General features: G+C 41.6%; 2 protein-coding genes across 5 annotated transcripts; one reads left to right on the forward strand and one right to left on the reverse strand.

Annotated features, from left to right (window-relative positions):
* Positions 1–13,178: 13,178 nt before the first annotated feature.
* Positions 13,179–33,686, reverse strand: GASK1B (golgi associated kinase 1B). Its single transcript, XM_079990464.1, has 5 exons — positions 33,268–33,686; positions 31,146–32,471; positions 18,346–18,560; positions 15,390–15,616; positions 13,179–14,830 (listed from the first exon to the last, which is right to left on the reverse strand). Exons 2-5 carry the CDS (start codon positions 32,113–32,115, stop codon positions 14,623–14,625), a joined length of 1,620 nt encoding a protein of 539 aa, XP_079846590.1. The 5' UTR covers positions 32,116–32,471; positions 33,268–33,686; the 3' UTR covers positions 13,179–14,622.
* A 6,324-nt stretch (positions 33,687–40,010) lies between these two features.
* Positions 40,011–58,476, forward strand: TMEM144 (transmembrane protein 144). 4 transcript variants are annotated; one of them, XM_079990478.1, is made up of 12 exons: positions 40,011–40,273; positions 41,768–41,970; positions 43,285–43,407; positions 45,402–45,501; positions 46,218–46,298; positions 47,086–47,164; positions 47,823–47,908; positions 48,196–48,305; positions 49,692–49,811; positions 50,991–51,088; positions 54,658–54,711; positions 56,682–58,476. In XM_079990478.1, exons 2-12 carry the CDS (start codon positions 41,832–41,834, stop codon positions 56,763–56,765), a joined length of 1,074 nt encoding a protein of 357 aa, XP_079846604.1. In that variant the 5' UTR covers positions 40,011–40,273; positions 41,768–41,831; the 3' UTR covers positions 56,766–58,476. The 4 variants fall into 4 exon arrangements, with proteins under 4 accessions (XP_079846604.1, XP_079846601.1, XP_079846602.1 ...); XM_079990475.1 differs by having other exon boundaries at positions 41,770–41,970; positions 48,196–48,314; XM_079990476.1 differs by having other exon boundaries at positions 40,011–40,129; positions 41,770–41,970; positions 48,196–48,314.
* The last annotated feature ends 13,613 nt before the right edge of the window (positions 58,477–72,089 follow it).

The following is a 72,089-nucleotide window of genomic DNA, read 5'->3' on the forward strand; positions in this document are numbered from 1 at the left end:
TCAACGAACAGAAGGAGAAGGTATGGTAGACTGAGTTATGGATAGCCTTGATTTAAGTTGTTCCATGCGTTCATTTCATCTTTCATCACGCATTCATTTCATCTTTATTTAACTGGCATGGAACAACAAGAATCACTTATTTATTCTACATTTTACAGCCTTGCAGCCTATGCATGTTTACAAAAATTAATTTCAGCGGGATTTATTCCCAAGATGTATTCATGGGCTTAGAGTCTTTGGGTTTGTGCACACTTCCGCATGTCCTGTGGTCTGAGCAGTTTTCTGCTTGTCCCATGCTAGGCACGGGCCTGGGCGGTTTTTCGTTTGCCCCATCACTTTCCCCAGGAAAACCTGCTCTTTGGCACTCAATTGGAGCAAATGTCAATCCATGGAAAATCCAATTGATATTTGCTCTGACTCAGCAGTAAAGAGCAGGTTTTCCTGGGGCAAACAGCAGGACAAGCAGAAGTCTGAATGAGCCCTTCATTTAAAAGCTGGTTGGCGAAGCAGATTCTTTCCATTACAGTGGTACCTCGGGTTAAGTACTTAATTCGTTCCGGAGGTCCGTTCTTAACCTGAAACCGTTCTTAACCTGACGCACCACTATAGCTAATGGGGCCTCCTGCTGCTGCTGCGCCGCCAGAGCATGATTTCTGTTCTCATCCTGAAGCAAAGTTCTTAACCCAAGGTACTATTTCTGGGTTAGTGGAGTCTGTAACCTGAAGTGTATGTAACCTGAAGCGTATGTAACCCAAGGTACCACTGTATTATACAAATGAGAGTACATTGAGTCTTCATTGAACAGGTTAGCTAAAATAAATCCATACTAAATGAAAAGAAAGCTATCAGAAAATTACTCAAGTCTAATTGGATGGTCACCTTATATAGTATATAAGCAGAAAGCAGACAACACATTTGATTTCTGCCGCTGCCCCCCCTTACTGATACACCTCTTATATGTGGTGTCACTGCTTCAGGTTTCTAAGTGAGTGATACCACAATCTGTAAAATGTTGTTCTATATATTTCTTTTATGTGAACTATCCTGCTAGTAGTGTCTAGATGAGAAGTATGGTTCCAAGCTGTGATGCAGCAGATCTCAGTGAATTATCATCACGGCTTCTCTAGGAAAACTATCCCTTTTTTTTCTAATAAGTAAATGGATTTTCAAACAAATCTCTTTTGATTCCATTCCCCCAGGAACATGGGTCAATGCACATGCAGTGACCTAAAGTACCCATTTCTGAGAAATACACATTTTTCTCCCCCAAAAGATTCCCACAAATATACATATCTCCTGTGAGTTCTGGCCCCGATCATTTGTCTCTGTCTGTTTTGAGATTTATGAATCCTTGTTATGTGTAACAGATGTGTCTAGCTACATAAGGCGAAATTAGATGTGATGCATTGCAGTGGAATACGCATTCTTTATATGGAATGTTATAAAGAAAAAAGCCTTCCCAAATCTCATGGTATAAGGAATGTGACCTCTGTATGAAAATAGTCCACACTTTTATAAAGACAGCTCTGTGCAGGGAACTATGAGCCACACAAACCCTTACATACATGGTGGAGAGAAAGGAGGAATAACAAAATAATTACAGAATTTCTGCAGACATTTAAAGGCATTTCCCCATTAAACGGGGGCAAATCAGAGGTGAAGCTACAACCACGGCATTGTCTTCTGATTTGCTTTGTACTGTTCATCAGCTGCCCTTTTGACCCAAGGACAGTTTTCTGCTCTCCAACAGTCATCAGTTACTTACAAAATTTCTGGAAAGCATCCAATATCCCATTCATTGAACATATTCAGCATGTCAAGACACATGACCAATGAAAATAGGACTCACATAAAATGTGGAATGAAATCAGTTCCAGGGAATATGAATCTAAATGCATCAGGAAACTGAACGTGTGAATTGGGGTAGTATTATCAGCTAAAATGAGCTTCTCAGAAGAAAAAAAAGCTCACAGTAGACACAGTCCAAAACATGATACACAGAGAGAAGAAAATGCTGTGCATCTCGAGCAAAGGGTGATATGAGACTGGACACTTGGAGCTGTTGACTCATAACTTCTGTTATGGCTTATTGTGAACATCTGAGCAAATGTTATTTTATGTTTTTATATGTCCATTCCTATTGTCTTATCTAGCGTCTGTTCCATGGCAAAGGCTAATGAGCTGACGGAAGCTGAATCATGACAAGACTGGAAAATGAGGTAACTAGCCTTGTTTGGAACCTTTTAATTTAGAGAAAAAGCAACGATGAGGTGACATGATAGAAGTTTACAAAGTTATATGTGACATGGAGTAAAGCTTTGCTCCCCCTCTCGTGAAAATGCAATGAAGCCGAATGTTGGAAGATTCAGGACAGAAAAAGAAAGTACTTCTTCATGCAGTACCTAGTTAAACTATGGAACTCACTCCCACAAGAGGCAACAATAGCCAGCAACTTGGATGGCTTTAAAAGAGGATTATACAAATTCAATATTAATTTAAATATTTAAGGTTTATTTAATAGAATGGGTAGATGGAGCTTCCAAAATATTACATTAAAATACATCATCATTGATAAATAAATTTCATTAAGTTTCATGAAGCTGTTCTTGGAATGAGCTACCTTGCAGTGTAAAGCCAGCAGAAAACAAAAATTTATACAGAATTTTTGAATTCAGAATATTCTAAAATATACCAGCTTTACATTGTCGTATAACAGTAGCCGCAAAAATAAGGAGCTATGTGCATAGTCAGTATCCTTTCAAAGGCAAACTTCAGAATCATGACTTTACAAAAGTCAGAGCTTGCTTAGAGTTTCATATCCTTTTCAAAAATATTTCAGTAGCCTCTGCATCTATCTGATATACTGAGGCCTATAAATTATACAGGAAGAAACATGCCACTTAATCCAGTAGGATTGGTAATGCTTTCCTGTATGCCCAATAAAAATAGATCAAAGAATTTAGCACTTGTACAGACAAATGTTAACCTGGCAAAAAATGAAACAATATTTGAGAGGCGCTTTCTGAAATGAAGAAGAAAACCAGTAACTGCAGATCAAACCAACACAACAGATGTTTCTTTCATCTTCCCATTAGGAGATCTGCAAGTACCATCTGCAGTAGAAAGGTTTCCCTTTTACTCTAGAGAAGGCAAGTAAACTCAAGTAACGCCTAATTTAATATCCCACATTGAATATAGTGCTTTCTAAGTGGAACAACATGGTAAAATAGGTATTATGACGCCATATGCGTGTTGGGTAACAGATGGGGGGGGGAATTGATATCAGTCCACATTTTAATACAATTGCACCTGATGAAAATGATGTACAAATATGCAGTAGATATTATATTACATGTAACATTATATTGCTTTTTAATGATATGCTTGCTGCCCTGAGCTATAGAAGTCATGCAATGTGCTCTTCCTTTGTTAGTAGCTAAAACACCCATGATGGGCATCATGCAGTCTCCTTGCAAACCTTCCTATTCCACATTCCAGCTTTCTGTCCTCACTCCAGAGAACAACTAGGACTAATTGCTCTCTGACTGAAATTAGTTAGGTTCATTCCTCACTGAGTTGTTTGTTCCCTTGCTGTTAAATCTTGGGAAGGAACCAGGAGTAGCCTCATGAGAACAGAAATAGCTAATTGGGGGGAAAGTACTGTACAACATGTACAGGAAATTCGTGCTATGCATAATGGGATATTAATGTAAAAATAGGAAGTACTGCCTTGCTGTCAAGTTGGGGATTCATCAGATAAACTCATTTCTGAATCTTGGCCAGAAAAAAATCCATTTTTAACATTGCCATACTACTATGAAAACTTAACACCCTCCCTTTCATCCTGCCAGTGCAACTTCTAATGGAACATTATCTATTTTCAGATACAGTAGTACCTCGGGTTATATATGCTTCAGGTTACATACACTTCAGGTTACAGACTCTGCTAACCCAGAAATAGTGCTTCAGGTAAAGAACTTCAGGATGAGAACAGAAATCGTGCTCTGGCGGCACGGCAGCAGCAGGAGGCCCCATTAGCCAAAGTGGTGCTTCAGGTTAAGAACAGTTTCAGGTTAAGTACGGACCTCCGGAACAAATTAAGTACTTAACCCGAGATACCACTGTACCTGTTTGGTTAAGAGTGTGACTTCTACTATGCAGAGATGGTAGATCATGGGCTCACATTCAGAACATTAGGCAGCAATGAAAGTGCAATGAACAAGACCCCTTTCTCCCTTTCTTCAGAGCTGGCAACCACATTTAGTTCCTGTGCTAAAGTTTCCCACACCCGTTGTGTGAGCAGCCAAGGCTTTTGCAGAAGAAGGAAGGATTTCAGATTCAGGAACAGCCCTGCTCTTAAGGAACAGAGGCAATTGCCTCAGGTAACACAAGCTGGGATCTGTGCCATTTGGCATCCCCAGTCCCACCACTTGCCTCTCCTGACCTGACAAGCCTGGCTGCTACCCCATTGCCCCAAAATGCCCTCCTCCCTCACTGGCTTGCTATAGAAAGGGCCAATGGGATCCTTCCCCAGAACAAAGCATTCTGGGTTGGGTGGCCAGTTTGGTGTGGTGGCTAATAGGGCCTAAAATTAATTACTGCAGTGTTGAATTCCCACACACATAGCTAGTATGCATGCTCAAACCTTCCATAGGCTTGTTTGGTAGGCAGAACTATTTCAGTGAAGGTTTTTTTCCTGCATACTTTTGGGATTCTTCCAACCTGCAAGGTGGCCAAACCTTCCTTCTCCCATCACGCCTACTTTCTTAAGCTCCACTTTACTAAGAGAACAGATGATATATTTCTTTGGCAATGTCTAACATACACAAACATTAAACAACACACCCTTTGGTGGCCTTTGAGTATGAGGAGAGACGTGACTTAATTTCCTATTTTTCCCAATCTCATGAACATTACAAGGTTTCTATTCATTAGCCAAAAAAAGAATTTCCTTTATAAAGTGCAGGAAGGAAACAATGTTTGGTGGGAAACCAAGTTCATTTTCCATGGAAACGGGCTAAAGAAACAAATAATTATTTAGGGCAGGGGGAAGCTGTTTCTCCTGTTTGCTGCAAACACATACATAACTATTATTGTGCATTTTGATTTCAGTTTTGTCAGTTTTATATACTGTACATATTGATTCTAACTCTTGTTGATGCTGGCCCCAATCTAGGGAAAGTTAAATAATAGTATCAATTATGTTGTATTGATTTCAGTGGAACTAAATTAGTGTGCCTTTCTTGGGATTTGGGCCAAAGTGTTTTTATTTATTTTCATTTGTAATACAGTTGTGCAAATCATAATGGCGAACACTATTAATACTGGTACATATTCATATTAGCAGTCCACATGGCATGGATACATCAGTGGTTATATTCCCATATTCTAGGTTTAACTGATTCAGCCTTCTTCAACCTGTTCTTCGGGACTACATCTCCCATCAGGTTCAGTCAGTATGGCCAACGGTTAAGGGGGATGGGATGAATGGTTGTCCAAATACCTGGAGGGCACCAGGTTGGGCAAGAATGCATTAGTGTGTCATCAAAAGCATGCTACATACGATCAGCTTCAATACATGGAATTGTGGGGGCAGAAAAGTGATCCTCCCTTGTCCCAGGCAGCAAACTGTCTTCGGCTAGTCCTGACTCCATGAACAGATCAAACATTCTTGCTTGGAACCAATTTATTTCTTTAAAAAAAACATTTAAATGCTATGGCATTCATATTAAAAAGAATAGGTCAGAAAGCAGAACCAATTCAAAATGCTATAATCTGCAGCCAAGAGGACAAAAGAAAAGTGGTTGGGGAAGAGAGAAATCATCCAAGAATCTGCCTTTATAAAATATGAACGGATTATCAATAAGCCATGGTTCCTCCTTTCCCAGAAGATACAATACAGCCTATGATTTCTTGCAACAATGCCCAGCCTACAGAAGGCATAAATGCTAGCCAAGATATTGCCTCTTACCCCGCTTCCCAAACCCTTAGGAAATAATGTGACAAATAATGTTCGTACCTCTAGTTACAAACTTAATTTGTTCTGGAGGTCCATTCTTAACCTGAAACTGTTCTTAACAAGAGGCGTGCTTTCTCTAATGGGGCCTCTTTCTGTCACTGCACCGCCGGCACACGATTTCCGTTCTCATCCTGGGGCAAAGTTCTCAACTCGAGGTAACTCTTCCAGGTTAGCGGAGTTTGTAACCTGAAGCTTTTGTAACCTGAGGCGTTTGTAACTCGAGGTACCACTGTAATAAAAAATGTCATAGATTTCAGAATATGCTCTAGGACTTTCTAAACAAACGTCTTTTGCTCATAAAGAATTAGCATGCTTGTACCAGGCTGTTTCTGCAACACTCATAGAAAAAGGGAGAAATAATAGAGACATCTGAAATGGCTGCCACACAGCTGTGGAATTCTGTCCTTTGAAGACTTGCAAAGGCCCAAATACGGACATTTCTTGGAAGCAGTGTAAAACTTTATAAATAAATTTGGTGGCAGAGACTGAGACAATAAAGGGCAATGTTTCAATACAATTAGGTTTTCAATCTTGAAATAGTTTTTGATTAGATCATTGATACTACTGTACCACATCCCAAGTCTTAATAATAATAATTTTATTATTTTTTTATATCCCACCCATCTGGCTGGGTTTCCCCAGCCACTCTGGGTGGCTTACAGCATATATAAGGCTTCTTAGAAATCCTAAGCAACACTGGATATGAAGCTAGCTAATAGTAATGGGGTGGCCTATGCTGAACACATAAGCAAAATAAATGAAATAAATTAATGAACCTACATGATTGATGTTTATTATCTCCAGTAGATTTACTCTGAGTAGGGCTAGCATTGTACACAACCCCAAATTGCAATTTGATGAAGAAATGAGACAACCTGAATTTAAGATTGAGAAAATTAGGAACCGAGAAACAACAAAATTGGCATGATTCATCTATCTCTATATAAAACAAAGTCACATTAAAGCTGAAGGCAGGCTCAAAAATCCACAATGCATGAGAGACCAGGTGTTCTTCCTGCTTTGTCTTTCACGGGAAACCTAGGAGGTCCTGGTGCGCAAATTGGAACCTGCAGGGAATGAGTTAGTGACACATACACTGGAAAGTGCAAGATTATAACCCAATTTTGTGTGAATAAACGATCCAACTGGAAACCCCAGTATTCATGCTCAAAATAAAACAAAGCAGAAAGTTCTGATTTTAAGGGGATTTAAACTTCCTTCTTTGCTCTTTTCTGGCACTTAAAATGCGTCAGCACTTTGGCTCACATGAACTTTCTTCATCAGCTTAGTTTTGCTTGTGTAGCTGTTTAAACACATTGTTCTTTTACTATTAAAAGTAAATATGCTGGCTCTGTGGAGTATGCTACATGGGTCAAATATTCCTGAACTTAAGCAATAATTTCAGTGGCTTTCAATACCATCAACCATAGTTATTGGGTTGTTGTTTTTAGTTTGATTATATATTTTGTGGTTTTATATTTTGATTTTATTTTGTGAATTGCACTGAGACCTCCGGGTATAGGGTGGTATATTATTTCAATAAATAATAATAAAATCAATAAATGATTTCCAAATGACAAAGAAGCTGTGTTGGTTATATGAGTCATGTCACATGAACAAACATTTCCACAAAGGAACAGTCAGGGTTCAATGTCCTCCTGAAATGTCTAAATACATAAGAGAGAGCCATCCTGTAAAGCAGGGGTGGTCCTCCAGATGTTCTTGGACTCCAACTTCCATGAGCCTCAGCCAGCATGACCAATAACCAGGGATGATAGAAGCTGTAGATGAGCAACATCTGGAGAACCACAGTTTCCCCACCCTGGCTGTAAAGGGGGAAACAGAGAGGTGTGACAGATACATTTTTCTGGTAGCCAATTTGTAGCTTACTTTCCTTGATGTGATTTAATTATACAACGATGCTGTGAAAATATGAGTGGACTAATTTTCCCATTTTGCACAGTTTACATTTTACATTTACATTTTATCGGGAATGCATTGTCTTTTCACAAACTTTCATATTTTTTTCTCTTGATAGCTTGTTTATAGCTTAAAGGCCTGCTTCTTATATCCTTATTTCCTCTTATAGAATTTGATAACATTGCGAGTCCAAAAGTTAATTTTAGGTTACTGATATTTTTAGGTTTTGGGGGTTGTGCTTCCTTTTGTGGAAAACAGGAAATCCATCATCTTTTTCTTTTCTTTTCCTGAATTCTGTTGCATCTTCTTTTCTGCTCTTTAGGGTCAAGGGGGTGCAAGGCCTAAGAGGATAACTCTGTTTTTTCAACATTCCCAAATTAAGAAGGCTTTGGATAGGAGATAGCTCCCACCATCTGTCAGACATAGTTCTCACACTTCAGGCAACTGCCTTAAACACTGGCATACTTTCTTCTGTGTTTGTTATGAATTGCTGCCAAATCTGGACATGTTTCACATGGCCCAACAAAGAATATCACTGATAAGTCCAGCTCACATTGCTCGGATGGCCTTCGAGGAATGCCAGATTAATTCCTGACGGGAAAATATCATTCCTCAGATGACGCTAATATGACACAATGAGATCACAATTGCAGCACAAAAGTCTTGCAAGGAAAACTGGGAGGGGGACCATGGTTCATGGTATGCATGCAGAAAGTTCCAGGTTCAATCCCCTGGCATCTCCAGTTAAAAGGATCAGGTAGCAGATGATGTGTGCGATCAGAAATAAGTTTTCTTTCTGACAAAGAAAACAGAAAATGGAATTGCTAATACACTGCATTTGGAGGGGACTGAAGATGCTTTCAATACTAATTCTATCTTTCCGCTTGCCCACTCCCCATAATCAATTTATATATTTATAAATAGCTAAAATTAAAATGCTACAAGTCCCTGGACCATTTTCATAAAATTGAAAAAATCTGTCCTAGAGGTTCTTATCTTACAGGAAAACTGGAAAGCTTTCTTTCTTTCTTTCTTTCTTTCTTTCTTTCTTTCTTTCTACATTTCTGTTATAACATTTATTTTGCTGGTCCCACTTTTATATTTGGTCAACCCTCCCTAAATCACTGATCATAGGTTGTCACTCTGAAAGGACAGTCAGTGAAAGTATTATTTGAATGTGTCAAGTTATCCCAGAGCTAAACAGATTCTGGAATGCAAACCCTCTCCATGCTTATGAATGCAAATACATTACTTCACAAAGGCATAAAAAAAAGAAAAATGTTGGCACGTTGTGGAAAGTAACAGCTGCCTTCATTTTGTCATGTTTCCCTTTCTGTTAAAAAAAACAAAACATCACTCTCTTATTCCATGCTGAAATACAGGCAGCTGTTCTATAAAGTGGAACTAAAGATCTGTTGGCAAACAGGGTTTTTTTCCTTCCAGAAAGTCTGCAATTTAGAGCTGCTTTAATATAGATTTTTCTGTGGGAGGAAAATCCTTTTTTATCAGTTTTGTAGAGGTATAATTTGTGCATATATCTGACTTGAAAAGCACTGGGGAATAAGCCAAAAGGGTGCTGTGTTTTGTTGTATTACTTATTATTTTATCTATTCCAAATGTATATTTTCCCAAGTGTATATTTCCTTCCCCCAGATTATTGATTTACTGGCAGCCTTAATGTTACTTGGGAATTCTAATTAAAAAAACAACCATTGCAGTTTTGAAATCCGTGATTAACATCAGTGCAGTTTTGAAAGGTTCAGTGTGCCATTTTGATTCAAAATGCTGTCCAATTATATCCAAACCTTGTTGAAAACCTGCTCCCTGAGCTCAGGATCTGTATGCAAAAAGTTGGTTACAAGTTGAAGAGGTGTCCAAATTTATAGTGAACAAACAACTTCCCAAAATATATATTACATTTTTCATGTCCCTGTTGTAACTGCTGATATATCTGTGGCATTCAGGCTACAGGTCAGTCATTCCAGATTTAGAAGATAGAATTTGAGTAGCCATAGCTCTGAGTACCACAATTCTCAGAAACTGGACTTCTTTGTCTTCTCCAGGTGTTTCAAAGCAAATAAGAAGCCCTTCATGCAGTTTTAACAACTTAAGAGACTTCTGGATCAAATCATAGACCAGATTGAGATTAAATCCTCATTTAATGTATTGGTGCTAAAGAGCAAGAATTTACCCTTTTCTAAAATCATCACCAAAGGGCTGGCACTGTGGGTTAAACCACAGAGCCTACGACTTGCCGATCAGAAGGTCGGCAGTTCGAATCCCCGTGACGGGGTGAGCTCCCGCTGCTCCTGCTCCTGCCAACCTAGCAGTTCGAAAGCACGTCAAAGTGCAAGTAGATAAATAGGCAGGAAGGTAAACGGCATTTCCGTGCGCTGCTCTGGTTTCACCAGAAGCGGCTTAGTCATGCTGGCCACATGACCCAGAAGCTGTCTGCGGACAAACGCCAGCTCCCTCAGCCTATGGAGCAAGATGAGCGCTGCAACCCCAGAGTCATCCGCAATTGGACCTAATGGTCAGGGGTACCTTTACCTTTAATTATTGTTTTTCTTCTATGTTTTTAGTTGTTATTTTTATCTGTAAGCCACATTGAGTGGGGGAGAAGAAGAAGAAGAAGAAGAAGAAGAAGAAGAAGAAGAAGAAGAAGAAGAAGAAGACTGAATCAAATTTTTCCCCATCCCCCATTCCAAGCCTAGATGGCTGGTGTGCAAATCCATAACTACAGTAGAAATGCCACTAGCTTTGGGAGGGGTTCTGATTCAAAACTCATGGTATTGTTACGATCCAGTCAAGATCGGTTTTCATAAAACAATGCAGGTTCATTTAGTAAGGAAAGAGGAGGGGATCACAGTACTCCTTTAGCAGCACTCTGTTTCATATGATGTCCTTGGCTCTTCGAGGAAAGTGGACACAAGAGGCTTACACTCCTCAGTTACACAACTGCTCATAGCAGATGTTGTCCTTTAGGGGAAGATTGTTCTTCATTTATCCTGGTGGCTGGCCAGTTGTGGGGGAATAAAGGAGGCCCTGGTGAAGTCTGAGAGCCAACCTGGTGTATTTTCAAGACTTATTCAGGTCAGAAAACTAGCATATTTTTCAAGAAGAAGAAAAAACCCTGGCATATTGAAAACACGTTCTGGCCTAGCCAATGCACTTTTATTTATTTTTATTTACCTGGGAAAGCATTTAAACATGTGGCCTTCTGGCCAGAGCTGGCCCTACCATTAGGCAGAAGATGGTAGCCATCTTGGGCAGCTGATTCTGGGTGTCATGAAAGGGAAGAAAATAATGTTGTATTTTTACTGCTAGGGACGGGAAGAGGTGTTTCTGGGATTTCCCTCCCCCCCCCCTTGGGTGCCAAAATGACTTGTCCAGCTATGCCCCTTCATGTGCGCATAAGCCCTGTTCTCCACCTGCATTCTTAAGTGGTACATTCCCAGAAGTATGACATGATTTTGAGCATCAGCCAGTTTGTGTTGTTTGAAGTTATTGCCATTGCTTTCCACCTCAAATACACAAGATTAGCTTTGAACCTAAATATGTTTGGAAGAGCAAGCACAGAAAAACCCAGAGGATATATTTAAAGGCAAGATATTGGCAACCATTACAAGTCAAATGAATAAACAACTAAAAATATTTCCATCAAACAAGGTTTCATAATCTATCTTGGGTTGTTTTTCTAAGCTAAGCTTATTCAAGTTTAAAAATAAATTAGTGACCTGTGCTTTTCAATAGAGTTAATATAATTACTTCAAAGCATCCAATATTTATAAAGCTGTGAAATACTGTTTTTAGCTTTTTATTTTTTTTACCAAGACAACAGCAGAGACATTTTTTTAAATCCTCTTATAAAACCAAAAATATATTTAACATCAGCAGTGCAAGTGAAATATGCTAATGCTGCAAAAATATACATAAATTCAAAGCACAAACATAGATGGAATCAACTGCAAAGTTGTTACCAACAACACAATCCACATTACTCTGTATTAATATTCTAGTGAGTCTTGCTAATATTTCAAATACATGTTTGCTTGGTTTTTACTTTCATTGTTTAATTTCTATACATGTTTTCTTCTATCTTTAGACTAATTTCAGCAGAAGGATAGAGTTGCCTGCTCTCAATACATTTCATCTTTTACAGTAATGTTTGCCAGCAAGAGTTTCATTAAAATTTCATTATATTGCTGGTCTAATACAATGTGTTTTAAAAGGACAGTGCACATTCAGGTCAGGTTCCATGTTGACCACAAAGAAAAGTCCCAGAAAGTTCAGAGTCTGATTATAATTTCTGTTGTCTGCCAGTTCAGACATAAGAAGGGACTATTTCTTATCAAGCCTTATCTCCTTGGGTAGAATGTTTGAGAGCATGGAGGAATGAACACCCATCTCTCCAGTATATGCAAAGACTCCTAGCACCAAGTGTGCAAAAAGAATTTATTCACAAGTCTCTATTAAACTGGATGGGAAATATTGGGGGGGGGGGTGTTTCGTGTGTGTAATGCTGAGCTCCAAATTGGAGCATTTCTCCTTAATGTAATAAACAACAACAATAACAATGAACACAGTTTTGTAAATAAGTGGGCACTGCAATGGGGATCTGAACAGACCTGTTTTATCATTTGCAGCAAGAGAAAGCAGGGGATTCTTAGCGTGAGAACAGCCAGCAAACATCCCTAGATTTTATAATTATGAAAATATTCAGAGTTGTTTAAAAGTTGGCATTTCACCCAATATTTTTCTTGAATATTTCTCCCACACAAAAGAGCTTGGATTCCTTGCTACTCCCATTGCTTCAGACTAGTCTGGAATGTGAAAATATGTCTGATCCCATGCGCCCATAAATGGAAAGTAGCCTGATACAGATTCTTACAAAATAAGTGACTGAAACAAGGGTATGCTGCTCCGTGTTTGCCTGGGAAAGCTTTGTTTCATAGTTCATTTTGTCCCGTTTCCCAGGCTGGAATAAAAGCCTGCTGCTTAATTTAGCTGTCACCCTTGCCCCAGCAGTTAAGGTGAGCAGGGGAAAAAAATGTAATAGCATGTAAATGCCTGTGGCGAGTGCTTGTTTGGCACAAGCCACAGTTGGGGAAACGGGCACACAAAACACAGGGTTGGATTTATGGATACAAAAAAAGGGCGGTTTTCTTTCAGGGACAAACATAGGCCATCATAATATGAGCTATTCAATCATTTACATTCAGCATGCCACCATCATGCGTGTGTATAATTAGATACAGGAGTGATTACAATCTCTCATACAAAGAACAATAGGGAAGAAGCTACTTTGAGAACTTATACTGCAGTGGTGTTGTGGCCTGGGGGGGGGGTTGGTTTTATGCTTTCCATTGAGGCAGTTGACTCCCTTTTCAGCCAAGCCCTTCTGTCATTTGCAGCTGAATGAATAAAGGGCAACCACCTGAGAATGAGATTCTGTACCTATGACCCAGAGACTTAGGTTGGTTAATCCATACTCTAAAACACACTCATCAAACTATACATTTCAGGATTCTTTGGTGAGACACAGGACAATGCAGCTGGTCACTATGAAGCTATACAAATACTAAAGACTCTTGAGGCAGACTCTATCTCCAGGATACAAGAGGTGCATTTGCCTCCGTCCCATCATGAGTTCAAAGCCTATATGCTAACAATGAGATTGAAAAACCAGAACACAATGCTTTATGTAAAGCTTCCATACTAGTGACAATACCGATATTCATGTCCCTTTTAATTATGGCTTTATCAGTATTCTTAAAAATATATTAACTGGAAGGAATGTCTTCAAAGTCATGTTTTATGATATCATAGAATACTCAAGAACTACAATTACAATTGCCAGTATTTTACATACTGAAAACCTGATTTCATTGGTTAAACAGTTAAACAAAGGTAGACGGTTCTCTGCAGAATTTTTGAACAATGATTGAGATTGTAGACAAGTTCTAAAAAGAACCTCAAAAGCAAGTATGAAACATAACCATGAAACATCTGCTTAGTTCAATGGGTAACATATTTCCTTATTTTTTAAAAAACTAAATATAAAATATCATACTCCTAACTCCAAGAACACTGAATTTGGTCTTTTTACTAAACAATACTTGACACATACAGAAATATCAACAGCAGTTGGGATCTGCTATTTTTGTTGGAAAGAAACAGAAAAATCCTTCTATAAATGTTTTTCTGAAGCTAGTCTGCAGCGATCCTAAAAACCACTTTTTTTAGAACAGTCCCATTGAAATAAGTAGTCTAAGATGCTTTTTCCCCTAAAGTGAGCAACATCTATTGAAATCAAATAAATGGTGAAACTTCTACCATATATTATTGGTGTCCAGAGTAGAAACAAAAATAGATATAAGTATGGTTTATAAAGCAAGTGATTTGGGATGCTTACATCTCAGGATCCTTTAGAGAATATCTATTTAAAAAATGTTTGAACATTTGTTCATGTGTGCTTTATAAATTAAAAGTATTGTCAACAAGTTCACATCAGGTGTGCCTGTCTGAGTTTCTTATTTAATGAAACTCTGTGACCCTTTCATTAGAACTAGTTTTTTTCTCATTCCCCCATTCGACACAATCTTATGTGTGTTTACTTAGAAGTAAGTCCTGCTGTGTGCAGTGTTTCTTATTCCCATATAAGTGTGCACAGGACTGGGCCTTCATTCATTCATTGGCAGTACTTTTGCCCCATGAGCATTAATGTAAGTAAGAAGAATTTTGGCCCTCTGTTCGATCACATCAATTAATTTATCAATGCCTTGACGACCACCTTGGCTTTCCCAAAAAATTCTGTCAAGGAACAAAGACTGTAGAATCTTCTCTCGCAAACGCTGGCTTTTCAGCACGGAGACTGCTGATTCAGGGAACCTGCAAGTAAACAAACAAGTCAGCTCTGATCAAATTTCACAGGAACACTTTTTTTGTCAGTGATTTAAGCCTTTCCTATTTTTATACATCATTATTTCACTTGTATTAAATGTAAAAGAGGCAAGGCGAGTTCAGTCCTCCCCAAAACAAGTATGTCAAATGAGAAGCAAAAAGCAGGTAGCAAGAGTGGTGAGACCAGTGAAAGGCTGAAGATTCAAGAAGCAGAGTTAGAACAGGAACAGCAATGAGCAATATTTGTGAGATCTCCGTATAATATGCTTTGTATATAGGAAGGTAGGCATGAAGAGGAAAGGGCAGTGATTAATCAAAGTGTAGTGAGAGACATCAAGGTCAAGAGCCCACAATTATCCACATGGAAAGGGACAATGCTTAGAGTCCACATCACTGAACTTAGCCCCAGTGTTCTTACAGCTCCCCAGCCATGTTGCTTGATGCCAATGTATGGCCAGACAGAGAGGCCTGGAGATCTGCATTCAGCCTTTGGCTGGCCAGGAAGCTCCCCACCATATACACATTGCTGGTTTATTATAGAACTTACTCATTTATGCCTTGTAATATTTTGAAATCCAGATTGTCTTCACTTCTGTCAAAGTAACCTTTATTATCTATAAAGACTAAATGCCTTGGATCATCTTTTCTCTGGATAATGTGTGTCAAATCAATGTTATCCTGGTCATCACATTTCAGGTTCAATCTTTTCTGGACACAGAAATCTTCTTTGCGTGGTTTGAACCCACAGCAGTTCTTGTCCAAGCGGTGGTAGATCTGAAAATGAATTCAGGTAAATCATCAAGATGCAATCATATGAAAACATCTACCAGGTTTATGGGATGCCACTAAAGCACATGTGAACGTGAGGCATCACAACTGTTCATCAGCTTTAGAAATAAATTAACATCCTTAATTCATACAGAGCTGCTGCTTCCTGACTCCCTGGAGTGTTGCTTTCCAGGCTTGAGAAGAGTCAGCTACATGTACCATTTCTCTGACTCTGTAGAGGAGCTGTTTCACATGTTACAGGGGAAAAAATAGACCCTAGCATTCCCAGAACCTTATTAACATTTGAAGACAAGACAGGCATATACAAATGTATAGGAAACTTGCACTTGACAACTACCTAGAGTTGTGACACTCATATTCCCATCACACATACATGTGGCCTGCAAAAAAGAAAAGTTTCCTGAAATATGTTTTGCTCAGCTCTTATAATATAGGGCATACAGGATACCTATATATTCCATGCTCAGCATGATTGCTTCTGCATGTGCAATTTTTGGCATGTTCATGTTTGTTATTATCATTCCTTCTTGGCAAGCATCTGTTTGTTTGGGCCCAATCCAGCCACTTAGGTACAGTTGCATGCTTGCAACACTCTCCTCCAAAGAGCTGCCCATTTGTGTATGCCTGGAATGTCAACCAAAGGGGAAGAGGTCAGTGGCAATCAGCTCCCATGCACAAGGGTATGTGGGAAGAGAGTGAGGAGGATACAAAGGGAGACTAGATCATGTTGCAAGTTGTGCAGCATTAATAGTAGCAGTACCGTCTGACCAAATAGCAATTTACCATTCTGAAATGTTGCACTACTTGTGTCATTAATTTCCTCTGCATTATTATTAATAATAAAATAATAATTTATATCTCGCCCATCTGGGTGGCTTACAACATATATAAAAGTACAACAAAACATCAAACATTTAAAAACAAAATATCCTACACAAGCAACAATCAAACCAATAAATCAATAGAAACCAACAACAACAATAAACAGTTTACAGTTATACCCAAATTAAAATAACCGCCAACCCCAACTAACCATTTAACCAACACTAACCCGACAAAAATAAAACAGAGGAACCAAAATTAGAAGAGTTTAAAACATTTTAGCCAGTTGCCCCAATCCAAGAGTTGTTCCAGCAATGTCCCAGTGGCCTCCTAGGAGCCTCTTTTAACTCTTCAAGGTGAGTCTGGGCTCTGCCCCCTAAGTCAGGTGGAAATGGGCCTTGCAGCAGGGAGCAGGTCTTTCTTCCAGAATTCGCTTCCTTAAATTTCAGTGTGGTAAACTCAGCATGTGCTCTTTCCCAAACATAAATCCGTATTTTGTGTTCTTTCATCTTGCTATGACTGCTTCAGTTTACCAACACACTCCAGCTACTATTTCTGAATAATGATAATGGTGCCATGCTTTCTGCTAAGCTGCAGTGTTTACGCTACAGGCCCCTAAATTTCAAAGCTAATGTGGCTTAAATGTGGTTCCCTAGAGAGAAGACCATTTACTATATACTCCATTACTGAGAGAAATATTAATGGTTCCACATGAACACATTGAGACTGCTACAGTCTCTATGCTATTCCTGTATGGCTGTTGCTATGTTTAGTATCCGTACAATAAATGCCATGACTTTCTATTGGGTGCCAAGCATGACATACTCAGGGATATACTGAGAGACATTAGACGTGACAATCTATTTTTAGTTTAGAAATCAATGTCCTGTAATAGCCAAACCTATAGTGTTTGCATATGAATTATACTTAAATACTGTATGTACTACCTACGTGCCATTATGAAAACCAGCAACTCAATGATTTCTGCAATTTACAAGTGTGCAGAAAGCTGAATTGTTTTAGAAATCAAAGGGCAATTTATACATGTAACTAGAAGTTACAGACAACCAGAACCTTCTCCTGGATTTGCACCAATGGAATGACTGAAAGCTGCATGTGTAGAAACGGAACTCTAATAGTACCCTGTTGCCAGCATCACATGCTCTGGATAGTATATTTATTTAAGGACACCTAACCAGGATTATTTCATGTTTCTCCTTGTAGTAATAGGTAATGATAGAATTAAACATTGCCTCCCATTATATGGGTTGGAGCTATGACTCCACCCTTTAGCTTGTTCTTGTGGTTGCTTTCATTTTCCCATGCAGTTGTGTGTTAAACTGTTCATCAATAAACAGCCTCCTGTTCTGGGCTTACAAAGTGAGGAATCTTACCTTGTAAGAACTTAGATGAATGAGATGAATAAGATGACTGCCCTACATGGTCATTATTTGATCAGGGGCAGGGAAGGAGATCCTCTGTGGATCATGGTAAAACTCTGAGAATTTCAAGCTCCAGACAGTTTCATAATGATGTTCTTGAATTGCCAAACTTGTAACCTCACATTGCTACTTCTGCCCTAGTCAGGAACACAAAGACTTCTTTGCAGTTCTTAAGAGTAAAGAATTGACACAAAGGGACCAGAATTTCCTCAGTTATTTCTAAAGTGAGTGAGTTATAATGGAAGGGCTAGGACATGTCAACCATTTGCCCTCTGGGTAAGAATTTTCTATAATACTTAGTTTTGACTTCTAATTTCTGTAACACTTTTGCATTGCAGGTTCCACATGTGGCTCCTTTACCACTAGAATTTTTTATATAAATAGCTTATTCAATAAAATGTGTTGCTACAATTAATCCTGTATACCGGCAATAAGTCCCATTTGTCTTACCTGTAAAAGAAAATCAAGTAGTGCCATCTTGGACCACTCATAGTGATGGATATCTGTACATCCCCACTCTGTTTTGGGTACTTTGCCATTTTGCCAACACTTTTGCTTTAACTGTTGCTTGTAAGCCCCCCATGTTAGCTTCAATGATGAGTGTGTCTCATTATCGGTCTGAGCCAAGGAGGTATCCCAAAGAATAATAGGACACGGTTGATCATCTAATGAGAAAAAATAAAAAGACCAAACAAAACCATTAATGTACTTAAGATTTGCATTTTTCAACCCTTGATCATTCTGTAGGCATTTCCTAAAATCACAGTAGTTTTCCACACATGTTTTTTAAAGAGGTATTCTAAGGATGTGGTAGGATGAATAAGAAATCAGCAATGATTTGACTTCCTTTGGTTAATGTGGTCATACTCCACATGTAAAGGAAGCCACCACAGGAAAGGAAGATCCCTGGACATTATAATTATCATCACTGTCTGAGAATAACTGCTGACTTTATGCTACAAACCGCTTAAAACAATCCATCCTTATGAGAAGATATATTAAATAGATTAGAAGTGGTTTGACAGATCAGCAGCTGATGTAAATCTCTGTAGCACATTCAATTTCAACAAAGCAATATTCATTTATGAGAGCATCATCATTAAATGATATATGCATGAGCAAGCCATGAATTCCATCTTATAACAAATAGATTTATAGCCTCATCTTTACCACTTTGGGGGTTTTTTCCTCTTTAGCGATGTATGATTTTGTAACTACAATATCTTAAGAGAGACAGGATGTATAAAATATATGTGGCTGAATCACTCCCAAAGGTAAACCTACAATGAGATTGTTCAGGCTATCCAAAATAAAAGCTGGGCAACTCTTAGCACATGGCATGGAGTGCTTTCATGCATTCTTGGTGCATGGTGCATATGTTATACAGCACACATTTGAAAGCATATGTTTTAAAATCTGCTTAGCTCTACATTTGGAAGCAGAGGTGACTATGCCTACTTCTCAAGATCACACTAAACATGAAGTGGTGGGTGTCTGCTTCCCCCCTCCCATAGAATTCTAGGGGTACCAAGGGCCAGATTGGACATAGTTTGTGACATGATCCCTGACAGTGTTCAGATGAGGATGAGGTTCAAGCCACTTTTCCCAGAGCAGGACCTGCAGTAGCTTCTCCCATGCCCTCCCAACCAAAGGATATGGCCCCTACCTCTTTCCTTGGACTCAGGAAACCATATTGAACAGTTCCTCTGTTTCCTAGAGTCTAGGACACACCATGCAAAAGTCAAAGGATACAACATCAGGCAAAGGTCCTTTAAGGAAAACAGCTGGCTTCAGATGGTGCCCTGTTGGAGCAACATCTTTCATAGCTCAGTTAGCAAGGCCCATTAGGAGCTGTCCAGGGTCCTGATTCTTGCTGAATGGTACCTTGCCCAACTAGATTTGACCAGCCTTGGCCATGCCTAATCTGACCTTCCTGAAAGAAACTTAACTTGATTAGACCTTTCCAACTTCCCACATGAGGATGAAACCCTGAGCACAAGGGATAAATCTGGTCCAATATAACAGTTTTGTCTTAAAGCAATAAGCCAGCTAGGGAAGCCTCAAGCTGGATTGGAGCTGTGATGTGGGGAGAGGGGGGATTAAACCCGTTGTCCCCACTGTGGTCCCAGTTGGAACTGGATGCCCGTCACACCATGTTTGCATTTTCTTACTATTGTGAACTGGAAGTATGGTGCTGGTGGGCCCAGCCACACAGGAGCAAATGGCATCACAAACATAAAAGAAATGACAAAAAAATTCCTTCCAGTAGCACCTTAAAGACCAACTAAGTCAGTTCTTGGTATGAGCTTTCGTGTGCATGCACACTTCTTCAGATACGAAAGCTCATACCAAGAACTGACTTAGTTGGTCTTTAAGGTGCTACTGGAAGGAATTTTTTTGTTTTGACTATGGCAGACCAACCTGGCTACCTATCTGTAACTGGAACTATAAAAGAAATGTGCAGGAGAGGGACACTGAGCCTTCCTTCCCTGTTGCCCAACCCCACTTTACCTTACATTCTCTCAGTCTCTTTCTCCAGGCATTTGTCTCTCTCTTTCCTGCCTACTTCTGCTATGGAAAGGAAGAAAAGCATTTGGAGCAAAGGACTATGGGTAGTCAGCTGTGAGAGAAGGAAAGCATTAGCAAACCTCTCTCCCATTTCACTGTTAAAATGAGTCTTGCCCACCAACTTCCAATCTATATATGATCAGAACAGGGAATACTCCCTGTGAAAAACATTTCCCTACACAAACAAGCCTAGGTGTGTGGGAGGAGGCTAGGCTGGAAGCTTTCTCTCCAGTTTTCAGGGAGGATTTTTATGTGTAGAAGAGAATTCTCTCATATTAGCTCACACCAGCTTTCCAAAGTGGTTCAGCCACAGCACAGATTTCTGTTGGTTTATTTTCATTGTTACATTTATATCACACCTTTCCCTTTTCCCCAATCAGGACCTACAGCTTTCCCCTCCCTAGCGTTTTTCCCCAACTGGGTCACATCAGGTATATGAACGGGCATTTGGAGATTAAAGCAGGGTGGTGAGGAAGGGATTGCTCTGTCTAGTGATCAAAGTACATCCCCGTCTCCTCCCCCACTTTCTAGCTAAACCAGCCAGTATGTCTATAGTCACAGGTCATGGGGTGTTTTTCTCCCTGCAAATCAGAGAAGTACATGTCTTCCTTATTCCTCTCCTCTGTACATTGACCCTGTCTTGCTTTATAAAAGCACATTCCTCATGTGAAGCCCTTCCTGTTTTTCTTTTTCCTTGCTTCCTCCCATGGGCTCATGATGGGGAAGGGGGATAGAAGAGAGAGAGAGAGAGATACAAAAGTTTTGTCTTGAACAAATGTGAAAACTTGCCATTTGGAAAGAACAAAATGCAGTTAAGGTGAATCAACGGAAATGTGTGCGATTCACAGGAAACAGACCTAGCAAACATCAATCATCCCAAACAGTGCTATCTGCAATGTGTTCGGCCAAAACAGACTCAACTGAAACAAATAAACCTTGTCCAAAGAAATACAGGAGGGGCAAAACTGGAAGACATTGAGTGTCACATTATAATGTGAATAAAATAAACATAATTTCTTCTGCAGCCCATCCTAATGGAAATCTTTAGCCATACTGCAATATATTTTCTACTGATTAAGAATTCCTCCAGGTCTTCTTATTTTACATCCATGATTCTTGGTGCTCATGATGTTACCAGGGTAGTCATATGTGATGCTGCTTTCAATACTGCAAAAGTTTTGGTGTAGCCACACTGTTTCATCTCCTACCAGTGCATATCCTGCAACTTCCTGCTAAGCGCCCCATAACATTTTATAAACAAATATATTCATTTATTTATTTTTCCTGCTTTCATTGCACTACAGTTCCTCTGGGCAGCAATAATGAGGCAGCATTGCAGAAGATTTGCAAATGAAAGCAGAATAAATCCGCCATTATTTCATTATTATTGTGTCAAGAGCAAGTTGCAGAAGACTCTCAAAATAAAACGCCCGTCTGGAGGGGCCCTAAGTCACAGCTGCATTAAAGGATCCCTTGAGTGAACAAGGAATCCCCTCAGTAGAAACAGCAAATATAAATGTTTAGCTAAATGATCCAACAGCTCACATAGCAGATCTACCAGCCAGTGTGACTGAAAGGCCATGTCTCTCACCTCAAATAATGTCATCTATTTTATTTAGCCTCAGCTGATATAAAAGAAACCTTGAGCTAGAAGCAGAAACCATTAAGCTTCCACACACATATACCGGTCCTCCCAGCAAGCAGACTCCATTAGCATCCAGCCACACTGTAGGTGGGGAATGAAAAGGAAATGGCAACTCTGTGGCCTGCTGTTTTGAAATGCCCCGGGATTGGACAGGAAAAGCTATTACTGCAGCCATGGGAATGCTTGTTCTGCACTGAACCTGGAACCTCTAGCCAACCTCCCATCATCCCACCATTTTGACTCTCCATTTCCATTAGAAAAACCATGCACCATATGGATCACACAGAGCTCATAGGAACATAGGAAGAAGCTGCCTTATACCGAGTCAGTCATTGGTCTATCTAGCTCAGTATTGTCTACGCCAACTAACAGTGACACATAGGATTTCTCATCCCTACCCAATGTCAGGGATTGAAGCTGGGGCCATCTGCACAACAGATGATCTAACTCTTGTCCTGTAAGTAGCTGAGCAAGAAATAAAACTATGGAGAGAAGGAGGGGAGGGAGAGGGGGAGGGGGAGGGAGAGAGCGCAATGCAGAATCACTAGCTTGGTGATAAACACAGCATTGCTGACATACCAGCTATTTTTACCTAACTTGGTTTCCATCTCCATAGCAACTTAGTGCCTCGCCTACACTAATGTATCCTTCTGATTTCCTAATGTAAGAATTGCAGTTTTGTTACATTCTGCTACATAGTCAGAACATGAAAAAATCACCTTAGAGAACTCTTGCCTGGCTCTTTTCCCTTAAAGGCTTTAATTCCCTTAAAGGCTTTCCCCTTAAAGCTATGTTCTCTTCTGCAGGTTCAGTCACCTGGTTCTTCAAACACAAGACTGATTAAACCGCAGACTATAAAACCTCCAAAGGATTCAGAACTAAAGTTGCTCTCAGAGGTCCATGCATACAAGTGTAAAGGATGGCAATGCATCAGTAAGATTTTGGGAGTGGCCTAAGCAAAGTAAAAAGGCAAGAGGAACTGAAAAGCCCTTGCCAAAACCCCAGAGTTGCTGCCATAGGCATTTCCATTGTAAAACTATAACAGTATCCCTCACATCCCCTGTTAAGTTCGCAGAATGTAGCTAGCTATACATTCAAAAATTATTTCTTTTGTAATAGTAGACCCCTGCCTTCCCTTGCATCTGGACACATTAAAACAGTCACTGATACAGACAACCATCTCCCAGGATATCACTCCTAGACCTGCAAGTCTATGCAAGTACAGATGGGGGCATGAATCAAGGGCATGGGAAATCTGTCATACGAAGCAGGTTTTCCAACTTAAGGAGGAGTAATATTGTAACCCAGACCTGCACAATATTAAGACCCACCAAACTAAGCACAGCTCATTCACAATTCATGTATTGTGAAGGTTTATCAAAATCCTGACAGCTCACAATTTGGGATGGGAGAGAGATTCAATTCCATTTGCATTTATAGATGAACCTACGTCATCCACACTTTCAAATCCATATGCAAACTGAAACAGCCATTTTTGGAAATCAACACTGTTAGGGGACATTCGGCACAGAAACATGTGTGTATACCTTTAAGAAGTTTCTGGGGTTAATTGGCTGCAGCTGACTGTTGCTATAAAGGAAAAAAGCTGAGTTTTGTAGCTTGCCTGCAGGAATAACATCCACCAGAGTTTGTGTTTATTGTTTAGTAATAAAGTCTTTGTTTTAGTTTGGGTTTTTACACCTATGTCTCCTGGAGTCACTCTGTCCTCTGCCACCGGCTGGAAATCCCCCTCCAACAAACACATACTGTCTCTGAATTTTGCAATGCAATTCTTGTGCCAAGAAATATGTACAAAATACAAATGCCAGGGTTAAGTATGCATGCAAAAAGTATGTATTCATGAAAAACGGCATTCAGATATGCACTATATAAGGAGAAATTGTTTTGCGAACTTTTGTACATTAGGCAAAATTGCACAAAAAGATGTGTACTGTATATTGGGAGAAAATTGCATCAAAATACTGATGAATTTTCATGCAGACTTAATTTTTTAACAAATCACAAACTGATGTAGAAATATGGAGTGGGAAAATGAGAAACTGAGAAATACTGAAATTGACAGATTCACCCATCCTTTGTCACCATACAAGGCTAGCAGGGCCAGCCCAAGACATGCAGGAGGGGAAAAATAATCACCGATATGACCTATAGCTTGTACTGTGGGGTACACAAATATAAGAATATAAGGAGAGCCCAGCTGGATCAGGTCAAAAGCCTATATAATTCCGTATCCTAGTCAACCAGTGGCCAACCTGAAGCCTAAGGGAAGCTTTCAAGCAGGGCTGAGTGCAATAGCATTCTCCCCATTTGTGACTCCCAGCAATTGGCATTCAGAAACATAACGCCTCTCATAGTGGAGGAAGAACATAGCCATTGTGGCTAGTAGTCACTGATAGCCCTATTCTCCACTCATTTGTCCAATCCACTTTTAAAGCTATCCAAGTTGGTTACATCTTGTGGATGCAAATTCCATTGTGTAGCTGTGCGGAGTGTGAAGCAGCACTGTCCCTTGCCTGTCCTGAATCTTCCAACATTCAGCTTCACTGCATGCCCTCAGGGTCTAGTATTGTGGAAGAGGGAGGGAAAACGTCTCCCTGTCCATTTTCTCTACACCATGCACACTTTTATCACTTCCTTCCTTACTCGTCTTTTTTTCTGAACTAAAAACCAACAAACATGTGCTGTGACCCAGTAGCAGCCTAGGTGGGACTCTCCAGATATTGTTGGACTCCCAGCCTGCACGATCACTGGGATGAGGAGAGACTGTCTCCGATAGCATCTAGAGAGTGCCAGGTTGGTTACCCCTGTTGTAACCATTCCTCAGGGAGTGGTTCCAGTCCCTTGATCACTTTGGTTCCTCTCTTTTGAACCTTTTCCAGTTCTACAACATCCTCTTTGAGGTAAAGTGACTAGAATAGTACACACAGTATTACAGCAAAAAAAAACCCATCTACCTCAATCTTCCTTTGGCCCCTGGTAATTACGTTAAATATCAGGATATGAAAGCAAGCTGTGAACAAATGCAGTTAAATCTGATCCAGGGCATGCAATAAAACTGAATACTTCAGCAAGGACAGGTTTTCTCCTTGTCCTTTGCCCAAACATTAATCATAATGATGACGTTCAATTTTAAGTGGGGGGGGGGACAGCATCATAAACACGTTGCTTGCCGGCTGCTGCTTCTTTTTTTAAAGGCGGCACTCTGACTACGCTTATCAGCATGTGGCAATCGCTAGAGTAACATGGTAAATGGAATCAATGGAGCTTCCCCTTCTGTCTGGGCCAAGTTCCCAGCCTCTGTTGGTACAAGACCAATTACGGAGTGAGCAAACACAATGAGGCTAAAAGTCAGTCAGATGCTCTTTCATACTAAGTATATTTCAGATGAAGGCAACTCTGAATATGAGCTCGTTCCTTAGCCAGCATTGCTGCGGTACTTTTGCCAGCAACAACAAGGGTTAAAGTTCTGCTTCTCACTCGTCTGCAGAGGACGTGAACAGAGGCAATGTTTCTAAGAAAGCTTAAGATGTTTTGTTAGCTCTCGTCCAACAGAGTTTGTTCACATGTTACGCTGAACACAGATGGAAAGCTGATTCTACACACATACAAGTGTTTGTGTGACAGAAGGTACACATGGTGATTTGCAGAGCTCAGTTGCTATGTACACAGACTGAAGAAGAAGAAGAAGAGTTTGGATTTGATATCCCACTTTATCACTACCCTAAGGAGTCTCAAAGCGGCTAACAATCTCCTTTCCCTTCCTCCCCCACAACAAACACTCTGTGAAGTAAGTGAGAGACTTCAAAGAAGTGTGACTGGCCCAAGGTCACCCAGCAGCTGCATGTGGAGGAGCGGAGACTCGAACCCGATTCACCAGATTACGATACTACCGCTCTTAACCCTTCACCACACTGGCTCTCAGTCGTTGAACATTAACGGGTGGATAACTGTCCATGAGTACAGCTAAACTGGTAGGTACATAAGATAGTACATTTGTCAAGTGTAATGTGTGAACATCCCTACAGCCAACTCTCTTCACAGGTTCAAAACCCTGCACAGCGCATTTGACTAGAGAGGATCACAAGGCAAGAGGATCTAGTGTGGCAATGAAGACTGCCATAGTTAATACCTTCCAATCTGAAAGTAATCACAGCTTGGAGCAAAACCTGCTGTTGAGCAAGTGGATGGCTCTTCTACTCATTAATGGTGGCACTCAATTTCTGCCACTCCCCCTACCCCACAAAGTGCTACATCCCATACTGTCCCCCCAAAGTTCCCAATTATTAAGGAATGGAATTCAGGAATAGGGCCACGGGGTACTGCAGAGAAAGAGGAACTTGCTTGTAATTCCTTTGGATCCAAGCTATTAGCTATTCCCAATTCTTGCCACTAGCTGTTTTTTTCTGACAACATTTGTGTTTCAACACCGCCAAAGAAACCTGCTTCTTCACCATTTCAGTGACTTGATCTGTTTGTGGATAAAGAGATCTTTGCCAAATCAAGTCCATGTTGCAAACATAAGGTAAAGGTAAAGGTACCCCTGCCCGTACGGGCCAGTCTTGACAGACTCTGGGGTTGTGCGCCCATCTCACTTAAGAGGCCAGGGGCCAGCGCTGTCCGGAGACACTTCCAGGTCACGTGGCCAGCGTGACATCGCTGCTCTGGCCAGAGCCAGAGCCAGAGCCAGAGCCAGAGCCAGAGCCACACACAGAAACGCCGTTTACCTTCCCGCTGGTAAGCGGTCCCTATTTATCTACTTGCACCCGGAGGTGCTTTCGAACTGCTAGGTTGGCAGGCCCTGGGACCAAGCAGCGGGAGCGCACCCCGCCGCAGGGATTCGAACCACCGACCTTTCGATCGGCAAGCCCTAGGCGCTGAGGCTTTAACCCACAGCGCCACCTGCGTCCCATGTTGCAAACATAGAGCTATAAATAATAAAATACTCTGCATGTCAGGAATCCGATTGTGCCTTGACATTCCTGTCGTACAGCTTATTTTATTATTTGCTTTTAATTCCCCCATGTTAATTCCACTTTTCCGCCCAAGTGGCCCTCAAGATGGCTTCCCTCACATTTACACACACCCCATAGTTTTCCCCACACATCCATCATTTCCCTGATTATTCATTTCACCATTGATAGAAAGCCCTCCTTTAGAGTGGAATCTTTTCCTTCCTTACGAATGAGTGGCTCTGCTAAATAAAAGCATCAAACCTGAGTGCTGGAATAGATCTGGGGAGAAGCAGGTTCAGACTTCTACTCAGTTTGACACTCCTTAGGTAACCTCTGGACAGCCCCTGTCTCTCAACCTAATCCAGCATCCACAGGTTGCTGTGAGGAAGCAGCAAGATAAAAGAAAATATATAATATATAAAAACTCCTGCTTTCATATTTCCTCAGGCTAAGATCTAGAGAACCATGTAACTAGTTCTGTTCATCTAAGGTTTGGACATTTTTATAACAACGAAAACAATTTCCCCCATGCACTCTCTTCTTTTAAAATGTAGAGGTTTGGGGGCAGCCAACCAACCAACCAAATAAAGCCCCAAACAGATCTTTGACTCCTGGACCTATTCTACCCAAAGTATACATATATTAGAAACCTTTATTCTTATCTTTGCCACTGCTCACAATCCAGGCTCAGCAAACACAGATGGCTGAGGAACTGAATCTATGCACTTGCTGCAAGTTTGTCTCCCTTAATATACACCTATCTGTTCATCCTCCTCCACTGCCCCCCCCCCCCGGGATGAAGGGCCTTCATTCAGCCAACATCACATGTGAGCTCAGGGACAAAAGCAGCAAGTTTGCAACTGACATTACGAATTATGGTTTGTTTGCTTTGCAAGTCAGAACTATGGGAGGCTTCCCTCTCTTGCAGCCCCCATGCCTTTATAAATTTTGATCTGTCAACAGTAATGAATCTTAGGGGGGAAAGTTGTCAGGAGTCAGCTTTCCCTTCTAATAATGCAGACGTGTCACAGAACAATGTGAATTAATTCTCTTGATTTAGAAAGGTTCACAATTCATTTGGGCAACTGCAAACAGAGTGCATTTTGTTAGGCTGTCAAATGTGAAAAGGACTTCAGGCAGGAGAGGGGTAAGGGGGGAGCAAGGGGGAATGCAAGCGAAAGTTGCTTTATATGAGCTTCCTAAGTGCATCTCTGAAAAAAGGCTTCCACCAAATGAATGACAGCTTTGAGGAGCTTATTTTGTGAGATGTTAACATGGCAGCAAATTTGTCTTTATATATCACATCGGTGCTGAGGCAGGCTGAAACGGAGACATCGTGTGGAGATGTCAGCCCCAAAGCTGGATTTCAACAGACAGAGAAAGTCACTGGGTACAAATGTTTCTGTAACCTCACCTGGAAATACATTTGCTGAATAAGAGAGAACTGAAGGGTCCAAATGAGAATTTACTGATTATCTCATGTGTTTGATTTTCTTGATTTATATTTACTCATTTGTGTGTGGGGGGTGTATATATTGCTTTTCTATCACAGAGATGTGGGGGTCCAAGAGAGCTTGGTGAATAAAGCTAACTGACAGCTCAATCCTACGCATACTCAGAAATAAATCCCATTGAGTTCAGTGAGGCTTAGCGCCAGACTAAGTGAGTACAGGCTAAGGGGCATGGGTGGCGCTGTGGGTAAAACCTCAGCACCTAGGACTTGCCGATCGTATGGTCGGCAGTTCGAATCCCTGCGGCGGGGTGAGCTCCCGTCGTTCGGTCCCAGCTCCTGCCCACCTAGCAGTTCGAAAGCACTCTTAAGTGCAAGTAGATAAATAGGTACTGCTTTATAGCGGGAAGGTAAACGGCGTTTCCGTGTGCTGTGCTGGTGCTGACTCGCCAGAGCAGCTTCGTCACGCTGGCCATGTGACCCGGAAGTGTCTCTGGACAGCGCTGGCCCTCGGCCTCTTAAGCGAGATGGACGCACAACCCCAGAGTCGGTCACGACTGGCCCGTACGGGCAGGGGTACCTTTACCTTTACCTTTAAGTGAGTACAGGATTGCAGCCCAGGTTTGCCTCTGACCCCAAAATAACAATAGTCTATTTCCACTTCACCACAAAAGATTCTCCAACACAAGGCCCATTAGAGATCATTGGAAGAATTCCCATTCATTTGAGTGGGACTTGTGTTGAGTGGATAAAGTCCACAGTTACTATTGATGGTTAAAAGTGGATGCTTCAAATCCAGAACATTTCTGGGGAAAGTGGTGAGCTGTGGCTGTTCTGCATTCTGATCTCATCTGTAGCTAAGAAACTGCTTGTCGAGAAATAACCAAAATGAAAACTGGCTATTCACTTCCTCCTACTCATTGCATAACAACAGCTCTTCATGTCTGGAACATCACCAAGGACAGAACACGAGAATGAGAAAGGGAAAAAGAAAGAGAAATTCAGTCTGACAATCTAGAATAATAATGCAGACTGAAAGCAACGCTTCCTAACGTTAGGCTAAGAGCTGTCCACAAGGGGCCTGCAGTCAATCATCTGTGTGATCACACTGTCCAGGATCCCTAAAATGGATTACCTCATTCCTTCTGAAAGCTCTGCAGCAGTAAAAGCTCTCACTAAAAATAACATATGCATAATGTGCCTTCTATGCTCTGCTAACCTGAATATCTCTTGGAAGCAAGCAATGAAAGCACATCGCTGCTCCGAGAAATCTATTGACACTCTCGTAGAGTCTGCCACTGGGAAAGCTTACAAAATGTAGATAAACCAGAGACTGTTATTTTATCTGCTTTCTGCAGCCTGCTGCCAGTGAATTTTTATTTTATTTTTCCTTTACTCGTCTTTTAATGCTGGTAACAGATTTTGTATAAAATAAAGTAACTATTGCTCTAGGTCAAAATTAGAACATAAATAGCAAGCCTGCTTTAGCACTGATTCATTAAAATGCAGTGCTACCTTTTCCAGCTATCACTACCGCACTGTGCTATATTACATTATTCTGACTGAAACTTCTGCCCAAGCCATAGTTTAGCGCAACTGTGGCCTATGAGACACATATACCATGGTGGTTTTATTTTGGTCTTATTTTCATTTCATTTCCAGATTCGCCTAATATAAGAAGTCTTGAAGTTCAATGCCTAAAATATTCAGCATCTTCCCTTGGCACACTGAGAAATAAAAAAGAGTTAAAAGCAAAGTCATCGTTATATTTTTTTCATTGTTTGAATTCTGGGGACTTTGCTACTCTCCCCCCCCCCCCTTTTATTTTTTATTTTCTCATTGACAGTAGGAATAGAGACTAGATAATGGCTGATTGTCCTCTAGTCTGCCTGTGACAGAAAATGTCGGTGCTATGCATCTGTGATAACCAATAGTGTTGGAAGAAATGTAGCTTTTATCATATTAAGGGCCCCACAGTTCACCTTAATCAATCTGAAGAACTGCCTGATGTTTCTTAAATTAAACTCAGGGCACAAACCACCAGGCACTGCTGTTTCACATCTTCCATTAAATCCACAAGTTTGCCCACAGAAGTTAACAGATATTGCACAGCTCCATCAGGGACACTATCTTTGGCTCATAAAGTTTTCTAGTATAAAAAACCAAAATCCAATCAAGTCCTCCTGTCCAAAACCCTGATGTGGTTTGCTATATCTGATGACAATTTCAAAGCTCTGCCACACTATCAATTTTCCCTTCTCATCACTTTCTGCAACTTTTATATTAACTATGGATAATGAATCTAAATAAAAATACTCACACCCTCTGCTTTACATTAATTACCATGCAAGCAAAATTGGAGTCTCCCCCCTCCCACATTTTATATACATGCTGATACCTGGAATATTTATACATTCCAAAGTGCGAAAGTTTATCTGGAAACCTGAAATCATTTTTTCGCTTATCTGAAGGGTTTTCTGTTTATCTTTTGACTCTACTCTTCAGGGTATTTGTACTGCATTTATTTCTGGTTATTGAACACACATGCCCAATAGTTGGGCCGGGGTGGGGGTAGGAATGCCCTGGGTTCCTATCCATTATGTAAACCAATTACCTTGTACGAATTCTGATTTCCTGCTTACTGTAGGCAAGGTCCGGTTCAGCCCCAAGATCCTGTCCAAATGGAAGGCAAACACTTCACTCATGTCAAGAGGTCTCTTCATGAGGCCACAGTGCCCTTGGCTGCAAACACCTCCTTCGGCTGACCTGTTAACCATAGCAGCCCCCTCAAGTACCAGAAGTACTCCATACTGAGAAGGTGCCTCTTGTATATTCTCTATTTTGGAATCCGCCAGATGACGCATACTTAAGATATCATCTTTGCTCAGCCAAGATGGTGGGCTTTCGCTGTACATCCTGATATTGCTCTCCAGAGCACTGGGCTGAACATTTGCTCCTCTGACCAGAGGTCTCCAATGTCTCTTGTCTTTCTTGGGTGTTACTTTCTCTTTGAACTTCTCCTGGTGCTCCCTTGCTATCTCTGAGACTGCTCCTGCTCTCCTCTTATTCATAGAATTATTAGTCCCATGAAGTGGCTTTTGGATTAAGCTCTTCTCCTGGCCAGCGACAACCAATGGGTCCTTATTTTCATGGTGCAAAGGTACTGTTTGTTTCTTCCTTCGCTTGGGCTTCACGGTGCCTCGGATGTTGGCAGGTTTGCTGCGCTTGGACCGCAAGGTGATATATACCACATTGGGCAGTGCTGAAGTATCATTTGTTCCCATCTGGGGTCTTTCCAGATCTGAAAGCAACAAGGTGTCATCCAATGGGATTTCGAGGGAAAGAGTCTGGGCAGCATCTTGGAGATTCTGGGAATTTGCTTTCAGGGGTCTCACTCTGTGCTGTGGGACAATGTGACCTACTTGGCTGACAAGGAACCCCAGATATATCACAAAGGCTGTGCCCAACAACAAATTCCTTCTGGTCCTTGGGCACCTGCCACTCCAGAGTCTCAGCAACTGGGGTGCGCACAGAGAGCAAATGAACCAGTTTAAAATTTGGCATGTCTGATCCAGGAAGCTCATTTCTCCAATGAATCAACATGATGAATGTAGCTTAGGAATTCACTGGTTGCCTGCTAGGATGGTGATGGTGATGATGCATGCCTTCTAAATTATCGGATTTCTCCTCCTTTTCCAGCTCTTCGTGTGTGTGTGTGGTGTACACACACAAACACACATACACACTGGAAAAGCCCAAGGAATGTGAATGTTCAGTTGTAATTAATCTGACAGGCTGCCCCAACAAGCTGTTAAAATCTTATCTGCCACAACAGAGGGTGTGAGTTTGTTTCAGAGAATGAATGGAGTCGGCTGTGTAAACACAGTTAACTGAGTCACAGTAGGAAAAGTCTGGGAGTCCCTTCTGGGCTGGCGCAGGGCTATAGAGGATAGAATTATAAATACCATTTTATAGTCATCATCATTCGTGGAGTTATTTTTAAACCCATGTAAATCTTTATATTTTAAAGCTACAGCTAAGGAATATATATTTTGGGGTATATATTATATTCACACCAAAAGGAAAAAGATATTAAAATGTCCCATATTATGTATATCAAATTAACAGAAACCCATGAAAATACCCTTCCAAACACAGCACAAAATGAATTTATTATCTACAATAACTGAACATGTAATAACAATTGTGAAAAGGAGACATCTTTCCGTGATTCAGTGAAATCAGAGTTTCCTCTTCCCATGCTAATGATAGGGAAGATGTTTTATAAAACCACTTTTGCCTCCTATAATTATGCTCAGATATTGCATTAGCTGCCCTACCCTACCCCAATCAGGCATGCTTACATTATTTTATAATTCTCTTAGGCCTAACTTGAGCTAAACATACCCGCCAACTATTAAAATGCTTCCTGGCCCTGTGTTAAAGGTACATTGCTATTAATTGCATATATAAGCAGTGTCTCAAAAAATGGTCTGGATGTATTCACAAAACTATGCTACTGCAAATAACAACTGTAAGCTGTTCCTTGTTGCAGCAGATTGGTGTGAGTGCTCGCAAGCCTTTATGTTTGTGTACACACACAAGTCCAAGAGCAACAGTTCTACTGATAATAAACAAATGTGTACAAGTCTGTGAACTTTATTACACAAGCACACACACACCCTGCAGTGGAACAAGAAATCACTTAAGTTCATTATTTTGAAAAAGCATCTTACCTACACAGCTTGTCTCAGTCTTTGTCTAGTAAAACTTCTTTTAAAAACACAAAAGAAACTGTGCTGGTCCATGCAAAAAAGAATAAAAAATCCAAAATCCACAGTTGGGCAGTATCTTTCTTAGGACCATCCAAGCTGTCACAAAATAGGGAGCAAGCTTTCAAGTTATCCAAACCTGTATTTCTGTGTTCAAAGTCCTGGAACACACAAGTCACACATGACTCTACAGCTCATGTTTTGGAGACTTCACTGCAAACTCTACAGACCTTCAGAATGCTCTGACTGTACAGGGCGGTTGTTTCCAGATAAATACTACACACTTACATGAACTTTTCGTCATTATTTTTTAAGCTATTTTAAATTCTGCATTGGAAAACCCCAGTGTGATGTCTTGTTTCCAAAAAGAACAGCCTTCTGTCTGCTTCTTTCTAACTCCTGGGAGCCCCCTAGTGCAAAAAACAGTTAAGAAATACCAAGCCTCTTTACTGAGAAGAAACATCTGGGAAGTCTTGACAATTTACAGCAGCGCACCTCCGCACATCAAACTAGGCAGTCATTTCCACTGAACTGGGTGAGGCTAGCTGTGATTCATTCATTTTATTGGGCCATCAATGCCGCAAGAAGATTGTAATCAAAAACGCGTAAGACAGAAAGGGGCAAGAAGGAGGTGGTAGTGAGGGTCACAAGGGAACAATATATGTTCAGTTCAATTCAATCCAACCTAACTTTGAAGTTGGGCACTAAGGGATTAAGCCAAAGGTGGGGTAACAGCAGCCGTCCAAGTGTTGTTAGACTCCATCAGCCCAAGCCAAGCAGGGATAAGTGTCAGGGATGATGGAAGTTGTAGTCTAGCAATGCATGCAGGACTATAGGTTCCCCATCTGTGGGTTAAAACAACAATACCCTGTTTGAGGAGAGTCCTGTAAGTTGCTGAGGCCCAGAGGAGGAGCCCACCCACCATGAAATAGCCTTTTTATTACTGATGCTCCATAATGTTGTACACAGCCCTGGGATCTTTTGATAAAGGGTGGTCTATATATATTGAATAAATAATAATACTGAACTGAACTGGGGGGGGGTGCTGTCTGAACAGCCCTCTAGTTGTGCTCTGAGGCACCTTGGCAGTTAAACTAGACTGTTGGTCTCTATGAAGAAAACCTGACTGAAGACACAAAATAAAATTCTTCAAACTGACAGGAACAACCTTGCATTAATCTTCTTAGCATATTTTTAATATTCCTCCCTGCTTGACAAAGTATTTTCTTTCCTGGTGAAAGATGCTCTGGAGGCTGCTTTAAAATGTCGATGACAAGAGCCGTACGGAGCAGCCAGAGTCCTTGTACTCTTCTCACCTAAGTGGAGAAATTCACTCCTGACAAATCCCATAAGCTTCCCCCATGTATGAAATTCAACCTGATTACATTATGATCAGCCTCTGCTGCAATTTTCTGTTTTGATGAAAATGCAAACAATATATAAGCTACTGATATTTTAGTGGGTGCTTTTGTACTCAAGTTTGTTTTAGGCCAGGCTTGGAATGAATTCATTCCGTTGAACGAAGAAAAAAAATGCCTTGTGCCTTTTTATCAGCTGTATGGCTGGCACAAATTAAACAGGGCAAGCCCTTTCGAGTATGGAAATACAATGATGAGAAAGCTTCACCAGTTGACATTCTGTATGCCAGGCATCTAATTACAAGTCTGTGGCCTCTGATTTAATTTTGGGCCCTAAACTTCCGCTTGTACCATTCTGAATGATGGGGAAGATGACAGAAGACAGACTTTTTATGAAAAGGTTCATTTGGGTCAACTTGAACTAAACAAGTTTGCTTTTAAAAAAGGCAAACTTGAACTAGATTCATTTCAAGTTAGATCAGAGGGTCAGTTATACCTAGGGGGGGGGATGAGGGGTTTTTTTAAGGATACCTGAAAAGAAGTACAACTTCGCATCCCACCTTAAATAATGTAACCTGGTAACTGGAATCCATGTGAGAACTCCTTAACAGCTTGCTGCATGGTGTCAGTAACAATAGGAAAAGGCAATTGCCTGTATTCTTCATGCACAGGATGAAGCCCTGCTTTACCACCTCTTTGCTTCAAGATTTCATGGTGGCCATAGAGGGATGGAAACAGCAGGTTAGTGGCTGCAGGAGACTCAACCACAAACAAGTCAGAGGTACTCCATGATTCCCAGTCATGAAAAATCAATCCTCCGTATTTTTAAAACTACATGAAATAATAACAATAGAAAGCAACAACAATAATAATAATAACAATAGAAAGCAACAACTCATCTAAACAGAATGCCTGCTAGTTGTAAACACTCTAGGACTGCAGAAACAAGTAGGGTATTTTCTAAAGATGGAAAATAAAGCCAGTTGCTCTAGATTGCATAAGGGAAAGGAAGCAATGGTCTGGGAAGAGAGCTGCACTAGGCCTCCTCGTTCCTAATATTTTTAAACAGACCTCAGATCTCAGACATCAGTCCGACTGTATCTTTGGGGCTTACTTGCAGGGAACTGGATAAAGACTACAGCCCTACTGTAAGTGGACTAATAGCATAAGCTTTCCAATGACTAAATCTGTAAGCCACAAGACTGTTGTTTTTGCTACTACATTCCTTGCCAACTTGAGTCAGAGCGTTGTTTCATCAGGACCGCCAGAGGGCAGTCAAGACATTCAATTATGATTTCGTTTCTTCAGAACCACAATAAATATGTAGCCATGCAATCCAACCACGTCTGCTCAGAAGTAAGTTCAACTGAACTGAGTGGGGTTTACTCCAAGGTAAGTGGAGTTAGGGTTGGATAGGCCACTGTTCTGGAACAAAACCACAAATCTAGCCTACATCATCCTGGATCCAAGAAAGCAGTTCATTTGTCCAGCCAGCCAGCCAGCGTAATCAAACAGTTCACCCGCACAAGATAACATTCCACATGACAATGCAGTAGAGTTTGCATGTGCTACTTGCTTCCCCTATATCCGCCTCTCTTGTCGCTACAGACACTGGAATTCCCTCTTCCTCATATCTATTAAAAGCACAGGAGTGAGCCTCGTCCACTTTTGCAACCCATGGGCATAGCCCCCCCCCCCAGATCCACAAAAATTATTGAAAAGCCTTGAAAGAACAGTACCCAGTTAACTGCTGTTCTGTCCACCCCCAACGAAAGCCTTCCCCTTGTAATGTCCTGTTTAGGGGGGTAATTTCCCCCCCTCAAAAAAAGCTGACCAACTTTAGGGGGAGATCTCCTTTAAAAAGGCTTATCAGCTTTGACAGATCCCATTTAAAAAGTTGAACAACTCTGGCAGATCCCCTAAAAAAAAAAGCTCAAAAACTTTGGCAACATCCCCCTAATAAAAATTCTGGCTACGTCCATGTTGCAGCCCCTACTCTGTGGTGGCCTGCAGGTGACTCAAGGGGGTCATGAGTTGCTAAAAACAGCAGAACAGTGGAGACATTTGCTGTGTATAAATACAGTGGTACCTTGGTTCTCAAACTTAATCCATTCTGGAAGTCTGTTCCAAAACCAAAGCGTTCCAAAACCAAGGTGCATTTTCCCATAGAAAGTAATGCAAAATAAATTGATCCATTCCAGACTTTTAAAAACAACCCCTAAAACAGCAATTTAACATGAATTTTACTATCTAACAAGACCATTGATCGATAAAATGAAAGCAAAAAACAATGTACTGCAGTCACACAATCAAGCAATCAATAGCTGAACTGGGTTCCACACAGTCACAAAAACAAAACAAAAAAGCAGTAAAAACAAAAATGCAAAATAAATAGCAAAAAACATGACAGACCTCAGCTAAACACTCAAAATGGAAGTGTGGTGCTCAGAACGGAAGCGTTCACAAATCTGGAACACTTCCGGGTTTGCAGTGTTTGAGTTCCAAGTTGTTTGAGTACCAAGGTGTTTGAGAACTAGACAAGACAAGTATATACTAGACAAGTAGTCTTGCTTTCTGTTTGATAATCATAACCATCATCACCACCTACCTCTCAATTTAGTCATGGCGAGGGAACAAAAAGAAGAGGCCTACCTAGTCCCTGGTGGGCTGGGTTTGGCTCAGTGAGTCACAAAATTCTTCAAAAAAACAGAATGGGGTTAACAGCAGCAGAATGTGTGGATTTACTGATGCATGAACATAATGGCTTAGATCCTAAGTTCCCTTCCAGAACAAAAGTAAGGTTTCCTTCCTTCCTCTTTATTCTGCAGCCCCTGAATATCTGTTTCTAGGGTAAGGGGATCATTAGTAATAGTATGGATCATGATGCAGCAGACTGAAAGTGGAGGGAAAGTGTGATTCACTTCCAAGTTAAAGTGATTAAGGGTCGGTTGAGAAGCACAGCTATAATGGCTGTTCCAATCACAAGAAAGGAAAGTGACATGTTAGTAGAAGAATTTTGGGCAGAATACAGTCCCAGCTCAGTTGGAAACAAGGTTTGGTAGAAGGGGTTCTAATAATAGAAAGACAATTCTAATTAATTGCAGGAAACCAAAGCTGTCAGAGGAAAGTTAAAAGAGGCAAATCGTTAAGGAAATCAGGGCTGGCTGACTCAAGTTTGAGTCAGCAAGACTGTCAAGAACATCTGACAGCGCTTTAAAAGTCACCTGAAGCTACAGACTGCAATGCAAAATGCCAAGTTCTTCTGTATTATAAGAATTTCCGAACAAGCCTATTCCTGAGGAAAAGTCAAAGCCTCGGGAAAGAGCCATAGCTCAGTGGCTGCCACTTGTGCCTAAGTAAACGTTATCATCCTTTTTTGGAGAAGAGTGTCCCCTGTCCTGTTTGGACTTCAAACAGGATACCTTTTTTCACGTAGCTCATCCTCATTCTCAAAATTGCATGGGCAGAGGGTAGGGTGGGTCTGGGAGAAGGAGTCTAAGAGAGAGAGAGAGGTTTAGCGTTGGCAGAAGGTGCGTCACAGAGAGCGAGAGAGGGAGTTTGGAATTCAAGGGCCTGTTACAGTCGAGTCTTGGGTTTTGCACAGGCAAGGGGTGGCAGGTGGATCAGAGAATAAGAGAGGGGATTTGCTGGGGCCTGTGTAGGAGGGAGTTGTTTGTCAAACCAATTCGCATTGCAAAGCCCAGCTATGCAGGTAATGTGCAATATTTTTCTTGCAGTTGTAAATCATAGTGCTTTTGTTGTTTTCACTGAATGAAGCACTGCAAACCCCATGTGCCACTGTAATGGTTTGAAGTCATTTCTGCAAAAGGGAAAGTAATTTTCAGTCCCCCAATCTCCACCCCAGCCTGTCCCACATATTTTGGCACGAGCCTTCCCTCTATGAGACAAAACATTTGCCCTCATAGGCCTGGTCACAACCACTCTCCCACACAATTTATTGAATGAGCACCAACATATGGTTTTTCCCCTGAAAATTAACAAAAATCTATCAACCATATATAACAAAAGTTAACAAAATGCTGGCCGCATAGAACAGAGCTGCCACATTTACAGTGATAAAGAATTGCTTGCACTACATATTTCAGTATGGTTGGACAGCCCAGGACACAGGCACACCTGTCTGCTTATTTATCACCATCTAGAGATGCACATTTACATGAATCTTATCCATGTGTTGGCAGAACTGTCCGTTTGGGGATCTTTATTGGATACAGCTGCATACGCCAGATATTATTGCACTGGAACTCATTAGCTTAGCGAGGCATCCCCAAACTCAGCCCTCCAGTTGTTTTTGGACTACAACTCCCATCATCCCTGACCACTGGTCCTGTTAGCTAGGGATGATGGGAGTTGTAGTCCCAAAACAGCTGGAGGGCTGAGTTTGGGGATGCCTGCCTTAGAGACACCCAATGTCACATAGCTCATTGTTGGAGAAATTAGCCCCAATACATTTCAGTCTTTCCTTGTTTGCCTTACTTGCATTAGATACACCACCAGCTCCAGGGGATTAATTAGATATATGCAGATTCCTGCCTGAAATTCTGGAAACAGGAGCAAGCAGTGGCGTAGCATGGGGGTGCAGGGGGGGCCACCTGCACCGGGCGCAACATCTGGGGGGTTAGGGTTAGGGGGCACAAATCCATGAGTTAGGGGGCGCAAATTACTTGCCTTGCCCCGGGTGCTGACAACCCATGCTACGCCACTGGGAGCAAGGCAGTGAAGACCAGACCTAGATGCTGCAGTCATATGTTGTTTGACTACAATTCCCATCATCCCCAGCAAGTTTACTTGGTGACTAGGAATGATGGGAAATGAAGTCCACCAAAATCTGGGGACTCAGTGTAGCAATATGGACCAATGCACTGACTTGGAATAAAGCTATCATCTGCCTATGGCCCTATGTATCTAGCCCACAAGCGCTGATACTGTACATCTATTAAGCCTTCAAGGGGTGGGTGAGTGTGGGTATGTAAGCTGCGAGGGCACACACACAATTAACATTCAGGCATTTCTCTTCTGGTTGACTCTAAAAGAGGAAAACTTTAACAACCTTAGCAAGTCTGCCTTAAATAAAAGCTATGTCTTCCTCTTTCTCTTAGCTCCTAATCTCGTGATCACGTCGAAGCGCACAGAAAAGGCACAGAAAAGGAGGGGGTGCAGAATTGGGTTTAGAACCAGCGATTTCCCTCGCCCGCCGTCCCTCTTCGGCTCTCCAACGTACCCAAAACACAAAACTGGCCGGCTAGCTTGCAAAACGTCTCCCAAATGGGAGGGAAAGTGGGTTGATCACATGAGGACAGGGTGGAGCTCCTCGTTCCCACCCGTTGACCAGGAAGCAGGATACGCAAGGGAAGCTTTGTAAGTAAATTCAGGGGACAGGTTTGCATTTCTGATTGAGAGCACTTGAGCAACTTCTCGGCGAAAGAGGCTGAAGGGCAGAGGAGCAAGTAGGAGCTAAATTCCTCCCGCGTTGCCGGTTTGCAAAGCAAGACTTGGGCGAAGGAGGAGGACCCTGCGGCTGAACTACAGCTCCCATCACCCTTTGCCACCGGCCGTGCTCCTGGGAACGGTGGGAGTTGGAGTCCGGCAAGGTCTGTAGGGCCGCGGCTGCCCCATCCTTCCTTTGGGGGTGGTAAATGGTATAAAATCTGAGGATTTTAGTTCAGTGGCCACTGTGGTGGTTTGTTGTCTGGAAACAACAACTATTACTAGATTGGGGATTAAATAAAATCTTCTTGTCTAAATGAGTAGACACTGGTGGAACAACTCTGCACGCGAACAGGTTTTCAGACCTGCTCTTGCTCATGCAATTCACTGCCACAGCATTGACAGGTTTTAAAAAAATCGCATGTTTGGACAGGCTTTTCCTGACTCGTAATTTTATGATCACACACTGCTTTTTCATATTATGCACGTATTTACTTTTTGTTTGTGATTTTATTACTGCAGTTTGTGCGAACCGCTTAGAGATTTTCTAGCACTAAGTGATGGCTTTCCACTCTGCATAGCGTCCGTTTATTATTTCATTTTTGTGAGCCCGAAAACCCCTTTCAGACGTTATGAATGGGGGGGGGGGGCATTGCAGTGAGCTCTCCTCTCTCCCAGAGCCAGCTCCATGCAAAGTGCCCCCTCATGGGGGGGGGGTCATCTGTCAGTAGTTCACGGAAAGCTTACCTGGCATCACTTGGAGGCTTGCTCTAACCATCTTTTAAATTCCCACAATGCCTCAGAATGATGCTAAGCTGGGGGCATTGTGGGAAATTCAAAGGGTGACTAAATACAGCTGCCCGATGCTCCACGGAGTAACCCCTCCCCCTTTTTATGGGTGCTCAGAGCAGGGATCAGCAATTGGCCCTGCCAGCTCTCTGGAGCTCTGGCAGGTGCCTGAGGGTTCATGTGCTGGCTCCAGCCCTGCCCTCCTGAATGCATTTGTTATAAGACGTTAATGTTGCCCTCCACCTGTTTGTTTGTTTGTTTGTTTGTCTAAAGGGGAAAAGAGATCTGATCCCAACATTGCTGTGCCCATGGCACTGTCCCACCATGCAGAACTTCTGAAAGATGAGTCTGTGATGTGTACAACTGCATAAACTTGGGGTTAGGAACCCTGCACTTCTGCAGTTCATGGTGGCGTGGAATGCCTGTTCTCATACAAATGTCACTGTGTAGGCAATCGTGTCAATGCATGACAGTCAGGAGTGAGACCGCCTGGTGCATCAGTGTTGAGGACAAGGCTAATGGGCAGAGTTCCACTTACCCTTCCAATCATTGAATATATGCAGTGTGTGTGTGTGCATGTGTGTTAGAGAGGGAGAAAGTAGTTGTGTATTACCCTAATGGAAATCCTCCTAAATATTAGTGTTAATTATATACATTAAGAGTGTGTGTGTGTGTGAGAGAGAGAGAGAGAGAGAGAGAGACCTTCATCCATATAATACATTGCTACAACCCATGCTGCATGTTCAATATCCATAGTAACATACAGGAACAGAGGTCATAGAAGAATTCTAGAATGATTCTTGCATAAAACCATTGGGAATACTTTTGCTGAAATGTGTTATTTGTTCCATTTATTTCTCTGGTTCCAGAGCTGCCAGAAACAGGATCCAAGTAGCTCCGTAAAGACTTCTGAGTCTCTCCTGAAGAACAGAGATGGACAGCTGGCAAGGAACCACCAGCCCTGTCAGCAGCAATGTGACAGATCTAACAATTGGTTTCACTTCCTCAGCAATAGCTGTCATCTTGTTTGGAACAAACTTTGTACCAGTTAAGAAATTTGACACTGGCGATGGTAAATGTTTGTGCTTAAACTGAATTGCTATTGTTATACTTTACATGGTACATGTTGCAAAATTTTCGTAATCTTTAAAACAACAGCTACTTTATATCAGGTTGATGATAGAATCACAGAGCTGGAACATTTCTATAACTAAATAAACATTGTTATAAATGGGATTTAGTATTTGACTCACCCACTAAACAAGCTGGTGTTTTCTAGAAGTTAGCACATCATCAGCTCAGTTGGTGGAGCATGAGATTCTTAATCTCAGGGTTGTGGGTTCAAGCCCCATGTTGGGCAAAAGATTCCTGCTTTGCAGGGATGTGAAGAGTCAATGCAAATGAATTGCCCCTGCTTCTGTTTGCAACAGACACCAAGCTTTTTATAAAATCCAACAAAGCATGCTTCGAATGTTGTTTTTCAGTAAACTACATGTTAAGGTAAACATATGGGTTTAAAAAAATATATTAAAAAGCATGCTAAAGCTGGCCACTTCTGTTCTGCATGGAAAATAGCCACTAATAGCCTTTGCCTGTTTTCCTGCTGAAAGTCCTACTCTCTACCACTGGCTACTGATGGGCTGTGGAAGGTGCTGTTTATTACCAGCCCAGAGCGTTGAGTCGAGTGAAGAGTTCATTCTGGGTCATGAGTTAGACATAAGGAATAAGGGAAACATATTTATTGCAATGCATAGTTTGGTTCCCAGTTCAGTGGTCTTGATACACTGAAGGGCCATCACTCAGGGGAAGGGCTGTAACTCAGTGATAGAGGGTCCCAGGTTCCATCCTTGGATGTCCAGTTTGTGCAGGGAGTAACCTGGTGAGCTTCTGCCCGTCAGTGAAGACAACACTGATCTGGATGGAGTAATGATTTGATTCAGTCTAAGGCAGCTTCCTATATTTCTGTGCTCTGCCTTGTCATGTTCTCAGTCTATCCACATCTTTTTTTTTCTAATTAGGCCCTATCTACCTGCTCTTCCCTTAGATTCTTGTTCTTAATCTACTGCCTACTGGGCATTCTCTTCCCCACTTTGAGAGGCCCCTTATAACTCAGTTTTCTGTCTTCAGCTTCCATACTTTTCCTTATCGTTGCCAAGGTGAGGTTTAATACCAGCCAAAGTGATGTTTTCCTTCTGTTTCTTACATCTTCATTTCCCAAATAGTTTTGAAACAGTCCGTGATATCGCAGCTGCTCAGCCACAGACGTCGTCACCACAACCACCACCAAATCTCCCAACGCTTCTTATGATATAGACTAAAACTAAACAGCCATGACTGCATAATGATCTGTTGTGCTTAATTATTCTTGGATTTATTTGTGTTCTAGGAATGTTCTTCCAGTGGATTCTCTGTGCCGCTATCTGGATAGTTTCTTTGATTGTTAACCTTATTCAGAACAGCCCTAGATTTTGGCCTCTTGCCATGGTTGGCGGCTTTCTATGGGCTACAGGTATGGCTGAAATAACACTTACCTTGTTTACAATTTAACACCCATGCACATGTGAATCTATGCACCATTTGCAGATTGCAGGAATATTGTAAAATGCAATTGTTAATACAGTGGATGCTCGGGTTGCAAACATGATCCGTGCGGAAAGCACCTTCGCAACCTGCGGCATTCGCAACCCGCAGCGCTGCGTTTGTGCATGCGCAGGTCGCGATTCGGCGCTTCTGCGCATGCGCAGAGCATGATTCAGCGCTTAGGCGCAGGCACCGAAACCCAGAAGTAACCAGTACCGGTACTTCCGGATTTGGCGCAGTGCGCAACCCAAAATCACACAACCTGGAGTGTCGGTAACCTGAGGTATGGCTGTACTGAGACATATGCATGTATTGGCCCTCTTCAAACAATTTTTGTCTTAAGGCAGGATGGGTGGGGCGTTAATGATAACAAAAATAATAGTAATGTTATTATTTATACCCCACTTATCTGGCTTGGTTGCCGCAGCCACTCTGGGCAGCTTCCAAAATATATACTTTACAGGTATTTTGTATTACAAGAAAATAGAACACAGTTAACATTTGCTTTTCATTTTGAAGTAAAACCTGCAAGCTACTCAGCAGTGTAAACACACCACTGATTTGACCTTAAGGTGTGCATCGTGGTTTCAAATAAAAAGCAAGATACAAAGGCAACACTTTGGCAAAGTTTCATAATAAGCAACAGGGGGAATAACACTCAGCATATTACCAACATATTAGCTCTGCCCACATCCGCACCTTGGTTCGCATTCTGATCACCCTCCACAGGCTGAAAAGCAATATTCTGCAGCACGGCGCCACCTGTGCTCTGGGAGACTCCCTGCACATTTTAGAATCTGGGTTGGGGGGGGGATTCATGGAGGGTTATCCGAAGGGCAAAGCCCTTGTCCTCATGCCCTCTTCCTACCTGTTTATGTAATATGACGAGAGAATGTCTGAAGAGGGCTATTAATTTTGTCTCGCATCCACTGCTATGTAATTCAGCATGACGAGAATACTAAATGCTATTGCGTGGTAGAGTTGCATTAAAAACAATATCAAGTGCTTGATCCTACAAGGACTTTCAGGGTTCTTCCAGCTGTGATTTGTCTGTCTGTTCAGTGGTGTTTTTTTTCCTCTCTGAGATTTCATGTCAAATCACTTAAAGGCTGGTAGAGCTTTAGTATGACTGCTTCAGAAAAGAGTGCCAAGTGTGGCATTCAGTTACTGTGTTGAAAACACTGGGCTGACCCAGACTTAAGTCTGAATCCAACCCACGGGGAATATTTTGTTTACATTGACTCAGAGACTGTGGGGATGTTGCTGTGAGGTTGTGCTGGGCTTCCATCCCCACCTGCCAGCCACAAAGTCATCAGTCATGTGAAAGAGACCTTTGTGCATAAGGGCTCTGTGCATACACATTTGTATATATTTAGGGCCTGTTCTGTGAAGCGGGGGCATGGCCAAAAAGAGTAGTGGCAGAGATGGCTGTGCAAGATGGTTTCACAATCTCCTAACACATCGGGTGAATGTGTGGTGGGAGTAATTTGTACTCCCAGCATGGAAACGTACGGTATGTGAGTATGGAGGAATGACAAATTGTTATCGTCCAGTGCCTTATATATGTTAAGAGGAGAGGCATGTAATTTGAACAGTTAATGTACATAAGAGTTGGACGCTGTGCACATTCACCAAGCCTCATGGCGAATGTGCCCATCATGCATCCACAGGGAGGGAATTGTGCGCAATTCCTGGTCAATATACAAAACCCTCAACGGGTTTCAGGAAACAGGTATATATCTCGGTTTAGTTTTGTACATTCTCTGGCCATGATGCATAATCTAGCACACTAAATGTAGTGATTTATCGTAGATTATGCTTATTAGCAGTTGCATTAATAATACTGATATAGCGCTACTGTAGTAAGATTATACTGTATTAATAATCAGCTAATTTTGCTTTTGTTCTTTTCATACTGTGCAGGTAATATAACAGTTGTCCCCATTGTCAAAACCATTGGGTTGGGCCTTGGTCTCTTAATCTGGGCTTCTTTTAACTTGCTAACTGGCTGGGCAAGCTCAAGGTAAGCACCCTGTATACTTCACCTATAGTATGAGTCATCATTTATGTATTGGTAACATTTACTTAAAAATTACCATTAACAAGACCAATGTTTTGACAAAAGCATTTTCTCTCTCTCTGTAATGTACTTCACTGTAATATATGATCTTGCCCCAAAGATCAGGCTCAAAATATTATCTGGATACTTCCATCCTGATGTAATTTCCTCCTCCCTCTCAATCTTTATACATTCACAAGTTAACTTCGAGATGTTATTATGTGTGTGTCAGATATAATGTCAGCTAGGCCCTATAAACCATATGAGGATCCTTCATAGACTGAATTAAATGTTTCCACGAGCGATTAATAGTTGCTTATATTTTTAAAGAGTTGTTAAAATTTTTGCAATGTACAAGACTAGCTTCAACTACTAAATATTTTTCAAGACAGTATTTTTATTGTTCAGATGGTACATGAGATTGAGACATCTTTACTTCCAGGAATGGATTCATTTATATTTTTATATACATCCTTTCAGCATGAACAAGAACAAGTCAAACTGCAATGCTGTGACCCTGGAAAAGAAAATCAATGTTTTTTGCCAAGCTATCATTCCCTTGTACTTGTGATTGCCACACGCAATTTATTTATTCAAGCTAGATAGCTTTCCCTGCACTTTTCTATGCCCTTCTCATTTTGGAAACAATTTAAAAGAGTTTTTAACCTTTCTGTTCACAGGTTTGGCTGGTTTGGGATTGACCCAGAAGAAGTAGCAAAACCAGCTTTAAACTACATTGGAGCTGGACTTTCAGTATTAAGGTATTAATAATCTTAGTATATTTATATTTTGAAACACTACTTATGCATATAAGTACGTATGTGTGTGTATGTGTGTATATACATATATGCAAGTGAATCAGAATTTAAAAACGACTGAGGCAAAGTAAAACTTTTATTCTTTTGAGTCTGCAGGTAAGCTGTTGAAGGCTGCAATTCCTAACCACATACTAGGTAGGAAGGAAATCCCATTGGCCCAGTGGAATTTACTTCTTAGTAAATATGCATAGGATAGCACCATTTATGAAGCAATGTTGTCCCTCAGCCAGAGATATTAAAGGATAATGTCTTAAAAATGATTTTTAAAATCAGCAAAATGAAGTAAGGAAGACTAAATCATGTATGATTTAGCTGAGATTCCTGCATTGCAAGGGGTTAGACTAAATAATCACAATTCTATGATTCTTTAAGACGTGTGTGTGTGCGCGCGCGCGCACACACACATAGAGTTGTGCCTTGGAAGTCAAACGGAATCCGTTCTGGAAGTCCATTCCACTTCCAAAACGTTCGGAAACCAAAGCATGGCTTCTGATTGGCTGTAGGAAGCTCCTGCAGCCAATTGGAAGCCATGGAAGCCCCATTGGACATTTGGCTTCCAAAAATAGTTCGTAAACCAGACCACTTCCAGGTTTGCGGCATTCAGGAGCCAAAACATTCGAGAACTAAGCTGTCGAAAACCAAGGTACGACTGTGTGTGTGTGTGTGTGTGTGTGTGCATAAAATGCTACAACATGATGGTGTTTAGTTCATGATGATATTTCATTTGCAGTGCCATCCTATTTCTTTTTATAAAAAGTGATGTTGAGAGCTCTTCACCGTCATCGGATAGCACCCCGCTATTAAGACATGTAAGTTTTTGCTTTTTTTCATGTCATACTTCCGCACTAGAAAAAAGCATTATAACACAGAACTTATTCCAACCGCTTTCTTTTCAAGGTAGCCCTTACGAGGCCTCCCACATATTTTCACAACTGTAAAGGATATTGGAAAGAAGAGAAAGTACCATTATTTGTGCCCTCTAGGGTTAGGAAACAAGGAAGATGTAGCAAGACAAACTTACCAGGATATAGCTTCCAATGTTGTTCAATTATCAATTCAAAAATGAAAATAACTGGGGTGTTGAGAAATCTCTTTTCTTGGACATCTCAGTGTGTGAGAGTGCTTTTAAATGGTTTTTTGTGTTTTTGGTGCATTTTTTTTCATAGGGTTACTTACTTATTTGTTTTTTAATGTCTATATTTATTGTGTATTGTTCTACCTGCATTAATTTATGCTGTGAGCATCCTTGGGTCTTGCCCTAGGAGAAAGCGGGGATATAAAGAAAAGAAGGGCAATGAAATGAAATGAATAATATCCGTAGATGCACCAGCTGCAAATTCTTTAGTTATCAGCTCCTAGCTGTCCAATGTCCTTCCTCATCCCCAAGTGAATGAGCATACCTAGCACAATCCAGGTCTGAATGTTTTCAGAAATCTTAGCCTTAATGGCTTTCCTTTTCACCAACAGTCAATCAACAGCTCTGATCATAGCGCTGAAAACAGGACTGATGCTTCATGGGTAGACCATCTTTCTCCGTTAGGGAAGAGAATGATGTAAGTTGTCCAGCCCTTTCTGATGAATTACCTCTAGCCTACCTGGCTACCTCCTGTTTCATGCTTCCTTTGGTGAACTTCACAAGGCAATGAAGACGACAACCTGTAACCATTCTGTGGCAGTGATGAGTGCTCCAACTTCTCTTTCAAGACAGCAATTTCTAGAAAACTTCTGGCAGTTCTCCAGCATGTCTTCGGCCGCAGCTCTGCAAACCAGCAATGAATGTTGTATAGTGCAATGGCTTTGAGTTTGTAATATATTGATCTTCCTTTCTTTTTCCTGGAAGAGGCTGCTCCCTGGCTGTGATAGCTGGAATGTTTTATGGCTCGAGCTTTGTGCCAGTGCTTTATATCAAGGACCACGGCAGAAGGAATGGAACGAAATATACCGGAGCAAGTCAGTTTGGTAAAGGCAGATGAACTGTTTTAATATGAAATCTAAACCAGTGGGAAATTTTGCTCATTCACGATGGGCGAAAGGGGAGGGAAAAGTCTTTCCCCCTTTGTTTATCTGTCCCTTGTTTGTTTGTTTATTATATGTATTGATCACCTCATAATATAGTTTCTCTAGGTCATTGGTGAGGCGTTTCTAGCTTGCAGGCCTAATTTGCCCCATGACATGGTTTGGCCCAAGCCACACCCACCTGTCCATCACTTGATGTCATACGACATCAGGTGCCAGACAGATAAAGTCATGGCAGCAGATTTAAAAGGAAGAATTAGGAACACACTTTCCCAGCCCTAGGCTTCTGTGCCTTTAAAGCACAGTCTTTCCCTCAAAGAATTCTGGGCACTGTAGTTCACCCCTCACAGAGTTACTATTCCCAGCAATCCTTAACAAACTGCAGTAGTTCATCCATTGGTGACATCAACATTGAATTACAGCAGTGCACTCTATGTTGGGCTTCTCTTGCGCTTGACCTGAGAACTGCAGTTAGTGCAGAATGCTAGTGCAGTTGCTGATTTCTTACTGGGTAAAGTTTTAAGTTGCTACTATTGTTATATCAAGCCATTAATGGCTTGGGACCAGTTTACTTGCAGAATTGCCTTATCCCATATGTACCCACTCAAAGGTTTTGATCTGTGAAACTTACCTTCACTGTATTCCTTCCGACACTTACAGTCGTACCTCGGAAGTTGAACATCTTGCTAGACTAACGTTTTGGCTCCCAAACACCGCAAACTCAGAAGTGATTGTTCCAGTTTGTGAACATTCTTTGGAACCTGAACATCCATCGCGGCTTCCACGGCTTCCTACTGGATGCAGGAGCTTCCAGCAGCCAATTGGAAGCCGCGCCTTGGTTCCCGAATGTTTTGGAAGTCAAATGGGCTTCCGGAACAGATTCTGTTCGACTTCCGAAGTACCACTGTACTTGAAAACCTTTTTCATTTTGGCAAGCCTATCCTGACACCAGACACACAGGTGTTGATGTGTTTACATATTTTCTACTGTTATTTTTAATTGTTTTAAAATGTTTTAGAATGGTTTTCAACTATTTCTATTGATGCTTTTAATATTTGTTGTAAACCACAAAGAAATAATAAAGTTTAAATCAGTGAGACATTTAGTATAGTATTTACAGTCACATTTACATCGCACATACATACTGAGCAAAGCCTCTTGATCAGCTAAAACCAGGGAAGGTATTGAAAGCCTTATATGAACAAATGTGTGGCTAAGGTATGAGCAAGACCTTACCAGAAGTAATTGCTGCTCTTCTAGAATATTGTTAATTTCCTAAACATATTCTACATATGCATATGCCTCCCATTTTTGTTTCAGATTTAGATTACGTCTTTGCCCACTTCAGTGGCATCTTCCTTACAAGTACCATCTACTTCCTGATCTATTGTGCAGTGATGAAAAATAGACCTAAGGTTTATCCTGAAGCCATCATCCCAGGTAGAATTCTGAAATACATGTGCATTGCAGATCACTATCAAACATACTTCGTTCTGTTGCTATTAGACAAATGTAGGCAATGTTTGAGTATGCCACTCTAGGTACTTTCAAGAGTGATGAGGTTTCTATCCTGCACACAGTTTTAAGAGCCCTTTTATAATAATAATAATAATAATAAACCCAGAAGGTATTTTGGGGAGGTATTATATTAATAATGTCGTAGTGGAAAAGTAGCCAACATGGTGCTCTCTAGAAGTTGTTGAACGCCAACTCACATAATCTGGATCATCTGGACAGCATCTGGAGAGCACTGCACTGGCTCCTCGTGAAAATAAACCTGTTACATATGGAAGAATACATCTGATCATCTCATTTTACAAAGAATATGTTTGCATTTGCAAGAATACATACAGCTGTGCCTGCATCCAGGAGCAGGTGGGGCGTTTCTGCTGTGGGGAAAGATCAGTGCCCCACTGACTTAGTGCCCCTTTGCTCCTCAAGGGACACAAAGGCTGATGTTATATAGTGGCTTTCACCCCAGGCTAAAAATTAGGTAGTCCCTGCTTCATATTCATTTCTGACATGAACTCCTGGTGAATTTAAGGTGAGCTGTTCTCCTTCAGCCTCAGTTCCACCCTTTTGCAATAACCATAAAAGGATTGTTGTTAAGAATAGGAAAGTAGCCAATGCAGGCTAAGAGCTTTGAGCCCTTGAAAGCCCTTTGCAAATGCAGCATGGCCTTAGGATTCGAGCTGGGCGATATATTGGTAAATTGTCTGAAACCTCTATGCCATTCAGATCGCAATGCCCGTTTCAGACATTTTGAGCTGGCAGTACATCACACTAGCTCAAATTGCTTGCAGACGGCTCCTTCCTTGTAGGTTTTTAAGCAGAGGTTCGATGGCCACCTGTCATACATGATTTAGCTGATATTCCTGCATGGCAGGGGGTTGGATTAGATCAGTGTTTCCCAACCTTGTGCCTCCAGCTGTTTTTGGACTACAATTCCCATCATCCCTTGCCACTGGTCTTGCTAGTCAGGGATGATGGGAGTTGTAGTTCAAAAACAGCTGGAGGCACAAGGTTGGGAAACACTGGATTAGATGATCCCTGGGGTCCCTTCCAAGTCTATATTGCTAGTTTTTCTATGAGTAATAAAATATGCTTATTTGTTGTCAGGATTTGTTTCTGGTGTATTGTGGGCGATCGCCACTTCCTGCTGGTTCCTAGCAAATCATTACCTCAGTGCTGTGGTCAGCTTTCCAATAATCACAGCGGTAAGTACCAAAGAAGGTCCTGCTCATAAGGGTGGGTTCTTTTGTATATCAAACCACATATACACCCCACTCCTGCCTTCGTTATGGAGGTTTCACATACAATAGAGTGTCATGAAATTCTACTCAATATTGATCCCGAGCAGAACTCTGACGTATAGTTAGCAGATCAAAAACTTAAAACACGTTGCAGGATTCCCAAAAAATAGATCAGAGGCAATTACATTTCATGCAGCAGAGCTTTACTGCTACTGAAGGCAAATGAACATAATGGTCACAAATCCAATACATTCAGAATTGGCACTGTCCATAAGAAATCCAGTTGCAACAGACCCAACTTAAACTTACAATAACTTATAAAAAGTCTAAAACCTTAACACTATATACAGAACACCACATCAGAAGGAAAAGAGATAGAAAGAAAAAGTGAAACCTAGGCTTCTTCTGGCCTTACTTTTATAGTAAGCATGACCTTCACTGAAACAGAACCAGTTTAAGCCAGCTGTGCTCAGTTTCTCTGAAGGAATAACCCAAACATCATGAACCTTCTGCTTGTTTCTTTCACACAGAGAAGCTTCCAGAACCCTCTTGAATTAATTAGAATAGGAAAGATCTCTACACATCAGATCAATACTTTTCTAACCTAAGAAATGCAAACTGACACAGAGGTGGGCAGACTTCAGGCTTGTGGGATCTACTTTTGCTTTTAACTGTAACCGCAAGATCTACCAATCAGGCTGGGCCCTGGAATTTGGTTTGGGCACCAAACCTGAATAGCCTGACCCATATAGCCTGAATATCTCAGTTGATTAGAGTGTGGTGCTGACAGTGCTAAGGTTGCAGGTTTGATCCCCGTATGGGACAGCTGCATATTCCTGCATTGCAAGGGGTTGGACTGGATGATCCTCAGGGTCCCTTTTAGCACTTACAATTCTATAATTTTAACTGAACTGTGCCCCCACAAAAAATACACTCCTGGTTACACAAAAAATTCCATTTCAGTGGTATGATTTAGGGTTGGGGAAGTCATTTTGTTTCTGCCATTGTTAATTCATTGGCAATCGGGAATCCTAACAGATCTACTACAAATCGCCCAGAAATCCAGATCTGCCCTCTTCCAGCTCTGACATACGACATCCATAACGTTCCTCTCATTTGCCCTTTCTTTTAAGAGAATGTGCTTTCATCTCTCTAGCATCTGTTGCATTCTGCTTGACCATGCTCATTCTGATGGAAAGCAAGGTGGTCAGAATCATCAAGCTGTTAGATTGATGATTCAATCTAACAGGATGCCGACCTGCACACCTATGAGGAACTCCGAAATGGGAAAGGAAGCAGTAGGCACTACTTTCTATGAGAAAGCATGCTTTGGTTTTGGAACGCTTTGCTTTTGGAACGGACTTTCGGAACAGATTAAGTTTGAGAATAACACGCAGTTGTAACATAAAGTCTCCTTGCAGCATTCCAACACACACTAGGCTCTAGCCAAGGGCAAATTGACTTCAAACACATGTGCATTTTTATACTTTAGATTGTGCTGAGTCACTCTCACATGCTTAGCTAGTTGCAGGGGCAGGACAAACACACCCAGAATTAACCCGCACACCTAACTTAACCCTTTTTTGTCCCTTTTCTCTGCATGCATAAACCCTGGTACATGGACAGAACTCCTCAAAATAGCTCTCTCAAGCATATGGGGGAGCTCAGAGAAGAGTGCACTGTTTCATAGCCCATTGACCCCCTTTAGGCACGAAGGAAAAGTTCAAAGCAGCCATTGAGAGGAACTGTGTTAGGGATTGTGTCAGGGGAGGGGGCAAGTTGCTCTCTTTATTCTCCAGTTGAGAAGAGGGAAAGGATAAAAAGTGCTTCCCACCACAAGCGCCACTTTTCATCATGGCAATCTGCAGTTGCACCTGTCCTGTTGACTTATAGGGTGCAGTAAATTATAACAAGCTGCAGAGATGAGGATCACTCAGCACATATATCTTGTCCTTTTCCAGAAGGAGGAAATTGGAGATACTTCTGAGCCGTTTTGAGATAAAATGTGCAGGGGCAGCTAAGGTCAAAGCTGGCAATAGAAAAGAAATTGCAATAAATATTCTGGCTACCGCACAGCAGGGTACTAAAAATAGGAACCTTTGTACTTCATTTATGGAAATGGATGTCTGGGATGAGCAGCAAGGTAACTAAGATTGGAAACACCTTGAAAAGCAGTGGGGAAATTGTGCTCTAGAGATTGGCTGGGAGGAGAGAAGGAAAGCCACTTTCAGAGCAAAGCCTATTATAGATGTTGTGCATGGGCATATTTCAGCCTGGATGTCTGTGACCTGGATGTCTGTAATATGTGCAAAGAGTATCCACTTTAAATCAGTGGTGCTTGCTTCTGAGTAGACATATATAGCAGTGATGTCCAACCAGTCAACCATGATCGACAGGTAGATCGCCTTCATGTTCCCGGTAGATCGTGGTCGATTGCATGCAAGTAATGTCCCCACCTCCCGCCCCAGTCGCAAGGTTCCTCCGTTGGCATCAGTATCAGTTACCGAAAAGTGAAAGTAATGTTAGTTTTAGTGCTGTGTTCGATAGTCAGCACTTCAGTTTCTTGTGAGCGTTTTTTGTATTCCCTCCCCCCAAAAAAGCTTTACAACCCCTGTGCCTTCCCCCCCCAAAACGCTCAACAACTCTGACCAACCCCCACAAAAAAGCGCCCCCCCAAAAAACCGCACACTCCCTCCAATGACAATGGATAGATTAATGCCAGTTATTTTATACTGGGAGTAGATCACAGTCTCTAGGGCAGCCTTTCTCAACCTGTGGGTCCCCGATGTTGTTGAACTGCAACTCCCATCACCCCTAGCTAGCAAGGCCAGAGCTCAGGGATGATGGGAGTTGTAGTCCAACAACATCTGGGGACCCGCAGGTTGAGAACTGCTGCTCTAGGGAGCTGGGCATGCCTGATATATAGGATTGCAATTGTAAATGTGTCCTTGTAGAGTCATAGAACTGTAGAGTTGGAAGGGACCACGAGGGTCATCCTCCTGCGAAGGAGCTTCCAGGGTGTTTCTAGTATGGGATTCAGTTACATATCAGGATATTCGGGTTGTGAAATTGCAGTTCATTTGGCACTCTCGCCAAACAAACCTGATTCCCCCTCAAAAAAGGGGGGAAGGCTTTTTTGCGGTAAGGAAACTGACAGAGAAGCATACTGGAAAATGTGGGATAACACTTGGTTGATGAACCATCCTCTATCCTCCCCAAAACAAACAAATCCGAATGGATTCTCAATAAAACATAGGCCTCCCTGCAAACAAATCAGGACGGTGGCTCATTAAAGCAGGTAATCTGTAAGCGCCCCCCAGAGGTTTGTTTTGTTTTTGTGGGATTGGCATGCCTTTTATTAAAGGCCATTATCTTCTCACATTCTTCCTTCTGTCATCACGAGCAACAACTTAGCACACGATTACGTTTCAGTGAAGGCAAGATTGAATTTAAATAAGATGATTGGGCTCTAGCAAATCCTCATGAACAAATTCTATTATGATTATTCATCGTGTCTTAATCTTGTTCTCCAGGGTCCTGGCTTTATAGCTGCAATGTGGGGAGTCCTGGTATTTAAAGAAATAAAGGTAAGGGCTGCAACATGTTCCTCTCATCTTTGATGTATCCGCATCTGAAAAATGGGAACTTCTAAGTAGCTGGGGAGGAAGAGGCAGGCAAATCTAGAGATTTTTTTCTTTCTTTCTCTCTAGTAATACTAGATCCCGAGGTCATCCATTGAAGCTGCGAGGTGGGAGGTTCAGAATGATTCTTCCCACAGCACATAGATAGACTATGGTGTTTGCTGCTATGTGACCACCAACTAAGATGGCTTAAAAAGACCCCATTCAGACAAATTTATGGTGGATAAGTCTTCTCATAGCTCCTACTTTTGGGGGGCTATGTGCGTAACAAAATTCCCAGTGACAGCTTCTGCTAAGGAAAGGAATTTCCTTATGTTATGCATTTATATTACCGTATTTTTCACTCTATAAGACGCACTTTCCCCCTCCTAAAAAGTAGGGGGAAAATGTGTGTGCATCTTATGGAGCGAATGCAGGCGGGAGGCTCTGCTCAGCGCTGCCTTTAAAGAGCTGCGTGGAACCCCCAAGAGCCGCACACACACTCCGTGTGCTCTTTAAGGGAGCACGGCTCTTGGGGGAGCCTTAGCTGCGCACAGCCTCTCCTGGGCAGGGGGAGCCTTCATCCCGCTGCCCGGGAAAGGCTGTGCACGGCTATCCCATAAGCCAGGACAGCAAGTGGGATCTGTGCACAGCGATCCCGCTTGCTGTCCTGGCTTCTGGAATTCAGAATATATTTTTTCTTGTTTTCCTCTTCTAAAAACTAGGTGCATCTTATGGTCTGGTGCGTCTTATAGAGCGAAAAATACGGTATATTGTTTGTTGTGTTCTGTGTTGTAAATCGCCCTCTGGTCCTTTAAATGAAGGATGGCATATACATTTTAAACATTAAAATAAATAAATCCAAGCTTTTGGGAGGGGCAACTTGGAGTGAGGCAGCATTGTGGAAAAGCAGGGGCTTAACCAGCCACTTCCCTGATACATACATACACTCACACACTAATACACCACTATTCTCCTTACTAGTTCCGGGTTTGAAAGAGTAAACCCTCACCTGAAACACTAGGGGAGGCTAGTGGGAAAAGTCCCAAAGAAGGATGTTGTAGCTGCAAAATGGAGAGAGGCAAGGACCTCCTCCTCCTCTGCACCCCTTTCCAGAGCTTCACTTTTCCTAGAATGAGCAGCTGCTGGAATTTGTTACCCCATGTCCATGTATAACGTCTAGTCCTGTCTTTCCTTGCTGCATTGAACCAGCCTATTTTCCCTACATGGGTGTGTTTGTTTACATTCAAGAACGGGTCATCCAGTGGGGCAGAGACAAAGCAATAGTCTCCTGGCAGCAGCATTGCTGCAACTCACTAGAAGGGGGAACAGCTAAGTTGGGTGGGTGGGTGGGTGGGTGGGTGGGTGTGTACCGGTAGGAGTGCCAGCTGCCCCTCCACACGTTACTATCACATTTATATCTCACCCATGCTCCAAGGAGCTCAAAGCAGTGTATGTTAGGCTGAGAGATAACGACTGGCCCACCAAGATCACTCTGTATAAGAAAGGGACCCAGGTGTATCCAGTGCAAGTTACATACTGATGTTACATACTGTTTCATACAGGTAATTTGGCCAGATAAATTTAACTAAGCAAATATTATCTGACCGCTACCATTTGTATAATGTGTTCCGACAAACACATATCTTACTATACAATAAAGTTGTCGTTGTGCAGCATTTCGCAAATAACGCAATACCAAGCCTGACTTCTGGAAAATAATGCCACTTCTCTTTCTTCCCCACACATCCCAGGGGGTGGTCTGAAGGTACATGAGGGCACAACCTTGCTGAAACCAGGCAGGTCTGGGTCTGGTGAGTCCGGGACCCCCTAGGAACCAGAGTAGGCCGTCTTGGAGGTCATAATGGTCGAAAGGCAAGATACAAATGTAAGAACATTTGAAAAATAACCAATAATCCCTTTCTATGTCTATGCAGGGGCTGAAAAACTATCTGTTGCTTCTAATAGCATTTTGTGTTATTTTGGCTGGGTCGCTCTCGACGGCTTTTTCTAAAGTCTGAAGAACCACTGCCTGAACCAGCAGGTGGAGCTGTGGCTTAAGACACGAAAGAGAAGATAATATCTGGCATTTTCTTGGATCACTAATATCATCACTCTCGCCAGAGAAGCAAGGGGCAAAAGTCCATAGAGCAAGAACTTTTTGTGGGAAATGCAAGGCATTCATCATGTTTTCCACATTTGGGAAGATAAGGGAAAACCTTTTTATGTTCTCTCAGCTGGATGATTATGGGCTGAAATCCAGGTCAGAGGTTTTAATGACCCCATTATGTTTTGTATTATGGCTTTTTGTTTATTGGGGTGAGGGTAACGTATAAAAGGAAGAGTTCAGTGAAGTGTAAGTGCTGATTACTATGCAGAGGAAGTAATGTTTGTGTTGGGGCATTGCATCTTTCTTTTATTTCTAATACAGGACCTTTTAATAAAGAACATCACCCAGGTACTCCACCTTTAGACAAAGACACACAGAGTTTGCTCAGCAAACAGTCTGATGAAGAGTTCTGGAGAACTCGAAGAATTTCCTCAGCACTTTATGACATTGTGGTTTACCCTTGTAGATTTTGTGTTGCTTTCTTTGTAATGAACCCAAGGTAGCTACCAAAAATTTTCTGGACCATCCTGTTGAGGGAGCACAATGCACCAACCCTGTTGAAGCCAAGCTGGTCTGGTCATTGCCTAGATGAAAGACCATCTGGGAATCTTGTGTAAGCCATATTGAGCTCCATAGTGGAAAAAAGATGGGAGATAAATGTACTGAACAAATAAAGAATTTTGAGCTTGCCCAAGGACCTGCACTGGAGGCCATTCCCAGTGCGCAATTTCAGGGGTATTGACTAGCTCAAACATTGGGATGAGCATCCCAATGGTTTGAGATATTCGGCAGTGGAAGAATCTGCCTTGGGAGATTTTGGGCTGTCGGTCACTGGAGTTATTTAAACTGAGTCTGGACAGTCATCTACAGATTGAACCCTGCTTCCCCTCCAAAATGGGATCGCCTCTATACATTCCTCCTCCTATCAGCAAAGCTGTTGTGATATATATGCAACATATTTTTCCATGTATAAGACTAGTTTCCCCCCCTAAAAATAATGTAAAAAATTAGGGGGAGTCTTATAGACGGGGGCGTCTTATAGACGGAAAAATATGGTATATTGTCAAGATATGGAATGTTATAAATAAATAGATGCAAATGGGTAAAATATATTTTTAATTGGATGAGGCTGAGTAAAAGGATTAAGAATGTTTATCAAAGTACTGGTGTCATGAGAAAGATGAACAGGTATATTCTTGACTTAGAAGAGTAACAGAACATGGCAGAACAAGGGCAATTGACCACACCCTTGGACTGAGAATTACAGTTTGCTAACCAGAAGGAAAAATTAGGATTAAAAACACTTAGCAGGGCCTTGGATCCGGTCGAGCGGTTTTTATCTGACTTTTGGCTTATCGTTGATTTTAATTAATTTTTGGATATTTTATATGGCTATTTTAAAACTGTTTTTTTTCCCCACTGGCAATTTCATTTTCTAAATGATTTTGAGGTTTTATTACAACCAAACAGTATAGAAACCTTGTGAAAACAAAATCATAGCACAATTTCCAGTGAAATGATTGAGTTTGCCAGTTTGGACCATGAAACTGCCCAGCCTTGTTTGACAGGCCTGGAGAAGGAAGAAGATGAAAGGTATAATAAAGATGCTTTCATTCCTTGTGCATTACCTGTTCTGTTTCCAATTCTAGTCCATCTGCTGCCCTTAATTATTATGTTCCAGGCAATTTCTAGGTAGCAAACATACCATCTGTTGTGTCTGTCACCCCGCTGACTTTCGGTATCAGTGGTTTAACTAACAAAGGTCTAGCTGTAATTAATTTTGGCTCCATGAGACAGAAAAGCATTTCCTTATGGAATCCCATTCCCTCTATAAACAGCTTGATATTGGCCTGTATCCGGGCCTCCCTTTGGGTAGCATGTGTTGACAGAAAAATCCCTGGTAATCCTGGATAAAAAACAAACAAACATCCTTCCTCAACCCTTTGAATCCTGGTTTTTGACTTGGTTATGGGATGAATATGCTTTTGTAATTAGGGTGAATTATCTGGGCTCGGAGATTGACAGGGGGAAATACATCATACAAGTTGTTTCTGTTATATCTGTCCGTAGCTTCTTTTGGATCATCTGGTGGAAGCATTTTCATTTTAAGTGAAGCTCATGCACTTGAGAAAGACTGAGGGGAGTGGGGTTCCACATCTGCTTGTACAAGTGTTGGGGGTTTTTTGAAAATCATTTTTATTTGATTTTACAAGAGCAAATTAGCTACAATACCAAATGCATAACCATAAAATGAGATTTCTCCGAATCGCTCAACTTCCCCCCCCCCAATCCCCTCCATGGGTCCTACTGTCAACATTACAAACTGCATATTACAGTGGTACCTCAGGTTACAAACGCTTCAGGTTACAGACTCTGCTAACCCAGAAATAGTACCTCGGGTTAAGAACTTTGCTTCAGGATTGTGCAGTGGTGGCGCGGCGGCAGCAGGAGGCCCATTAGCTAAAGTGGTACCTCAGGTTAAGAACAGCTTTAGGTTAAGAACAGACCTCCGGAACGAATTAAGTTCTTAACCCGAGGTACCACTGTACTTCATAGTCTATATTTTGTATCTATCCATATTATCCATAATATTTGTTACATTACAAGTGGTATTAAAATCCTGCTAATGTTTTCATCTGCTTACAGCAGTCTCCTAAATAAATTATAAATGTTTCCTATTCTTTCTTGAATTTCTTGTCTTCTTGGTCTCTGAGTTTCCTGGTCACTTTTGCCATTTCAGCATAGTCTAACAGCTTAGTTTGCCATTCCTCTCTGGTGGGGCTCTTTCTTCTTTCCATCTCTGGACTAGTAGCATCCGTGCTGCTGTTGTCGCATACATAAAAAGTCTTTTCTGTTCCTTTGGGATGTCAGTTTTTTAACAAAAGCTATTTTAAACATTTTTTTAATTCAGTATATAAGACCACCACATGTTATAAAAGATACCTTCTTTTTCTTTACATTTCCAGCAGGTATTTGTACTTGTTTTATACATTTTTTGCTAATTTAAAGGTAAAGGTAAAGGGACCCCTGACCATTACGTCCAGTCGTAACTAACTCTGGGGTTGCGGCGCTCATCTCGCTTTATTGGCCGAGGCAGCTGGCGTACAGCTTCCAGGTCATGTGGCCAGCATGACTAAGCCGCTTCCGGTGAACCAGAGCAGCGCACGGAAACGCCGTTTACCTTCCCGCCGGAGCGGTACCTATTTATCTACTTGCACTTTGACGTGCTTTCAAACTGCTAGGTTGGCAGGAGCAGGGACCGAACAACGGGAGCTCACCCCGTCGCAGGGATTCGAACCGCCGACCTTCTGATTGGTGAGTCCTAGGCATTGTGGTTTAACCCACAGCGCCACCCGCATCCCTTTTTTTGCTAATTTGCTAGGAGTTAAATACCACCAGTACATCAGTACAAGTGTTTTTAAGATCTGCGCTGCCAGTCTACTTTGAGGCCATGACAGCACGCATGCAAACCACACACTTCTGGGCAATGCATGATTGAGGTCAATCCAAAGGGGGACTATGCACATATACCATCTCAGTGGGGTTGGGAATGCTGGTCAGTCAGGGTTCACATCCCCATGGCAGGAGCCCTATGCACATACTGTATATCTTATCTGTTTGTTGGTACCAGCCAACTAACACCACTTGGCACCAGCCATCTACCAATCATCATCTAGCATATCTGTTATCAAGTGCTGTTTATCTATTACTTTAACGCTTCACTTCAAATCTAACTCAAGCAGAAAGAATAGGAGATGCAGTATTGCAAAATAAGTCAGTTTATGAGCTAAGAGGAACTCTGTTCTTCGCAGGAGCCTTTACTGAAAGGTTAAATAATTTTTGTTATACAGTGGTACCTCGGGTTACATACGCTTCAGGTTACAGACTCCGCTAACCCAGAAGTAGTACCTCGGGTTAAGAACTTTGCTTCAGGATAAGAACAGAAATTGTGCTCCGGTGGTGCAGCGGCAGCAGGAGGCCCCATTAGCTAAAGTGGTGCTTCAGGTTAAGAACTGTTTCAGGTTAAAAATGGACCTCCAGAACGAATTAAGTACTTAACCCGAGGTACCACTGTATTATTATTACTATCCTGCTCCTCCACTGTATTTTGTAAACCGAATTTTGCCTTCACTATTTTACTCATTCCATTACTCAGTAGCCCAAGCATTGTTCTAAAATTGGAGCAATCAATACTCATTCAGTTTCAGGACTGCTTCAAGCTGCAGGTTGCTTTTTCCTTCTAAAAGCATACTTGTACAAAAATGAATGCTGCTGATCATCTGATTTATTTTGTTATTATTTTCTGTTCCTCTTGTCTAACCACTCAAGCCAAGGGTGGGAGTCTGTCTTTGACCTTTGTGTCTATGAATACATGCTGCTACATCTCATTTGTGCTTACTTTGAATATTGTGGGGTTGCCTTCTTAAACCACGTTTTTTTAAAGCAGATCTTAGGCTGATTCATAGAATCTTGGAGTTGAAAGGGATCCAAGGGTCATCTAGTCCAACCCCCAGGCAATGCGGGAAATTCAGCTAAAGCATCCATGACAGATGGCTATTCACACACGGAACTGAATGTTTGAATCCTATTGCCCTGTCATGTGAGATAGTGAAAGTTCTGCCTAGTGATACTAGGTTTGTGATGGCCATGTCTCACAGTGTTTCAGCCCTGTTGTGATAAAAGACACCTGTGAGAACTCACCATTTATTTGCTTGTCATCAAAAGCCAAAATTCTGCAGCCAAATCACCAGTCTCTTCCAATTCAAGTCAATCATAAAATCTGCAAATTACCGAAGTTTTGTTTTAAGCCTTCGTTTTCTAAACCATGAATAATTCATGCAGTATATTTCAGTAGAAACAGTAGAAATTCATTCTAAATTGTGACATGACATATATGATTTCCATTTCCACCGGTGCCATTTTATAAAATAATACTCATAAAGCAAATATTTGAAAAGGGGGTGGGGAATGTTTATGTCACAGCTGTTGGTTTCATTAGGTTGCAACCAACAGCAGTGACATCATTGTCACAGGGCCAGAAATGTATGAACCAATGAGGCAGAAAAGCATCCCTCTTATCTTTAAATGTGCAACCTTTAGATAATGGGAAAGAACTAGAATGGTTATGCTACTAAAATGCATAATGGAATAGGCTTGGGGGTGTTTAAAGATAAACAGAAGTTTATCAAAAAAAGGGTTGACTCATCTACCAGATTACCAGCAAAGTTAATCAGGGAATTTGTATTTATTCTAGCCTTTTTTAGCATTTACTTACAAAATGCTTAGACCAGTTATATTCCATTTTTCTGTACTTGAAGAGCAAAACACATCGCCAAATACCAGATACCTATCAGCTTCAAGTTTAATTGTAAATCCTGCCTTAAAATTAAGGTCACTTAAGGCAGAAATGCAGAACTATGGCCCTTTAGATATTGGATTCCTTTCACCCCTGACCATTGGCCATGCTTATCTGGGTCCAAAAACATCTGGAGGGTCGCAGCTTCCCAGTCACTGATTTAAAGGCATAGTGAACCTAGTCCTAGCCTAGGAATTGAGCTGCTGCAAGCAACTTTCTCTGGACCAAGTTGAGCTGGATTCTTGTGCAGTTCATTTAGCCACAGAATGCATTGTATGTATAAGCTAGTGTACGTATGTATGCAGATATATATGCTATGACCAACTCTACTACAGATACCCTTCTCTTTCAATAAAAATAGCCAACAAGGTAAGCACAATGAAGCATTTTATCTGTAAGGACCCAGCTATACAGCTGCAAATAAAACATTTTAAGTGTGTTTTAAGTATAATATACAGTGTGACACGGGATGCAGGTGGTGCTGTGAGTTAAACCACAGAGCCTAGGGCTTGCCGATCAGAAGGTCGGCGGTTCGAATCCCTGTGATGGGGTGAGCTCCTGTTGCTCGGTCCCTGCTCCTGCCAACCTAGCAGTTCGAAAGCATGTCAAAGTGAAGTAGATAAATAGGTACCGCTCTGGTGGAAAGGTAAATGGCGTTTCCGTGTGCTGCTCTGGTTTTCCAGAAGCGGCTTAGTGATGCTGGCCACATGACCTGGAAGCTGTACGCCAGCTCCCTCAGCCAATAAAGCGAGATGAGCGCTGCAACCCCAGAGTCGGTCACGACTGGACCTATTGGTCAGGGGTCCCTTTACCTTTGCCTTTACAGTGTGACACAAGATGGCGATGGTGAGCCTTATGGAAAATTCAATGTATTTTTAAAAACGCTTTTGTTAAAAAAATAAAAAAGCAATTTTTATTTGTGTGTAGATTCCACCTAAGATTGTAAAGCAAATTTCTTTATATATCAACCTAACTAAACATATCACCAAGCTTCTTGGATGAAACCACAGAAATCACTGTTGCCTCATAGTGAACTGGGTCTCTGGTTGTCTTACAAAGTAGAAAATACTGTGTTTCTTTAACCGTAAGGAATATCCTACATTTGCCAAAGTCAAACATTTGTTCCTCAAGCACTGAGACAAATAGACAAGTAGATAGAACCTTGCCAGGGCAAAGGCAGTAAGTAAGACATGGAAATGAAACAGACATTCCTCATGTTGAAGAATCCTTGAAAAGCAAATTAATTAACCAGCTACCATCCTTCTGAAGCAGGGATGGGGATTCAGTGGCCTTGGACACCCAAGTCCCAGCCAATGGCCACATGGACTAGGGCTGATGGGAGCTGGAGTCCAGCAATATATGGAGGGCACCATGTTGGTGGTAAGGTGTCTGTCATGAAGGATAAAAGGCACTGTGTGTCTCAAGTTTACTTGTACTGGGGGGGAAACAACCCACAAGTGTTTTTAAGGTCCTGTCCTTTTACATACAGCACTGCTAGTTTCCTTTGAGTTTGGAGGGTTAGGTGCCCCAGAAGAGAAAAGATGTAAACACCTGGCGATTGTCCTGACATCTACTGGCAGGTGAAAGGGAAGCATCTGGGATGAACGCCATTGCCTAACTGTTCTCATTCTGTAGTTCCAGAGTCACTCAAGCACATTCCCATTAGCTTCCCTGATCATTTGCCCAAGCAAAAAATAAATAAATTTTGAAGTCCTTTTCTATGTTTTAGTCTGAATTTGAACTGTGGTTCAAGAAAACTAAGAAAAGAATATTTTGTTTAATCTTGAAAAGCAGAAGATATAGACACAAACGTTTTCCTTTCAGCACTGATTTGTGTTGAGGGGGAAATATTTAAGCACATTATTAGTTATAATGTGCCAATGAAGCACATTAAAGCATTAAGCAATGTCCTATATTGCAGCAGGTGTGAGTTTAGCAGTTAACCTTGGTTAAGTGACCTAAAATTAAACTGCCCAGGAAGAATATATTCATACCGTTGGATTGACTTTTCCTAATAAAATTCAATTTGTTCCTAATCTAATTAACCCGAACTTAGATTTGCCACTTTTAATTCACAAAAAGGAGAGGTGAATGCAATGCACCAAGCAGATAGGTTAGGGAACTCCCTTTCATTCTAAAAATGAAAGCACATGATGAGCAAAAACATTATGGTTTTATTCCAGACATGAAAGTGAGCACAGATCTGGGAGACATCACTTTTGTATAAGTGGCCAAGACTAAAGAGTTAGTGGATATGTTCCGATTTATATTCATGATGTTCTGTCCCCTGATGGTTGCCCCAAATAACCAGATCATATCTTTCCATAGTCTTCCAAATATCTTGGAAGAACTGTGATCACTGTACTGCCAGTAATCAAATGTTCTTGATGTAGGTTTCATACAGCATCCGAATCATGCTCTTCCACTGAGCTATGGCCCTTCCTCATACCTGGGACTTGGCCAAACAATTATGGAATTGTCTATTGGTGGCTAGCTAGCAAAGAAGGCTGGCTATAGCTATGATTCCACTTATAAGTTTCTGCGACAGAAAACTCATTAAATTGTACAACTGAAATAAATGGTAGTGGAAATCTACATATTTATTTATAACTTGATAAAGTATCAAATATCCCATCTATTCCAATAATCATTCTGAAAAGTCTGATATTCTTGCTGCATGTATATTGGAAACTCTTTCCAAATATTTTGTTTCATTGCTTTGTTACTGGTTGATGAAAGGAATCATTTTAAAATTGAATGGCTAATGTAGTAATACATTTCAGCTAACATAATCTTGGTGCCCAAATTTAAAATAAATAAAACGGTTTAAAACATTCTTCCAGCTTCAGAAGCAAAGGATCATATTTTTAGAAAGTGTGAAATTTTTCCTTTCAGTATTTTCCATGCTCTCATCTCTAAACACAACATGTACCAAAAGGGGAACCTCTCCAAATTTACACTACGCATGAATCTTAAATAAATCTTTTTGGACTTTTATAAGATCATGACCTGGCTAAACGAAATAAAAATATATCTAAAAACAGCAATCAGTGCTGGAGATGCAAAACTTCAAATGCAAAATATATTTCACAAACTGAGCTAGCTAAGCCAAGAGGGTCAAGCCCTTCAGACAAATTAATACGCTTTTGTCCTTATTTGAACCAGTGTTACTAAATGAATTCCTTATTACAGACAACCACTATGTAGTTGTTGAGTGGCCATTTTGTGAAAGGCCCTACAACACCGTAACACTAAATATAAACACAGTGTGATGGGATAATGAGCTGCTTGTGCGTAAAAGCTTGATCCCTCAGAGATTACTCAGTGTAGTAAATCTCTGCCTTGAGCGGAGCCCTTTGGCATGGCTCCGTCAGTCGCTGGTAGAATCTGACAGTGGGCGTCTGCGGAAACGTTTCCAGCATAAAAGCTGCTTGACGGAAACGCGTCTCCTGGATTCCCTGCGTGACAGTTTCCGGCGAGGGATGGGGGTCCCTAAAGGGGGTCCTGATACCTCCTCACTGTTCTCACTGGAAGTATCCCAGAGCCTCCCCTCCGACTCCCTTTCCCTTGGAGCTCCTGCACCCCCCCTACTGGTTCCCTCTTCTGCTGTAGTGTCTCTGGTATTCTCCTGGAGCCTTTCCACCACCTGTTCTTCCGATGGCAGTTCCCTGACACACAGCCTTTGACATATTTTACAGGGTCAATTGTTATATTGTCAGAGGGCAAGTTCTAATCAGTACAATTATAAAGGGGTGTAAAAGAGCTGAGCCCTCAGCTGTTCTTTCTGTGAGAGGAGAAAGTATTCATTTGTGAAGGCAAATAATCCTCAAAAAAATCCTCCTTTTATTTTTCAAGGCACCTCCATTTGTCTTGCTCCCTCTCTGTTTTTTGCTCATTTGTCTAGCCTTCCACTTTCCAGGGATAGCTCAGTCGGTAGAATATGCGACACTTAATCTCAGGGTTGTGGGTTAGAGCCTCATGTTGGAAAAAAGATTCCTGCATTGCAGAAGTTGGACTTGGTGAACTCTGTGGTCTCTTCCAACTAGTCAGTTTTATGATTCCTGCCTGCCTGTCTCTTCTCTGTTACTAAAAGTTTGGGGAGGTTGTGAGAGCTGGCTCCTTGGTGGTGGTGGTGAGTTTAGAATAAACCCTGCTCTGGAGAGATTCAACATATGCATATTCATCACTCACTATCTAATTTCTTGAAGTCTTAGCTGAAGAGTGGCAGCTGAAGAGTGTGCTTACAGTCTCCACTGTTATTGTGGTACACAACTTATGAGAATGGTGGCCTGTTTCTCACACACAGGAGGCATCACTTGATCTTGTAGTCAGTGAGTGATGAACATGAATGTGGTTAACACTTTACTCCAGTGATTTCTGTTTGATATGAATCCCTTTGATTCTCTTCACCCTTTCTCCCTCTGTGCATTTTGCCATGCTTCTTTGTATCCTTGAACATGCTTCTCATTATTTTCCAAAAGGCCCTTCATTCTCAAGCCCTCTTAATTTAAACCCAGCTTTTGCGCAAAACATTTCATAGGCAGCTGTATTATACTGAATCATAGAAGCATAGAATTCTAGTGTTGGAAGGGACCATAAGGATAATCTAGTCCAGGGGTAGGCAACCTAAGGCCCAGGGGCCGGATGCGGCCCAATCCCCTTCTCAATCCGGCCCATGGATGGTCCGGGAATCAGCATCTTTTTACATGAGTAGAATGTGTCCTTTTTAAAAAAATGTATCTCTGGGTTATTTGTGGGGCCTGCCTGGTGTTTTTATATGAGTAGAATGTGTCCTTTTATTTAAAATGCATCTCTGGATTATTTGTGGGGCATAGGAATTCGTTCATTTTTCCCCAAAAAATATAGTCTGGCCCACCACATGGTCTGAGGGACGGTGGACCAGCACACAGCTGAAAAATATTGCTGATCCCTGATTAGTCCAACCCCCCGCAATGCAGGAATCATTTGTGGGGCTTGAACCCACGACCTTGAGATTAAGAGTCTCATGCTCTACAAACTGAGCTCTCCCAGCACAAATGAGTTAAATCCAATCCAGCCTGTCTGCACTGGCAGCAATTCATATCTGAGACAAAGGGTGCTTCCACCTGCAACTTAATATTGCAAGCTGGGTGTAGGCAATAAGTTTGTTTGTATGTGTGTGTGTGTGTGTGTGTGTGTGTGTGTATAGGAGGGGGTGGTAATATGGGCTGTCGTATTGATGCCAATTACCGTATTTTTTGCTCTATAAGACTCACCTTTTCCCTCCTAAAAAGTAAAGGGAAATGTGTGTGCATCTTATTGAGCGAATGCAGGCTGCACAGCTATCCCAGAAGCCAGAACAGCAAGAGGGATTGCTGCTTTCACTGCGCAGCGATCCCTCTTGCTGTTCTGGCTTCTGAGATTCAGAATATTTTTTTTCTTGTTTTCATCCTCCAAAAACTAGGTGCGTCTTGTGGTCTGGTGCGTCTTATAGAGCAAAAAATACGGTACATCATGCTGTGAAAAATGTGCATGCATTAGAAGCACTGATCTCATCAATGAACATCTAATGAAAGCACCTAAAGACTATAGTACATTTCTGGCCCCATTAAACTCAATAGGAAAAATTCCAATGCCTTTAAGATAAGGTTTCATGTACAGTACGCAGGTTCCAAGTCTTTGTAAAGACTTTTTTTAATGGTGTTGGAGTAAAAGAGGAAATTCTTCACATGCCTGCCGTTGTTGTGTATAATGCAAGAAAAACATTGTTTTTCGCTCTGAACCAGAAGTTCAAGCATGCATATAAATAGCCAGAGCTAGTTATTGTGTGTACAATATTAACTGTCAAGGAAACAGCATTCTTCCAAATCCTTCCACTGATTTTATCATAGAACGTTTTTTCTCTCGTTTTTAGATAGAAAGTCCCCAAAATCTCACCATTCATTACATTTCATCAATTCCCTCCCATCCCCCCCCCCCCGTTTTTTAATCCTTCAGCATGGGTTTCATTTCGATCACTTAAACAAAAAAGCGGAACACTTAAGCCTGTGTTGCAACTTCATAACATTGTGAGTTTCCTTGTTCCTGCCACTGGTAGCCAAGGCTGTGGAGGCAAGTGTGAGAGAACACAAAGTGATGACTTCATAATGTGGATTAAAATTCATAAATTTCATGGGGAAGCAAGAGAGAATCTGACATGGGACATGTCTTCCCATATACATAAAAATGTGAGGGCGTCATGTGTCTCCAAAGGATACTGACAGCACAATTCTATGCATGGCTACTGAAAAGTCCTATGGAATATTGAATTATTGCACAAATCAGCCAGTGTTGCTTAGAATTGGGGAACTAGGATGTGAGTGTATGCAAAGTTAATTATATGTCACAAATTTAGTTGCCTTTGATTATTAGTTTATGGAAATTAATAGGGTATAATTTTCTAAAAAAAATTCTTGCATAAGGCCTTATGTTGTTTTATTCCATTGTTTGAACAATTCCTTGGGCCTTTGGTTGTACTTTTATAATTCAATAGCAGATCTCTTCTCTTCCCCTTAGGGTGTCCCTGCTACATATATCACATATCAACTTTTCCTGATCTAGGTGGCTAGGGAAAAAGAGAGAAAATCTCTTCATCTTTTTATACAACATCCAGAGCAAGCAAAGGCACGAAGGCTGCAAACTCAGTTTTCCAAAGATCTCCCTTCCTTCAGAGAAGCTTCAAAGAAGCAGAACCCATCAAAACTCCAATGGTGGTATTGCAAGTCCATCTGTCCAATCCAATTAACTTTTCAGCCACATTTTTTACCAACAGGAGGCCCAAATTAAAAAATGTATCCAGTCTTTCATTTTTTAAGCCAGGAAGATAAAATGAAGCCAGCTGTTGAAACTTGGAAGCTCTGTACTGTATGCAGCAATTTCTTCCAAGATTATGTGCATGCAGAAATTCTGCTGGGCTTCATAATTTATCCCTTTTAGATATAGGGCAAAGGCACACAGACCATTTTCTGGTTAGGCGCTGGGTTATGTAGGTTAATCCAGGACAGTAATGATGATGCCTGATTCTCAGCAGCTTCTCAGTAGCTTATTAAAAAAAACCTTTGTTCAGTCCTCATCAGTGGCTTGGAATAACACAACCCAACAAGTCTTCCAGCTAGCATAAAGAAGCAGATTGCACCGGCTACCGATTAGTTTCCGGTCCCAATTCAAAGTGCTGTTTTTGACCTATAAAGCCTTAAGCGGCTCAAAACCGCAACACCTCAAGGACCGCCTCTTTCCATATGAACCTACCTAGAGCCTGAGATCATCTTCTGAGGCCCTTCTTCATGTGCCTCTCCCTTGAGAGGTCTGGAGGGTGGTGTGATGGGATAAGGGGCTACTCGTGCGTAAGCGGTTAAGCCCTCAAGGCTTTGCAATCAGTTTCTAAACTCTCCCAGTCCGCGGAGCCATGGATGCATGGCTCCCTCAATCGCTGGCAGAATCCGTCAGTGGGCGCTTCCGGAATTTACGCCAACATAAGAGTTCCTTAACGGAAACTCTCCTTCTGGATTCTCTGCGTGACAGTTTCCTGCGCGGAGTAGGCGTCCCCAGCGGAGGTCCTGAGACCTCTCCGCTGTTCTCACTGGAAGTATCTTGGAGCCATCCCTCCGACTGAGTTTCTGCAGGAACTCTCTCTCTCCCCCTGCTGGTTCCTTCCTCAGCATCCGCGGGTCTCCTAGCCTCCTTGAGCCCTTCCACCACCTGACTCTCCGATGGCAGTTCCCTGACAGGTGGCAACACGAAAAGGGCCTTCTTTGCAGTGGCTCCCTGTCTGTGGAATGCTCTCCCCTGGGAAATACGTCTGGCGCCTTCATTATACATCCTATGCCCTTTTAAAATGTGGTGTTTGGGAGGGCTGTTGGGCTGTTGTTTTTATTTTTATTGTGTATTTTGGGGTTTTATATCCTGATTTTATTCTGTGAACCGCCTTGAGGCCCCCAGGTATAAATTCAATAAATAAATAAATAGATCTTGTGATTTTCCCCCTGTGCTCTATGAGACTGAAATGGCTAGAAACACATGAATTCTGAGTGATCATGGTTTGGTGCCTGTGGAACAGCAGTGGAATGACCTCTGGTTGGTACAAACCTCCAGCTCAATCCATGCCAAATTAGTCACAACTAATCTGCTGTTAAAATAATGAAATGAACCTCATTTGTGACCATTTTAAGACTGATTTAAATTAGCACGAGTAATTATTCCTGGATAGTACTCCACAAACTTTCTCACAACTTGATTGTAATTCTATATTTCTCCCCATGCTTTTCTCCTCCTGCTGTGTGAGCTTCTCCAGACTGTCAATTAAAAACAAAATAATCATATAGCTATTGTCCTGGACCCAGGCAGTGACTTTCCTTAAGGTAGTGTTTCTGTGGGAGAGAGCACATTTTCTTTGCATTCAAAGACTGCAAAATATAATCCTGGTGCAGTCTATTCATTATTCTCTTCCTCCTTATAATTCTATAGCATTGCCAAGCTCAGACTCTAGAAGAAGTCAGTCTGCAACTCAGGAGGATGACAACAAATCATGCCTCTTAATGAAAGGTTGATTTGGGACCTATTGCCTTCCAATTGTCAATGATTTTCTTAGGATGAAAGGGCATTTAAAAAAACAAGCAGCAGCTTGCATGCAGACCTACAAGAAGTCCAAATGGCCTTCTGAAATAATTATTGCTGCCCTGTGTTAAATGATGCATTTAAATTCCCATTCAGCTACTTGACAGGAGGGAGTTGTCAAAATAAGTTTCACCTAACAGGAAGCCCCTGTTCAGAAGTCAGCCCAGTGTAAAACAGCATTATTACAGAATGTTTTCCACCTGAGTTCTGGCATTCATCTCTTAGATCCATATTGTATTTGTCAAGTCACTGGAAATCTATGCTATTTGGCGTCTCAGGCTCTTGAAATTGCAACTGACAGATCAGCCACTTTTTCAACTTGTACTGTTGTTGCTTTAAAGAAAAGTTTACCATCTTTACAAACCACAGATCAGGTATAATGGGTCTCAAAGCAGAAATTATTATTTATTAAGGAATTAGAAGATTTCGGTTTCAGGGTGCTTTCAAGTAGATGTTTACTGCGGGCAGGGCCAGGCCAAGACATTTTGGCACCTGAGGTGGACCCCAAAATGGTGTCCCCTTCCCCTCCAGAGAAGAACCGGTGAGGGGAAATCTACCTCAGAAACAAGGGGGAAAGGAAGATCTACATCAGGACCTGCTGCGCCCGTAGACACTGCAGCCTGGGGTGGTCGCCCCACCTTGCCTCATGGGTTGGCCAGCCCTGATTGTGGGATCAAAGCTGCTCATGCATGCAGGTTTGGTTTTTTGTTGCATCCACACAACATTGAAACCTGTTTCCATCTGCCTGCTTTCCAATATGATCTGTGCACCATATTAGGCCCCCATCTGGCAGTACATTAAAATTACTTGCATTACTGAAAATTCATTATTTTATTCCATTAAAAAAACCCAAAAAAACTTAAAAGCAAATGCTGGAGAGCCAGTGTGGTGTAGTGGTTAAGAGCAGTGGACTTGTAATCTGGGAAACCGGGTTCGCGTCCCCGCTCCTCCATATGCAGCTGCTGGGTGACCTTGGGCTAGTTACACTTCTCTGAAGTCTCTCAGCCCCACTCACCTCACAGAGTGTTTGTTGTGGGGGAGGAAGGGAAAGGAGAATGTTAGCCGCTTTGACACTCCTTCGGGTAGTGATAAAGTGGGATATCAAATCCAAACTCCTCCTCCTCCTCCTCCTCTTCTTCTTCTTCTTCTTCTTCTTCTTCTTCTTCTTCTAAGGTGCCTACTTTTTCTGATTCCTCCTGCTATTGTGTCTATTTCTCCACCTAGAGGTTTCAAGTTTACTCTGATGTT

Source organism: Podarcis cretensis (assembly GCF_951804945.1).
Source record: "Podarcis cretensis genome assembly, chromosome: 9".
NCBI classification, from domain to species: domain Eukaryota; kingdom Metazoa; phylum Chordata; class Lepidosauria; order Squamata; family Lacertidae; genus Podarcis; species Podarcis cretensis.

Bases quoted from the DNA above. Each gene is read 5' to 3' on its own strand.
- GASK1B (XM_079990464.1), bottom strand. From the start codon at position 32,115: ATGAGCTTCCTGGATCAGACATGCCAAATTTTAAACTGGTTCATTTGC. The intron at 18,561-31,145 runs GTAATTGGTTTA...TTTTCTCATTAG, and splicing joins GAAATCAGAATTCGTACAAG to ATGATCAACCGTGTCCTATT. The intron at 14,831-15,389 runs GTAAGTTCTATA...GTTTACTTGCAG, and splicing joins ATATTACAAGGCATAAATGA to GTTCCCTGAATCAGCAGTCT.
- TMEM144 (XM_079990475.1), top strand. From the start codon at position 41,832: ATGGACAGCTGGCAAGGAACCACCAGCCCTGTCAGCAGCAATGTGACA. The intron at 41,971-43,284 runs GTAAATGTTTGT...TTTGTGTTCTAG, and splicing joins GAAATTTGACACTGGCGATG to GAATGTTCTTCCAGTGGATT. The intron at 43,408-45,401 runs GTATGGCTGAAA...CATACTGTGCAG, and splicing joins CGGCTTTCTATGGGCTACAG to GTAATATAACAGTTGTCCCC.